The 69874-nt window shown below is 51.8% G+C and overlaps 3 protein-coding genes across 5 annotated transcripts; all 3 read right to left on the minus strand.

Annotated features, from left to right (window-relative positions):
• Positions 1–314: 314 nt before the first annotated feature.
• EIF4B (eukaryotic translation initiation factor 4B) lies at positions 315–24951 on the minus strand. 3 transcript variants are annotated; one of them, XM_048834765.2, is made up of 16 exons: positions 24854–24923; positions 23281–23362; positions 12952–13095; positions 11942–12150; positions 9297–9413; positions 9038–9092; positions 8312–8452; positions 7010–7132; positions 6358–6537; positions 5941–6178; positions 5123–5232; positions 4348–4564; positions 3902–3966; positions 2032–2131; positions 890–962; positions 315–494 (listed from the first exon to the last, which is right to left on the minus strand). In XM_048834765.2, exons 2-16 carry the CDS (start codon positions 23330–23332, stop codon positions 414–416), a joined length of 1905 nt encoding a protein of 634 aa, XP_048690722.2. In that variant the 5' UTR covers positions 23333–23362; positions 24854–24923; the 3' UTR covers positions 315–413. The 3 variants fall into 3 exon arrangements, with proteins under 3 accessions (XP_048690722.2, XP_048690721.2, XP_048690723.2); XM_048834764.2 differs by having other exon boundaries at positions 3902–3969; XM_048834766.2 differs by lacking the exon at positions 23281–23362 and having other exon boundaries at positions 3902–3969; positions 24854–24951.
• An 8094-nt stretch (positions 24952–33045) lies between these two features.
• Positions 33046–34784, minus strand: LOC125629352 (uncharacterized). The gene is made up of 2 exons (XM_048834774.2): positions 34199–34784; positions 33046–33612 (listed from the first exon to the last, which is right to left on the minus strand). The coding sequence occupies exons 1-2, from the start codon at positions 34602–34604 to the stop codon at positions 33098–33100; spliced, it is 921 nt and encodes a 306-aa protein (XP_048690731.2). The 5' UTR covers positions 34605–34784; the 3' UTR covers positions 33046–33097.
• A 10975-nt stretch (positions 34785–45759) lies between these two features.
• On the minus strand, positions 45760–52064 carry KRT18 (keratin 18). Its single transcript, XM_048834772.2, has 7 exons — positions 51579–52064; positions 49199–49281; positions 48445–48601; positions 48116–48280; positions 47670–47795; positions 46712–46935; positions 45760–46031 (listed from the first exon to the last, which is right to left on the minus strand). Exons 1-7 carry the CDS (start codon positions 51984–51986, stop codon positions 45902–45904), a joined length of 1293 nt encoding a protein of 430 aa, XP_048690729.1. The 5' UTR covers positions 51987–52064; the 3' UTR covers positions 45760–45901.
• Positions 52065–69874: the final 17810 nt, after the last annotated feature.

Consider the following 69874-nt stretch of genomic DNA (forward strand, 5'->3'; position numbering starts at 1 on the left):
GGCTAGCAAGATGAGGGAGAAAAGCCAGTTCTTCCTTAATTAACTGTCCTACTGCCCAATCTGCTCCGGCTTCTCCAAGACACCTGGCTGGCTAACATGTTAAACGTCCACTCTAAGCGACGGGGCCTATGCTCAAGTCACACTGGAAACCATGCTGAGTCGCCCTTTTCCTTTTAAAACGTGCACTTCTCTCTCTCGCTACACTTTGCAGAGATTCTCCAGTTAGTTCAATACTTTAAAGGCTGCAGCAGCATGCAAGAGAAATAGTTTCCTTTTGTTTTTAAAAAAAGTTTAAGAAAGGTCTCCAGGAGATGTTGAGTTTTACATTTTATTTCTGTCTCATCTGGTTTGGTTTGCTTTTCCTATGTTCCTGGGTGGTGATCGGCTAGGAGACAGCACAGGGTCTGGAGACTTTAATCAGTGTAATTGTCTTCCTCCACTTCATCTTCACCATCCACTGACAGAGCAGCGTACTTGCTAACATAGCTGAACTTCTGCAAGAAATACAGCAGGTTAAACGGGGAATGAAACACCGGGTCAGTGACTCTGCAGCCTCTGTGATAGAGAGTTCAAGAGCCTGGATACAGCATTTCATAGGAGAATCACACACAGCTCCCACTACCTACCAAAGGGTTTTCACTGTGGTTTTTAATCAAGGTATTTTTTCCCCACACCCCTCACCATAGTATTTGAGTACTTCCCAAACAATGAATTTTATCTTCCCAGGTGAGAAGTATAGGGGGAAACAGAGAACAGGAGAAGTAGATGGCACTCAGGAAGTCCACAGAACAGCTAGGAATTGAACTGAGGTTTCTGAAGTCTCAGTCCAGCCCTCCTCTCCCCACACGCCGCTGTGCTTCAAGCAGCAGCTAGTAGATTAAATGCTTACAGAGGCTGTATTCTCTTCGGGTTTCTTTGGCTCAGATGCAGATTGCGAGTCATGATCGTTCTTGCTTTCTTTCCTGCAAGAGTCAGAGTTTCAGTTGAACAAAAATTCATTCAGCTGGAGGAGCTGCCAATGGAGTCAGTGTGCTGCTACCAGGCTACAGCTGTGCCCACTGGATTTGAAAGGGGTGCTAATCAAGGAGAAGAGAAAATGGCCAATTTCACATCGAACGTGCAGGCTAGCCGTTGGTGTTTTACACAGCCTGGTTCTCAGACCAGCGCTGACTGGACACAACATGCATCCTCCAGTTAAGGAGGGACACTGGCTTTATAGATCCTTTAATTAAGTCTGCACATGCCTACTTCTGGTGGCGAGGGAGGCTATGTAGCTATTTTACTGACTACTGCTAGATTTAGGAGCTCGGTAGGTGGACGAAGGAGGGAGTCCTGGCTCGTCCCCAAGGGCATGGCTAGTAACCTGCTCAGCTCTCTGACGTCAGACCTTACACATAAAAGCCACCTGCAAAAAAGCTCCTGCAAAAACCTAGGGACTTAAATAAGAAGAGAGGGGTAACTGGCCTTGGTGGTAGCAGCATCATTAGGGGCAGGGCAATGGGGGAGACCTTGGCAAGGTGTCTAGGGAATGCAGGGGGAGACCTGAAGGCCTGGATCTTAGTAAAGGCCCAAAATAAGCATCCTGAAGTTAGTGAGAACTAAAACCGAGGTCAGCTCAGGTGGTGCATTGTTTTTAAAATACCTGTCACAGTCTATTGTAACAGACCATCCCTGCCTCATGCCTAGTTGTTCTGATACCCAACTGGAGAATGAGGAGTCATGAGACCATTACACCAACGAGTGCTTTGTGCTTCGGTTGGCAGTGGATACTGAACCAGGCAAAGCCGGCTCCTAGCATGGAAGCATCAGCATTACCAACGAGGCAGTAACAGCTCAGTACATAGAAGTCTGCGGCTATTTAAGACCTGCCCCATCGCTGCAGAAGGTCAGACACTCCACACCTGTTGCTGGTTAGGTCAGAAGGGGCTGATGCATGACACTGGAATGTTGCTCAAATCTGAAACGGTCGTTGAAATAGGCCTGGTGGGAGGAGAAGGGGAAGATGAGACATCCCAAGACAGACAGACGTACCTATCTGAATCTTGCCAATGATCTCTGCTGCCTCCGTCTCCTGGGCCACCTCGAGCTTTTGGAACGCTCTCCTTCCCCTCATCTGGTTTGTTCTCATCTCCTGAAGAAAAAAGGGCTGATGAAACGTTCCCTCTCACTAACATAGCAAAATCTCAACCAACCACTTCAGGCCTGTGTATCTGAACAGCTCTAGTACAGCAAGCTGGGGCGTACTAGCCTGCCGTGCACGAGATATCGGGTGGACCCTACTCCCGCACACTGAAAAGTTCTGTCGTGCGTTTTCAGTAAGCCCTTAGACAGCCTGTGATACACATGGCACAAACACTACCCCAAACAGCTTACAGTCAAGGCCCAAAATCCATCTGGGCCTTCCTAAGTTCCAGCTTGCCTGTTACGGGCTCCTCCCTATTGGCTCCACAAGGGCTGGATGTCCATGTTCTGAGGGATACCTATTCAGCTCAACTGGCCCCTTTGGCATTTCACTCTTCTAGTTTTTCCTTGCCTTCCTGCTTCCCCTTTTGTTTAGCCTGTCTTCTGTGACTCTCTGTTACTTAAGCAGTCTCCATGTTGTGGGTTCATCCATGACTTGCTTCTCCCTTTTATGAAATCCTCTTTCTAGAACTTAGGGATCCCAAAGGCAGCTTTGAGTACCCCTTCCCCGATATCAAAGGGCAATATCAAATTCATGGTCCATTTTAGTCGATTTCAGTGTCACAGGATTTTAAAAGTCGCAAATTTCATGATGCTGATGGCTGGCAGCCCAGCTCTGAAGGCAGAGCTGCCGCCAGCAGCAGCAGCGCAGAAGGAAGGATGGTGTGGTATGGGATTGCCACCCTTCCTTCTGCACGGCTGCTGGCGGTGCTGCCTTCAGAGCAGAGCGCCTGGCCAACAACAGCCACTCTCTGGCTGCCCAGCTCTGAAGGCAGTACAGAAGGGTGGCAATACCATGACCCTCCTAAAATAACCTTGTGACTCCCCCCTACATCTCCCTTTAGGGTCTGGACCATAATTTGAGAAACATTGGTCTCTCCCACAAAATCTGTAGAGTATAGGGTAAAAGCATACAAGACCAGATTTCACGGTCTGGGACGTGTTTTCCATGGCTGTGAATTTGGTAGGGCCCTACCCAAGAGGATCTGAGGTCAATTACATTACTTGGGAGATGCTTCCTGAACCATCTCCCACATGCTCCTTCAGACTAAGGCCTCCTTATGCTTGCTCCAAAACGTGCCGTTTTCCAACAAGTCTCCTCAACAGGCCATGGCCAACGGCACTATTACTGTCTCTATGGCAGGCAGAGGACTTGAATCTCTCTTCTTCTGGGTTGTTAATTCAGCACTCTTCAGGTTAATCCACCCCCAAAACCAGTTAAGCCAGCATTGAGGCAGGAGGCTTTGCAGTGACAACTGCACGGGAAGTGAGGTTTCCCCAATCACAGAAATGCAGACTTATGAGGGGTTACACTTGCAGCCCCATGGCAGTCTATCCGGGAGGGAGGTAGTTTTCCCTTCGCGGCTGGTCAGACATCTATGCGGACAAAGATGAGTGTTTGAATTTAGTCTGAAGGAACTGTCCATTTCTGCTCCCATCAATACAGAGAGGAGACTGCTGCCCTCTACTGTCCAGCAGAGGAACAACTTAAGGTCACCAGAACTTGACTAGAGTTGTTTACCCCTTGGGCCTGCTGAGATTAATAAGCCATACGAACAACAACAATTCCCAAACTTGGAACCACCCCTTAACTCCACAGTGCTAATGCCATGTAACTCAGGGCATCAAACCAGGGAGCAGCAAGATTAGTCCACCTGCACAAGGCAGAGTGATTCTCAACCCTTCTTGCCCTACAAGTGGAAACAAGCCCCGACCGTACCTTTCCAGGAAGCACTCTTAGGTGGTGCTCTATCCTCCGACAGCTGGGCTGGTGCTGCCTGGCTGCTGCTAGGAAGAAAAAAAACACAAAACGAAAACATGTGAACATCAGGGACGCTGCATCCTCTGACAGGTGCTTGGGATACTGCTGACTTTGAGAGCTATTTGCTTCTTGATGAAGCTCAGCCTTGGGTCTAAGATTTCAGCAGCCACATGTGGGTCATACAAGAACCAACCAGAAGCCCCCAAACCAGACTCAAACCTGAGGCCACTGCCTGAAGCTAAGCTCTACAAGGTGCATGCTGCATTCACCATTGTTTCAGTGGAGAACAGAGCAGCCGCTCATCTCCACTAGAGTTTTAGCCTCCCTTCTGTAACCGAAGCTCCTTTCATGTATCTAGGGATGACAGATCAGACCCTGAGCAGGTGCTCGGTACAGACACTCACCTTGTGGGAGAGTGCTGCTCCGTGTCAGAGCTCAGGGAGCGGGCAGGGGGGTTGCTGCTGCGTTTAACCCAAGCGTTCTCCTTCGGCGGTGGTGCTGGCATCACTTTCAGAGGGAGCTTCTCTTCCTTGGGGGTCTTGGAGGTTGGAGATGGAGCATCATCCTCTTTGCTGAAGGTTTCATTTTCCAAGGACTTCTCACTCTCCCTCCTTCGGGTGGCTGTAAGGACAGGAGATGGCAGTGAACACAAGGGACGTGGGAAGGCAAGACTTCCCCCAAAATGTATCTAGCCCAAGGGAGGAGGTCTGGACAGGTCCCCAATTATTCCAATTGGAGTAGCCTGGGCCATCGACCTTGATGGCCCCTTAACTATCACTTTAGGGCTCTTGCCTGCCTGAGGCCAGCAGGTTTGACCTAACATTGCCCACGAGTAACCTGACGAGTGGCTCTCATGTAGCAAGGGACCACTAAAACCTGATCGCTACAGCAGCCAGGAAGCTAGGCCTCACATAGCACCTGTTCTGTTGTGGAACAGGATGAGGGTACGTTGATGGTGGAGGCTGCACCAAAGGAGTCTGGTGAACAAGCGTTTGAGCATCACTGACGTTCTTGGTCCCATCCAACCATCCACTGAGTCGTACTAGAGATCCTTCCCCACACACAGCCTACACACGTGACGGGGCTTTCAACAGAAGCAGGGCTAAGCAGCCAACTTGGGAAACAAGAGTGGACAATGGCAGGCTTGGTCCAGGCCGACTCATCTCGTCCCCGACTTACTTCTTCCCGTTGGGCCAGTTCCCACGGACGGGCCTGTGCTCCCAGTCTGCGAGGACTCGCTCCCTGTCCGTGATCGCTCCTGGTTCTCTTCACTACGCCAGCTGGGGTGCCTATAATAGAAAGGGGGAAGAAAGTCTGATCAAACCGTAATATCCAGTAAGAACTGGGTGCGGGGCTGGAGGAGAGAGTGGGCAAAGCAGTACAAGTGCTTGGTGCTTCCCATCTGCTGATCTCAAAAGGGACAGCAAAGGAGGGCTATCACCACTACCCTGCTGCTTTGACAGATGGGCAGCATGAAGCACAGAGATTAAAAGATTTGCCCAAGGTGACACGAGAACTCGCATCTCAACTCCCAGGCCCAGGCCCTACCCACTGGACAAGGCTGCCTCTCTTCAGAAATCATCCAGGAGAGAATCAAGCCCAGCGTCTTCTGACAATGTAAGTCAGGAATGTACAGCTGCCCTGGTGAATAGGGCCTACCAGGAGCCCATACTAAGGCCAGCCACTTCTTTTAGGTTTACGGAGCTGCCTGGAATTCTAACGAACGTTCAGCCTTTGACAACATTATTCCAAAGGATGCAAACAACCAGACGGTGCAATATTACAGAGGGTAGCGGTCACATCTCCAGCACCCTTCATGAGAGGGGTGCACAGCTTTGCAGGCGTGCTAAGCCTCAGCACCCTTGTATGCACAATTTAGAAGAAGGATGTGGGGAGCGGGGACACCAGCGTGCACACCACAGAACCACCACTTGCAGTCAGGCAGCTCATGTAGAGAGCTGCTCCCAAGGGCGTTCCAGCCCCCTCCCGCCACCTACCTCTCTCGGGGCCGCCTTTCTAGCCTTGGTTTATCATCCTCCAGTTGACGCTGCAGCTTCTCCTGCTCCTTCTGTAGCCGCTCTTCCACTTCACGCTCCCTTGCGGCCGTGTCCACAGGCTTGGCACCCCCGAAGATCGAGGCTGCGCGGCTGGACTGAGTGGCAGGGGCCACCGAGGAGTCTTCCTCCTTGGGGGCGCTGCGCGGTTTCAGGTTCAGTTTTGGCCTCTGAGTGGGACCTACATTGGATGAAGTGGACAGCAACTTGAGGGCAAACGTCATGTGATCTCTCAGAACAGGACCCCAGGAACACGCAGGGAGGAGAGGAGGTGCACTGGTTGCACTGGCTACCAACCCTCCAAGCTCAGCTTCCTTCCAGCTGTTGAGCCCACCCCCTGAGAACGAGCAGAGCCTTTACCTCTATCATCGCGACGAATGTCATCCCGGGCATAGTCATCCCGGGAGCTCCACCTGTCCACCCTGTCGTCCCTCCTTTCATATCGATCTTCGTAACGGTCACCTCCCCCTCTGAAGTCATCGTCCCGACGGTACCCAGTGCCAAAGGCTCTCCGGCCACTGCCCACCCTGGAATCGTAGCCTACAAGAGGAAGAGAGGGAAAGCAGCACAGGTTACTCCTGAGCAATGGAGCATTACACTAGAGGATGGCTGACTAAGTGCAGGAGAGGGAGGCCCCTCTGGGTTTAGGCAACATTCCTTATACAGGAAGGCAAGAAAGGGGCAACGGTGACCTGTTCCAGAGAGGTTGGGTTGGCTGCAGCTTGATCTGCTCAATCAGGAGGCACTATGAAATGTAAGTACCAGGGCAGGTCTATGCACACCATCTGCCACACACAGGAGTAAGTGGACTGCAACTCAAAGGCATACAATGAGTGGTCTGCCTTCCATCCCCCACTTCTAGAATGGGGAACAACAATAGACCTGGGGGCTGCACAATTGAAGTGGTTTGTCAATGGTTAGTGCAAGCTCTGGACAGAAACAGACTCCAATTGACGTGCAGTTTGATACCCTGATCCATCAGATCATACGAAAGCCTCTGAAGCCATACTACCTCCTCTATCGTAGTCTCTACTACGGTCATCATAACGATCTCTGCCCCCAAAGCGATCCATATCCCTGCGAGGGCCATCGCGATACCGGTCCGAATCGTTGTAACGATCGCGGTCCCGATACCCTAAAGAGAAAGAAAGGTTACAGTACAAGGCAGGCAGTATTGGGTGACTGTGCACTATTCCCAAAACACTGTGGCTTAGTCTACACTACAGAGTTAGGTTGATGAAAGGCAGTTTACATTGACATACATCGGCAGGAGCCTGATTAAGTCGCCCACCACACCAATTTAATTCCACGTCTGCGAGTGGTGTAATGCTTAAGCCAATGCAGTTGGGTCAGTGAGGTGTCCATGTAGATAATGTGAGGCTTACATCATCTGTTGCCTCACGGGGCTGACAGCCGGAGTCCAAGCCCAGGGCTGACAGCTGATGAGGAACTGAGGGGGTTGGGGAGAGGAGAGCTTGAGCTGTGGTCGCCTCCTGGTAAGGGGATGTGGAGAGGGTGCAGCAGGGCTCCAGCTGTCAGCCTCAGAGGGGCAGGGCTCCAGCTGTCAGTGCCCCACAACGCCAGTTAAATCAGTGAAAGTGCGCCTGGTGAGAACGTGCACTGCTGACAGAAGGAGCATAGTGCAGACATTAAAAATCAAACTGAACTACTGCGGTGGCTGTATGTTGACTTAATTTTGTAGTGTAGATGCACTAAATTGACACACTGTCCCAAAGAGCTCAGTTGGCAAAGACTCTACATGATTCAGTTCATTCCTCCCACCTTTGATCACTTGTTGAATTACATATTTCATCAGACTGTTGATGGCACTTGTCACTACGGTACTGAAACGTCACGTACATTACCCTCAACACCCCTGTATGGCAGCAAAGAATTATTACTCGTTCTGCAGATGGGAAACGGAGGCACCAAGATGAACTTGCCTGAGGTCATAACATGAACTTGTTGCAGAGAGCGGGGAGCAGACCTCAGATCTCCTGGTCCCAGTCAAATACCTGAGGCTACAGACTCTCCACCCAGTAACTCAACTGGTCACCATGTGCAGAGCTGAAAATAAGCATGCTAGGATACCACGGTGATGTCGTTTCCCAGGAGACACCATCCAAAAAGGAAGGATATTGCTGGAGTATGAGGGATACGCAGGATCTGGCTCCTCAAATTTGGGGATCTGCAGATCCACCCCAGTAGATCCCAGAAGAAACCCAAGAGGAGGCGTGGAACTAACATTTCACAGGTAATGTTTAATGACTAGATACTATGATGGGCATAGAGGGAGGGCTCTCAGCCAACTCACGGTCTCCAAAGCTATCCTCGCTCCTGCGTGGAGGGTAATCATCAAAGCTATCAGTAGCAGGACGAGCCCTCCAGTCAGTCTCGAATCTCTCCGAGTCCCGGTTGCGATCACGATCTCTGCCGAAGGAGCGATCGTCCCTGTCTGCAGGAGGGAGGGAACCAGACAGCAGAGTCAGGCTTGGAAGGTCAAGTCTTTAAGGGCTGGTGCAAATGCCCAAGGGCTGAGCACTGAAGGGGAAATCCATGGATTTGAAATGTACTGAGACAGATACAGCATCTCTGCAGTTCGACATGTTGTCTTGCAGTTAATACATCAATGGAAACAAGAACCTCTGACTGATGCTTTAGAAGGATGACGGGCCTAGCCAGATTCAAGGACAGTACATGGGCGGTGGGGCAGAGGGCTGCCCTAGTGTTGCTGATGGGTACCCAACAGCCACTGAACATTCCAGCTACCCCTTTGGCAAGGCGTGCAGATGTGCAGAAACCTTGGCCCTGCAGCAAGTGAGAACAGAACGCATAGACAAGGAGGACTTATACGCTGCCTTTGAACTATTTAGGTCAGAAGGAGAGAAGGCTGCCAGCCACTCACCAGCTCTTCAGGAGCTCCAGTGCTAAGGCACATTCAGTCATGAGGACAGTTGCCTTGCAGTGTGGTACCTAATTTGTCAGCATTCAGTTTATCTGATCAGAGAAGAAAATTGCTATCATTTCAGGCAGTTCTCACCTTTATCCTGAGCTTGATCAGCAACATCCACTCGTATCCTTCTGTTCCCTAGAGACTGAACACACAACACCAAATTCATTAGCCTTTCAGCCTGAGGATGTGGGGATTCTAGACAGTTTGTTCTAGGGAGATCTTAGAACACTTTGAGGCACAGTGTCTGTTAACTGGGCCCCAGAACACCCTGTGAAGCCACCTGGGGTCTGGAAGCAAGAGTTTTGGGAATTGCTTTGACCCCATTTCTTTGCAGGTTTCAACTCACCTCTTCATTGAGGCTCAGAGCCCGGAGCAAGGAGTCCAGGTCTTCAAACTCGGCATAACCAAAACCTTTCAACCTTTCTGGGTTAGTAGGTTCCCGGGGCAAACGCACAGCACTTATCTGCAGTCAATTGGGAACAGAAAGGAAGATTCTCATTAGAAGGGTCAGGATCCCTTGATAAGCAATGCAGAGGAAGACTCAATAGGACTGGGTTTAACTACACATTCATCTGGCAGATCAAATCCATTGGAGAAGGCATGTGGTCTCCAAACAGGAGATGTTGAGTTTCCCAAAGTCATGTGACTCAAATAAGATTTATTTGAATTAAGCAAGCCAGACAGCATAGTTCGCTTGCAGGCAAATAAGAGGATTAGTATATCAGAAACCCATGGACCTGGTTCCTGTTTAAAGTGCTATTGTCTGAGAACCCAGATAGTAGTTTGGAATGAAGAATTTGGCACTGGTAAACAGTGCCCGACTTTCACCCCTGGAGACTGAAGGTCTTTATCCACAGAACAGGGAAAACACAGGCACTGGCAGAGTAAGCTTCCTTCGTATATTCCTGGTAAAAACAAGGTCTGTGAGTCTCTCACTCTTTAACCTCTGCTGACAACTACCAACAGCAGAGCCAACTGCTGCCCCTTCCTCCCCATTTCGCATAGGTCAAAGAGGAGCTGTTAGAGGGCACTGGTCAGGATTGGACTGGAACTGGAACTGGCAGTACAGGTCAGAACGCTTCACACTTACACAATTTGCAAAAGGATCTTTGCACATGATATATGCACTCTCCCCACCCTGCAATGAAAGCGCCCTATGAACCCCACCCATTTCCACAGCTTACTTAATGTTACTTGATAAACTCCTCATGTAAGGCCAATTTCTGACCTGCTTCAATGGAAAGACCCTTCAAGCTAGATTATGGAAAACAGGAACAGCAGTTTTATTCCCAGCTGCACAACTACAGACAACACCCCACTGCCAGGAAGGGCAGCTAACACAATGCTTACGATTAGGTTTGGGATGCAGAACTTAAAACTAATATCACTCTTACAGTATAGTTTGCTTAAAGTATTAAATGTCACTTCAAAGGCTAAACTAAAAATTCTATCACATTAATGATTTCCACTTGATTAACCACTTCATAAGCACACTTGCTCCCAGTTGCGCTTCCTGCTTAGAGAAGCGCAGCACACAGCTCAAAGCCACAGCATATCACCACAGTGGTTTCTGGAGGTTATACTCAAACAAGGAGCTCAAATTGTGTTCAGATAAGCCACATGTGACAAGCTATTGGCTTGATAAAGAATTACAGAAGCAGCTGGACAGTGGTTAAGAGTGAATGATATGGGCAAAGCTGCAGCTCAGCAAGTGAGGAAGGGAAAATTCTAGTGATGGTCATTAAACTGACATCCCATATTTATTACGTGCACCCCCCCCCAATTAATATTTCCTTATCAAATTTGCTCAGTTTGACTCCACCTGAACAAGAGGTTTTTGCTGCTAGAAGCAAAACATCAGCTAGCCAGCCAGGGCAGCTCAGTGTTGTCTTTCGGAAGCACGGACCACCACCTCCAAAAGTACCTAGTCACTTCCTAATGCACCTACAGTGTAAGTAGAGGATGGGGCAAGTATTGGATGATTATAAGCAACAGAATGCCATGGAGACTGGTTGGCAGGAAATTAACAAGGCAGTCCCTCACTCTGAAGATACCAATGAGTTCACCAACTGGTTACGTAAGGCTATGTCTATACTACGGACCTTACAGAGGCACACCTGTACCACTATAGCTGTGCCGCTGTATGGTCTTCCGTGTAGACACTCTTTGCCGGCAGGAGAGAGCTCTCCTGCTGGCATAAACAACCCACCCCCAACAAGCGGCACTGGCTATGTTGGCAGGAGAGCCTCTCCTGACACAGAGCTGTCCACATCATCACTTTTGCCAATTGAACTTATGTCAACCGGCACGTTTCACCGACAAAAGTGGTAGAGTAGACAAAGCCCAATACAGTACATCAGTCACCTCTCAGAGGGACATTCACCATTGCCATCCACCTAAAGCCAGCACGGCCTCTCTAGATGGTGACACTGGAGCTCAGCAAAGACTGCCCAGGAAGACAGTGGCAGAACTGGGCCTGGAACTCCTGGGTTCTACTCCCAGCTTTGCCACAGATTAAGCCTCCATCCACTCTTAGCAACTTACTAGACCTCATCTCTCACTGATTCTTCCCATTTTTCAGATATGTGGAACTTAAGAGCATATGAGATGAGAAATGGCTTCTTCACTGCATGCTAAGTATTCTCTGTCTTTGGCACAGCCCTAGGCTGCTATATGCAGCAAGTGCTATGAAGTCTATTACAATGGCTAGGACACTGTGATGGATCCCCTGTTGTACTGTTATAGGCAAGCTATTACTTCCAAGAAGGAGGGGATGCTGCATCAGTAGGCAGAATAAATGAGTTCTAGATGCAAGTTGAAATGGACAAGAAATGCAAGCAATGTCATTTTGATCATAATCTGCTGTGAGCAGCGGAGCTCATCACCACATGGGCAACGTTCAGTTCAACACCCAATGGCACATCAAGAAATATTTCACATTCCCTGCTATGTGTCACAACAAACTTAAAATTATGCATAACAGATACTCACGTTGAGTCCTCTGAAGAAGTCCTTGATGGACTCTTCTGACACATCATAGGGCAAGTTTCCCAGAAAGGCAGTGTACGGGGGCGACTTTGGGAGACGGCTTCTGTCTATATTGGGTTCCCGAGCAGCCCGAGGTGCAGTGGGCAGGATGGACCGGTCAATTGGTGCGGCTCGGTACATATCATCATCATTACTATGCCAAGTGGTGGAAACTAGAAGAGAAATTTTGCACATGGTCAAGACACACTGAGCAAGTCCCCTAGCCTTTACAGAAGTTGATGCCTCTCAGATCCCCTCCTCATTGGGATTAATGTTTGAATTTACTTGCAGCCCCTTCAGCTGTAAAATAAAGGCATTAAAGATGGTCAAGAAAAATGTTCAGCAATATTATAAACAATCCCACAATTAGATTCAGCTGTGCCCTGTACTTTAGGGCACTCCCCCCCGCCCCCCAACAGATCATAGCACAAACGCTGCACAAAAACATGAGATCCAGGGAATGAACAAAATTGGACGAACAAAAAAAACCCAAGAGACCAAGCCGGTGATATAATGGAGACAAAATGGTCAAATACAGCAGACAGAAAAGTTTTCCGTGAGCTCCGAGTACAGCCACTAAGGGGCAGAGTCAGGGAATGAGCAACTTGGACGGAATCCCTGAATCAGGACATCTCTGCTGCGAACCCCAGACCAAGCCTCAGATAAAGCAGAGAACTCAGTTGGTCTCTCAAAGGAGTTAGGTGTTACAAGTACTGAAAATGTTCGTTCTTTCCCCGTTGATGTATAAGACTCTCACAAATGCAGGGAAACTATATACAGAACATGACCATGAAATTGACCAAAGTGCTTTCAAGTGCATCATGAACAAGCTAAAAAAAATAAAGGCACTTTTCCTGTAATCTTTTAGCTTCAAGATGTCTTAACATCAGTAGGTTTCACTGACACACAAGCTATTCAGGGACAGTACCTAGAGACAGAATGCTAATAGTATGGAAACTTGGGAACGAACGTACCATCTCCTTCCAGGTCGTCTGTCTCATCGGCCCAGCTGACTGGTTTTGGAATAAAGGTGGTTCCACCGCCACCACCGCTGCCACCATCCTCTGCCAGAAAGTCCGTCAGAGTAAGGGTTTTCCCCTTCTTGTTCTTCTTTTTAGCTGTTAAAGGGGAGAAGGAGACAGACATGAGTAACATCTGGGCACAATTAATTCCATTAAAGTCGACAGGGAATGGAGGAGTTACTGCCCATCACAATGCCTATGGAGGCAAGTACCCTACATGCTCAGGACGATACATATTTCCTCTAGGCCAAATCTCACCAGCACAAAACCACACCCCACCATTCCCACAGACTGGGAGAACAAAAGCCATCCATTTGTTATATAGCATTAGACTGCCAGGGCAGTCTATGGAGTTGAAAGACTTTTTATTCATGGGTCTCCACCATAACTTTTGTTGTGCATTTGACTCTTGCTATTTTAATTGGCATCTCTATGAACCCACACCAGAGGAATTCTCACTAGCACTTAGAATCTCTGGCTGTGGCTTGTGGCCTAAGGATTCAGGCCTATAGTCAGTGGGAATGGGGCAGACTTGTTTTGCTGTTTTCTTCAGGGCCCTTCTGATGGACTGGATTTAAATTAAAAATCTCACTTTGAACCTTCCCCACTTTTTTCCTAGCCCTTGTTAGTTCAGATGGACCTCTCTATTTCCATTCCTTTGTCGCAGAGCATCCCTTAGCTACCTGAATTACAGCGCCACCCACAGCTGCCCCACAAGGATCATGGCCCATTGGGCAAAGCACCCACCACCTCTACTTACAATGGACAATTATTCGAAAGCCTCTGGGAGCCTCCCATGAAAAGCCTACAGCCCCACTCATTCTACTTGTGCTGGAAGTTCCTGGCTTCTAAGTGAAGAATATACTATTGCCAACAAGGTGGCTGAAACGCTACTGTGACAGAACCATGCAGGTCACCTGAACTATGAGAGCGACTGGACTGTATCCCATTTGAACCCTTTCATGGTCTATTTTACAGAGGAAGGATGGTCCAGTGGTCAGCACTAACCAATTCCCTGATCTGCTACAGGCTTCACGTGACAAGTTACTGAGGTCTGATCTACACTTAAAAATTAGATCAACCTAGCTACATCACTCAGGGCTGTGAAAAATGTCAGTGTAAATATGGCTAGGTCAACTGGAGAATTCTTCCATTGACCTTGCTAAACAATTTTTCCAAGAGGCAGTAGTACATCGACAGAAAAACCCTCTCCGTTGATGTAGAACGTGTCTGTGCTACAGTGGCATAGCTTGCAGTGCCGACATGGGACCCGAAGCACAGAGATTCAGGCCATCTGTAAAACAGGATAACAGCAATGCTCTCCTCGCACAGGGGTTGTGAGGAGAAATGCAGTTAAGACTGAGATGCTCAGATACTATAGTGACGATGGCAAGAAAAGTTCCTTAGATAGGTTTAAGTGCACTCAAATATGCAATAAGTCTGGTATTCTATACATGCAACGAGGGAGATTAGCTATTCCGAAAGCCTGACAGCTACACTTCTTGTGTTTTAAAACTAACTTTAATTGTACACCTGGGCAACTTCTATTTTGTTTAGATTAACAAAAAAGACTAACACACTAACCAGGTACTTGCACATGCATAATGAAATGACAGCACAAACCCACCCCGTGGTAACACTGAGATCACGTTTGTTATTCTGGAACCAGCACAGCATCACACATTTAGTGGATATTTGTGCTATGCATGTGCAAAGCAAGAACATAATTCCTTACTGGTCCCCTAAACACACACTCACAAAATAACCCACTTTGAAAGATGCAGCTTTTCAACTGCAGCATGTGAATTATGTATGTACAAGACAACTCAATATGGTTTTCTGTGGTGGCAAAACACCAAAACAAAAGACTTTCACCTTCCTATAACTCAAAACTAGGAAGCAATTTCCTTAAACTTTGAAAATGCCACCATAAGGCCAAAAACAAGCACAGAAGAGAGTTAATGGAAACTGGACATTTTAAAACAGGGAAGCTGATGGAATTCTAGTAAACTTGGCTTGAGTTTTCAGAAACGAATGAGACATTTTACAGGTGCTCAATTTTCAGTGGACAGATGGCTCGACACTTCTGAGAGTCAGGCCCTTCCAAAATATCTCAAATTAAGCATCCAAAGCCACTGATAAATTTATGCCCTTATCTTTAGTGGTTGCTACAGTAAACTATAGTAGAAGCTTTGCTGCATTTCATACAGATCTCTTACCAACTTTCTGGCAGGGGAATGAAGAACTGATCTCTGTATTGTCACAATTAGTACCTTTCAATAAATGCATTTTATGAAAAATAGATCTTACTAGCTTTCAAATATGTTCCGCAACTGACAGTAAACCAGCCCTTGTCTACCATTCTCTTCAGTACAAGCAGGGAACTGCTAACAGCACATAAAATGTTTCTTCTTCAGGTGGATAAGGATCAGTATTATGATTGCAAATTGGCTACAAGCATGTAGCTGTATAGCCCCCGGCACTAAGAGTAACATCGACTCTGGCTGTACATTGAATATCCGATAATACCTTCCCTGTCACCCAACCCTATTCCCCACCTTTCAGCACACCTGATTTACTTTGTATCCCCATATTCCCCTTTGGTCTCAATCCAGATTGTAGCATATCAAGAAGTCTCACCCTGCTATTTTAGCCCTCTGCTGCAACACTTGGGACACTGTGCCTTACAGAACATAAACTCTCTGGGCATCCAAGAATAATGCCTGACTAATCTAATTGCCTTCTATGATGAGATAACTGGTTCTGTGGATGAAGGGAAAGCAGTGGACGTGTTATTCCTCGACTTTAGCAAAGCTTTTGACATGGTCTCCCACAGTATTCTTGTCAGCAAGTTAAAGAAGTATGGGCTGGAATGATGCACTACAAGGTGGGTAGAAAGTTGGCTAGATTGTGGGGCTCAATGGGTAGTGATCAATAGTTCCATGTCTAGTTGGCAGCCGGTATCTAGCGGAGTGCCCCAAGGGTCGGTCCTTGGGCCGGTTTTGTTCAATATCTTCATTAATGATCTGGAGGATGGTGTGGATTGCACCCTCAGCAAGTTTGCGGATGACACTAAACTGGGAGGAGTGGTAGATACGCTGGAGGGTAGGGATAGGATATAGAGGGACCTAGACAAATTGGAGGATTGGGCCAAAAGAAATCTGATGAGGTTCAACAAGGACAAGTGCAGAGTCCTGCACTTAGGACAGAAGAATCCAATGCAACGCTACAGACTAGGGACTGAATGGCTAGGCAGCAGTTCTGCAGAGAAGGACCAACGGGTGACAGTGGACGAGAAGCTGGATATGAGTCAACAGTGTGCCCTTGTAGCCAAGAAGGCCAATGGCATTTTGGGATGTATAAGTAGGGGCACTGCCAGCAGATCGAGGGACGTGATCGTTCCCCTCTATTCGACATTGGTGAGGCCTCATCTGGAGTACTGTGTCCAGTTTTGGGCCCCACACTTCAAGAAGGATGTGGATAAATTGGACAGAGTCCAGCGAAGGGCAACAAAAATGATTAGGGGTCTGGAACACATGAGTTATGAGGAGAGGCTGAGGGAACTGGGACTGTTTAGTCTACGGAAGAGAAGAAATGAGGGGGGATTTGATAGCTGCTTTTAACTACCTGAAAGTTGAATCCAAAGAGGATGGATCTAGACTATTCTCAGTGATAGCAGATGACAGGACAAGGAGTAATGGTCTCAAGTTGCAGTGGGGGAGGTTTAGGTTGGATATTAGGAAAAACTTTTTCACTAGGAGGGTGGTGAAACACTGGAATGCGTTACCTAGGGAGGTGGTGGAATCCCCTTCCTTAGAAGTTTTTAAGGTCAGGCTTGACAAAGCCCTGGCTGGGATGATTTAGTTGGGATTGGTCCTGCTCTGGGCAGGGGGTTGGACTAAATGGCCTTCAGAGGTCCCTTCCAACTCTGTGATTTTATGATTCTAATATCTACAGAAAAGTCACTGCCCAGAACTGCCACAGAAATGTTAAGCCATGTTGTCTATCAGCACCCAGGGAGGGGCACAGAACAGGCCAACTCTTTTTGCTCAGCAGTTTTGTTGTTTGCTCCGAATCTACTTTGACGTTCCTGGAAACCTTCCCTTTATTTTAAGCTTCAGCAAACAACCTGGAAGACTTTCTGCTATGGGCTGTCAAGAGCAACGTAACCACAGGCCTCCAAATGAGACTTATCAGCTGCTTCTCTTTTACCACCTGAGGAAAAACAAACAAAAAAAAAAAGACAAGCTTGGAAAGCCTGCCAGTCTGCAGTGAAATGCTATCATCATAAGTAGAGAGATATCAATATTTTAGCTCCTACAGGCCAATAACCTGGCAGCAACCAATTTCACAGTCTCCCATCCACCATGTTGCCAACTGTGCACAAGAATGCAGACTCGGAACATGGGCAGGTTCCAAAGATTACTGCCACATAACAGGGCACTCCAGGGCCCAGACCATCAGGCTTCTCTCATTCACCCAGTCAATGAATCACTCAGTGAAATACTGTTTGATAAGATTAGCCACATCCTAGGAGGCTCTTTAGAATTCCCCTTAGGCTGGTCAGAGCAGGTATTACTTGTAGCACTTCCTACACTAATGCAAAGCTTTCCAAATCACCAATGGCTTTCATGGGGGTGGTACAGAAGTCATATGAGCAAGCTTACTCATCACCAGTGTTCAGTGTCTTTAAAATGGAGTTTCCGTATCACAGGTTGGTTTAAACCTACACACTAGGCAGAGGACGTGTTCAGCATTAATAAGCTTAGCAATATGGAATGATACAGAACACGTATTGGGACTGTGGGATGCAGGTCTGCTCTCTCTTTTGGCTTCCACTAGCTCCTTGAGGATGTTCTGGCTTTGATCTTCAGCCTTCAGTGCCCCCTCTGCATGCCTTGTGGAGCCTGGGCCCCGAGGATTCCACTGTGCCCGTCTTCACAGGCAGGCTCACATCAAAGTATTTTCATTAGCTGGGCCAGATTATTCCTCCACACAAATGATAGGAAGGAACGCCATTGAAGCCAGAATGGTAAAAAATTGGTGAGAGGGGAAATGAGACCGCTAAGCTAGAGCCATCTGGTCCCAGGGATATCAATGGGACTTCTGCAGAAAATCAAGGGCAGACTATATTACACAAAGGACACCTTTAGGGGTACTTGCTGTGTTTCTATTCCTTCCCCTTCTTTCTGCTCCCACCTCCCTACCTCCTCCAGCCTCTGTTCTGCCCCGGGTTGGAGACTGCTTGATATTTTCTATTGGGAAGGGGCCTTTGCATGACTATTTCTCCTCCAGCGGCTCCCAAGAAATCTATTTCTCTGCAACCTGCCCAGCTTTCGCTACCAGCATACCAAGGGAGTCCAGCACCACCCAACGTTTCTTCCCTTCCTCAAGCAGGGGCTTGCTCATGGTTGCCCCCAACATTAAAAGACTACATTGCTTACAGCAGCATATAATCTCTGGAAGTAAGTTTGACTACAGGGCACTTCCCATGCCCTACCGGGCAGCTCAGTATATGAAATAAATTGGTTCAGAAGCAGCAACTTCAATTAAGTTTACTTACTTTCCTCTGCTGCCTGCATGGTAACTGGACAGATCCTGAACAAAGATACATGGCATTTGCTTGAACTGCTCGTCCTTCTCACTTTCCTCCCCCACAGCCCACCCTGGAGTCTAAATCTTGTAGCAAAGCCACATGGTCCTTTTTTTATTAAGCCACCTCATTTTGTTGCCATGGAAGCAACTGTGAAATCACAGATTCAGCATTGTGACTTCATGGCTAGGCTGAGAGGAGGAGGGGAAAAAACCCTGAAGCACAAGCAGGTTTGACCTCAAGCAAGATGGGAATGGAAAGTAACAGCTTGGAGCCTTAAAAATCCTCCAGCCTTGCAGGTTGAGTTCCAAGGAGTAACAGTGAGCTCCAGTTAAGACACTCAGTTCCTATGGCCAGGAGGAATTTCGAGGTGCCAGGGCGATAAACATATATGGTAGAGTCTCCTATCCCATCTGATGAAGTGAGCTGTAGCTCACGAAAGCTCATGCTCAAATAAATTGGTTAGTCTATAAGGTGCCACAAGTACTCCTTTTCTTTTTGCAAATACAGACTAACACGGCTGTTCCTCTGAAACCTATCCCATTTTGCTAGTTCCTATTTTATTTCATCACCCATGATGCCTGCCCTGCAGTTACTATTGTCCTAGCAGAGATCTTACCCCGTGCTTTCTTATCAGTAGATTTCAAAGCACTTTACAAAGGAAGTCAGTATCGTTATCCAAATTTTACAGGTGAGGAAACTGAGGCAGAGCGAGAGGAAGCTACTTACCCAAGACCACAGCCAGCAACGAAACTCGGGCCCAAAATCCCAGTCCAGTGCGCTATCCACTAAACCATACTGCCTTTTCCAGAGCCCCTCAACAGCACTCAGGGCTGGTCTACACGACAAACTTAGGTTGGCTTAACTACACTGCTCATGGTTGTGAAAAGTTTCATTCCTTGTGCGATGTAATTAAGCCAGCCTCAGTTGCAGTGTAGATACCGCTAGGTTGATGGAGGAATTCTTCCTCTCAGAGAGGAGGATTTACTACTGCAATGGATAGGGTTTTTCCACTGCTGTATTTAAGGGTCTGCTTTACAGCATTGCAGCCTCACTGCTGTAGCATTTCCAGTGTAGATGTACCTTAGAGTCACCCAGAGAAGTCAGAGGCATCTACATAGAGCCCATGCTGACTATGAAAGTAAGAGAACAAGACTTGCAGCTAGGCCTCTTACAAAGCAGCAATGATTAATATTTGACCACAGGGCCAGCACACTTTGCACTCTACCTAGAGCAGCAGTTTCAGGAATAATGCCCTATACCCAAAATCTGTCAGAAGTAAGTGATTAATGGAGAGTCCGTATAATTTACTGGAATTATTTGAGTACAGAGGCACAGGTTTATTGCTTCTTCCCTCCCCCATCACTCAAGTGATATCGCCAGCATCCCCCTCCTTCACTGCAAACATCTCTTTTCTTTCAGGTTGCCTTCTGCTCTACCTTCTCAATTCCTGTCACACACCTAATTCAGCAACCAGACTTCCATACACTATGCAGAACATGGCCTCATCAGCGACTAAAACAGCACTATAGATAATTAGATCTAAATGAGAAATGTCTACCCTGGGGTGAGCTTTAGAAATTCATAGCCACTGTATCAGCCGCTCAGTTTACAAAACGTAGTTATTTTAAAGGTGGTCACACAAAACCCACATGCTGCTACCTGTGCAGCTTTGGAGTTTTCCAGAAACCCCCCAGGGTAAAGGGCCCATGACGTTTAAGGTGACCCTCTTGATGCAGCAGAAAAAATTGAAAAGACTCCAAAGTGCCTCCCCCCCTTCCTGCAAAATGCTCTAGTCTGATGTTTTTATTGTATACACTGGGAATGCTATTGCTAAGCATGGAAAGCAGGGGTTGCAAGAGCTCTTGCAAATGGGGATGATAGGGGAATCTAGCTAATCTTTAAGAACTATCAATTGTTAAAGTACTGGAGTCTACAAGGACCGAGAATTAAAACTGGGTTAGTCTTCTAGGATGGTTAAAGTTCAACTTGCGGGGGTAAACTCACGGAATTATGACATCAGCCAAGGATAAAAGAACTAGCAGCTCAGCAGCAGCAACATACTGCAGAAAATGAGGCGTAAGCGCCCTCCTGCTGTAGGCAAGTGTTGCTCAGAAAGAAAGTAGCTGAAGGTGCTTCATGTAGGTTCCCACCCACAAGGACGTCTACTTGGGTGTCAATGATTGGTTGCTAAATGACAGCAAAGGCACTGCTAAGGAGAACAGCCGCTGCATTCATAAAACCTGCAGGCTGGCTGTTTACTCAATTTGCATCAAATGGCTGACAAGTCACAGGCAGGAGCGAACAGTATGAAGCAACTCCTGTTGCTGAATGCAGTGCTACTTATGCATCACCGAACCCATCAAAACCTCACATGGCTCAGGAAGAACAATACAGGGAAAGCCCCCTAGACAAAAGAAGCCCTTTCTTGCCAGTTGTGGATTTCCAATAAGGCCAGTATCAGCTTCCTCCCTGATATGAGCAGAAGCTATCTCCAAACTAGGCACCAGTTATACCTGGGAGCACCAAGCCCTTCAAGAGTTTTCTTAACATCTACTGTTGGTAAATTTGGTTTCAGAGTAGCAGCCGTGTTAGTCTGTATTCGCAAAAAGAAAAGGAGGACTTGTGGCACCTTAGAGACTAACCAATTTATTTGAGCATGAGCTTTCGTGAGCTACAGCTCACTTCATCGGATGCATGGAGTGGAAAATACAGTGAGGAGATTTATATACACACAGACCATGAAAAAATACACATTGTAAGGAGAATGATCACTTAAGATGAGCTATTACCAGTCGGAGAACACTTCAATCTCTCTGGTCACTCGATTTCTGATCTCAAAGTGACTATCCTTCAAAAAAAAAAAAAAACTTTGAAAACAGATTCCAACGAGAGACTGCTGAATTGGAATTAATTTGCAAATTGGATACAATTAACTTAGGCTTTAATAGAGACTGGGAGTGGTTGAGTCATTATATTAAGTAAAACTATTTCCCCTTGTTTATTCCCCCCCACAACTGTTCCTCAGACGTTCTTGTTAACTCCTGGAAATGGCCCACCTTGATTATCACTTCAATAGGTTCTCTCTCCCCACACCCCACTCTCCTGCTGGTAATAGCTCATCTTAAGTGATCACTCTCCTTACAACGTGTATTTTTTCATGGTCTGTGTGTATATAAATCTCCTCACTGTATTTTCCACTTTATGCATCCGATGAAGTGAGCTGTAGCTCACGAAACCTTACGCTCAAATAAACTGGTTAGTCTCTAAGGTGCCACAAGTCCTCCTTTTCTTGTTGGTAAATTCCGATTCCAATTCCCAGCTGCTATATACAAACAAAAAGCATACGCTACTGCTCCACTCAAACTTAGCTTATTGAAACATTACCATTATTAAGAGATGTACAGGCACTTGTACAGAGATCTATGTTTTATTAATGCAGCTTTGTAAAACTGTTGGGAAATCTGATCAGCCTAGGCACAAAGCCTATTTGCTTACCCTTTGATACAATGTTGAACATGCTAGTGATTTATTTATTTAACTTACCCCATTAAAAATGTTACCCCAGGGAATTGTGAAAATAAAAATTCAAGGCAGAAGTAGTATATTGTAAGTATTATATTTAATGTAGCTCTAAATGTGTGACTTAAGCGATTGTGTGTGTTTCATCATTTTCCCTTATCCCTAAGCTCAAAGCAATATTTTGCTTTTTGGGCTGCACAAATGCATAAGCACATCATGGGCTCAGGTTCTAGTCAGCTACAGACATGTTTGTGCAAACACCTAGGGAAAAGGCAGGCAGGTATTTCTGCCTCAAATGGCTTGCTATGAAATATGGGACCTTACAGTTCTGCTGGTGAAACTCCAAATGGCATCTGCAAATTCAGAGTGCTGCAGTTTTGCTTAACTGTCCTGATCCATGCCCCCTGACATTTCAGTCATACAGCAAGAGCCATGTTATTGCTGTTCATTGGGGGTGGGAAGGAGTTGGTTTTGTACTTAACTCAGAAAGATGAAATATTACTCATTCTAGAGCAAAAGTGAGTTAAGTGAAGAAAGCTGCCTGAACAGTTATACTGATGCCTTGACATTTCCTAAGATGGTAAGTGCAGATGTCAAACACTGTACTTACCATCTTATGGAAAAAAAAAAGCAACAAAACACACGATTTCTGCTGCCTTTTCTCTAGGGAACAGAATGGGACACAGCCGACTGAATTAGTACCAGTAGACTCTCATACAGCTAGGGCTTTTGTGGTTACTGTAATCAGAAGTGTAACCAGTGAGATAAGAGACAGAAGTCAGCCTAGTTAACTGCAGAACCTCAGTATAACCCTAAAACAAAGTTAACCTGACTCAATAGCTACAGACCCCTCAGTTCTTAATTGAGCAATACTGGCTGGGTGCCAGGAAGAGTTCAGAGTAAAGCCACTCTTTCACATAAATTAATGGGAGACCCATTGCTCCAGACACGGTAAGACTATATTTAAATAATGGAGCTTCCCCCACCCCAAAACAAACAGACCTCAACTCCACAGAGCTTTTCTAAATTAACAGCAAATGTTGAAGGAATGTTCCAAAGGGATAACTTGCAATAAGGGGTGTGTGATTAAACTCTTCAGCATGGGGTCTTGGGTTCAGGGAGTTAGAAAGAAGAAGAGCCCTGCTAGGAGATTCAAGGGTACGTACCTTCCGGCTTATTTTGGATAATACCTGCAGATAATGGTGCAGTCTGGTGCATTTCAAAGGCATATAAAAGTCACTCTTCAGACTAAGACAGTAATAGAAATTCAAGTTCAACATCATCCAGAGAAGTAAATGAATCTCAACAGCAGAGAAAGCCCTTTCCTTTCCGTTTAGGACAGCCAAATCTTTCACCTTTCATTCTGAAGGGAAGGAAACTGCTGCAGTACCATTTCCCACCCCTCCTGGATTCCATCCTGGCCCTATACACCATATTAGAAATACAAGGCAGACAGCAAGTCCTGGAAGGGACAGAGGAGCTGTACAGAGCAGGGCACAAACCCCATTTCCTTCAGTAGAAGGGGCACTGCATCCCTGCCACCCGGGATACAGGGTAGGCAAGAGGGCTGGGACAGCAGCAGATGCTCTGTAGAGTTCTCCCTCCCACAAGTAGGAAGAGGAAGGGTGTTGCAGCAGGCCCAGGCAAAATGGCATGGGGCAAAGATGTGTTGGAGTGGGGGGGGGGCCTCAACCTCGCAGAAGAGGGGCCTACCCAGCTCCCCGAGGACAGAGATAAGAGACGCAAACTAGCGTTGATCTGATCAGTGGTGAGTGCGCAGGCTGGGCTGTCCCTTCCTCCTGTGAGAGAGAGACCACGTGGGAACACTGCACCCTCTGGTCCTGGGGTGCGTCGGGAGCTTCACACCCCCCTCAGGGCAGGGGGGCGGGCTGGCAGGAGCGATACCCAGCCCTGGGGGCAGGCCGCAGACCCCCCTACGGGGTTCTATGTGGAGCGGTCAGGCCACACCCCTTAGCTTTGGGGTGGGGGGAAGAATCGGGGCACCCTGCCCCCCCCCGTTCTGGGGGAGATGATGCAGCACTGCGGGAACTAGGGGGCGCCCCACGTGGTGCTGGGGAACTCCTGGTCTGTCGGAGATGGGGGGGGCGGGGCAGCGGGTGCACGCGGACAGGGCCCTGCACCCCGCCCTCTCCCAGGAGAGATGGGCCCGCGCACGCACCCGGGCTGGGCACCGCCCGCAGCCAGCGGCTGTTCCACCACGCCCCCCCCCGGTCACCAGCGCACCCACGTGGGTGGCGCCCAGTCTCCTTCTTCCTCTCTCTCCGTGTCCGCTCCCGCCCCCCCAGCCAGCCAATCCCTGCGCTTGCGCAATCACGCGACCGAAGGTTCCATCTGGCTCCCCCGCTCCCCCGTCAATCACCGGCGGCGCGAGCCGCCCCTCCCCCAGCTGCCCCCCCTCACGGTAGGATGGCGCGCGCCGCGACTCGGAACGTTCCAGGATGGAACGTTCCGAGCCGCGGCGCGCGCGCCCCGGCTGCCTGGGGAAGGGGACGGTGCGCGCGCACGCCGGCGAGGCCGGAGGGGAGGGGAGGGGCGGGGAGGTGCGCGCGCGCGGGCGATCCCTGCGTGGAGGAGAAGACAGACACGATTCGCCTCGCTCGGGCCGGGGAGGGCGAGGGTCGGGCCGGGGTGAGGAAGCGGGTAGAGTCCTCGGCCCGGAGAAGGGACCCGGGCCTGGCTCAGGTCTCAAGGGCCCGGAGGCCGCCGAGCACCACTCACCTGAAGCCGCCATGTTGGGCAGAGGGAGAGAAGGCAAAGGACCCGGATGGCGCCGTCACGTGACTATAGCGAGGCAAAAGCCCTCCTCCCGAAGGGGCGGGGCTCCAGAGGGAAGGGGGGGGAGCGCGGTTGATTCTGCGGTTCCGGGCGATGCAGATAAAATCCAAGAGTAGCGCAGCGGGCGGGCGAAGGCACGAAAATAACGAGGGTGGGAGGGAGAAAGGGATTCTTCGTTTATCATCGCCGCACGCTCTCGATTTTCTGACGCCAGATGTGGAGCTGGAATTGCCACAGTTGTGGGGCTGTCAGGGCCAGCCGCAGACCCCCAGGGCAGCTCCCGCGGGGGGTCCCTCCCTCCCGTTGGGGATGTCTCTGGTTGGCTGTGGGGGGCCGTGAGGGGGCTGGGAATGTTTTGGGGGGCAGTTGGTGGGGTTGGGGCAGTTCAGAGGGGCAGTTAGTGAGGTTGGGGTAGTTCAGGGGGCAGTTGGTGGGGTTGGGGTAGTTCAGGGGGCAATTAGTGGGGTTGGGGTAGTTCAGGGGGCAGTTGGTGGGGTTGGGGTAGTTCAGGGGACAGTTGGTGGGGTTGGGGTAGTTCAGGGGACAGTTGGTGGGGTTGGGAATGTCTCAGGGGGCAGTTGGTGGGGTTGGGGTAGTTCAGGGGACAGTTGGTGGGGTTGGGAATGTCTCAGGGGGCAGTTGGTGGGGTTGGGGTAGTTCAGAGGGACAGTTGGTGGGGTTGGGGTAGTTCAGGGGGCAGTTGGTGGGGTTGGGGTAGTTCAGAGGGACAGTTGGTGGGGTTGGGGTAGTGCAGGGGGCAGTTAGTGGGGTTGGGAATGTCTCAGAGGGCAGTTGGGTTTGGGATAGTTCAGGGGGCAATTAGTGGGGTTGGAAATGTCTCAGGGGGCAGTTGGTGGGGTTGGGATAGTTCAGGGGGCAATTAGTGGGGTTGGAAATGTCTCAGGGGGCAGTTGGTGGGGTTGGGGTAGTTCAGAGGGACAGTTGGTGGGGTTGGGGTAGTGCAGGGGGCAGTTGGTGGGGTTGGGAATGTCTCAGAGGGCAGTTGGTGGGTTTGGGATAGTTCAGGGGGCAATTAGTGGGGTTGGAAATGTCTCAGGGGGCAGTTGGTGGGGTTGGGGTAGTTTAGAGGGACAGTTGGTGGGGTTGGGGTAGTTCAGGGGGCAGTTAGTGGGGTTGGGAATGTCTCAGGGCAGTTGGTGGGTTTGGGATAGTTCAGGGGGCAATTAGTGGGGTTGGAAATGTCTCAGGGGGCAGTTGGTGGGGTTGGGGTAGTTTAGAGGGACAGTTGGTGGGGTTGGGGTAGTTTAGAGGGACAGTTGGTGGGGTTGGGATAGTTCAGGGGGCAATTAGTGGGGTTGGAAATGTCTCAGGGGGCAGTTGGTGGGGTTGGGGTAGTTCAGAGGGACAGTTGGTGGGGTTGGGGTAGTGCAGGTGGCTGTTGGTGGGGTTGGGAATGTCTCAGGGCAGTTGGTGGGTTTGGGATAGTTCAGGGGGCAATTAGTGGGGTTGGAAATGTCTCAGGGGACAGTTGGTGGGGTTGGGGTAGTTTAGAGGGACAGTTGGTGGGTTTGGGATAGTTCAGGGGGCAATTAGTGGGGTTGGAAATGTCTCAGGGGGCAGTTGGTGGGGTTGGGGTAGTTCAGAGGGACAGTTGGTGGGGTTGGGGTAGTGCAGGGGGCTGTTGGTGGGGTTGGGAATGTCTCAGGGCAGTTGGTGGGTTTGGGATAGTTCAGGGGGCAATTAGTGGGGTTGGAAATGTCTCAGGGGACAGTTGGTGGGGTTGGGGTAGTTCAGAGGGACAGTTGGTGGGGTTGGGGTAGTTCAGGGGGCAGTTAGTGGGGTTGGGAATGTCTCAGGGGGCAGTTGGTGGGGTTGGGGTAGTTCAGGGGGCAGTTAGTGGGGTTGGGAATGTCTCAGGGGGCAGTTGGTGGGGTTGGGATAGTTCAGGGGGCAATTAGTGGGGTTGGAAATGTCTCAGGGGGCAGTTGGTGGGGTTGGGGTAGTTCAGAGGGACAGTTGGTGGGGTTGGGAATGTCTCGGGGTGGTTAGTGGGGTGTGAGGGGCAGCTGGCGGAGGCGAGAGCATGTCTGTGAGGGGCACTTTGTTCAGGGTGTTGGGCCCACTCGAAAGACCACAGCAGGATGATAATCAACATCTCCCTGACACTGCAAGGCAGCCACCTCTGGGGTCATGGCAGTTTATGGAGGCAGTGTGGTCCGGGCTGACCATGAGCAGCAAGGAACAGGTTTATTTCCAGCTGTACATCAGTGCTGTGTAACCAACCCGCAGCCCCGCGGGCTTTTGTCTACACAGGAAAGTTTTACCCCTTATCCCAGTGTTATCATACCGCTCTGGCACCACCTCCTCCTATGTGGACACTCTTATTCTGGTATGAATGGCCTTTTCAGTTTAACTTATGTCACTTGGGATAGGATTTAAGCTAAACCAAAGAAAGCCACACTTACATCAGGATAAGAGACAACTAGGCTATGGAGTTGGTGCCGGCATAGCCCCACGGTGTCGCCGCAGCCTGTCCAACAGAAGGGTTTTTTCTGTCACTGTAGGAACACCACGAAGTTACATCCATGGAAGCCCTCTTCCATCAATATAGCTGCGTCTACACTGGGGGTCATGACAGCATAGCTACATGGCTCAGGTGTCTGGTTTTTTCATGCCCCGGACCTAGGTAGCTATGCCGATACACATTTTGAGGATATATCTACACTAGAAATGCTACAGTAGCACAGCTGCAGGGCAGATGCCTACTACAGTGATGAAAGGGGTTCACCCCAGCTATTGGCACCCTGCCATAGGGTTTGAAGGGAGCCCAAATGGTCAACATCTTGGTTTTTGCAGCTCATCTGAAATACGGCTACTGCTGCAGCATAATTCCTTCCTCCCTTCAGCATGCTGGAGTCTGTACTGACTTGAGGGGAGAGCCACACCACTCCCTGCAGCGCCACACCCACAAGGGCAATACTGGGGTATCCCTGCAGACTTGGAAGAAAGAGCACCCCTTAGTGCGTCCTTAGTACCACTTACTGCAGTACCCTAGTACTGACCCGGGACACCTCTGCTTAGCCTATGATCTGTGGTAGGCTCATAATCCCGGCTAACAGAGAGAGTGAAGGCCCTTTCACTCCCAGAGATGATTGGTCCCAACTCCTTAGACAGGCCTAAGGTCCCCAGACTGCCAGTGCAACACCTTTCTTTCACCCCACAAAATCCTCCAATTTATTGTTTGAAAAAAGGAAACAAAAATAATCTCTAAATTCCCATTTCTCTCTCTCAAACCAACTCTCTGCATTATTAATGCTGCTGGAAACATGAGCTGATGATTCCTCCACACACTCCTGTGGCATAGGTGAGTATTGTAGATGGGGAAACTGAGTCACAGAGCAGCATATTGACTTGCTTGAGTCCGCACAGCAAGGTAGTTGCCAGGGCTGGGGTTAGAACCCAGGAGTCCACAAGTGAAGCAACCACCCCGAATCATGCCCCTTGTTCAAATTAGCCCCTATACCTAAATCCCCATACCTTTGCGAAGGTGATGGGAAAACCACAGGATTGTTGGTTCTCTGGTCCCCAGTTTCTGGTCGGGTCCCCGATTTATGGAAGCCTTTTGGGTCTTGCTAAGAGAAATCCCCATGTTGCAGCTTGTTCCTCCACTTCTCTGCCCAACCGACTCAGAACTTGGTATGCTCAAAGTTCTCTCTGTCTCTCTTAAAGGGGCCATCACTTTAAAAGACAGTAATCCATTCCTGGACTGTAGTTTTATCCAGTCTGGCTCCAGGAAAGATTGTGATACAATAGTGACAATGTGGCATATTGGTCAAAGTAGGGGACTGGGACATAGGGCTCCTTGGTTCTCTTCCTAATCCTGTTAGTAACTCCTTGTGTGCCCGTGGTCAACTCACTGCACAGCCCTGTAAAATGCCAGGGTTAATAATGCTGGCCTACCTGAGAGGGAAGTTAATAATCATAATAACTAATGATTATAATAAATACACTGGTTTAATTCACACACGTAAGGTGCTTTGAAATCCTCAGATGAAAGGAGTTAGGTACATGTAAACTATTAATAAAGGAATGTTGCTTTGTGTCCCAACCCCCATCGTCAGTAGGGAAAGTAAGAATATTATTCACTACGCAGATGATTGCCCATTGTGGCTGCATTAACCAGGGTACTTCACTGTATTTCACTTCAGGCAGGGTCAAAAGCTGGGGGTGAGGAAGGGGGGAAATTGCCCAGAAAAGGCATTTACAAAACAAGACCCATCCCAGTGAGATCTGACAGAAAATATTCATTAAATAACAAATTCCTAGGTCTGATTGAGTGCTGGTCATCAGTAGGTCTCAAAATGCTTTACAAAGGAAGTCAGTATCATTACCCCATTGTATATATAGGGAAACTGAGGCATGGAGCAGGGAAGTGACTTGCCCAAGGTCACCCAGCAGGCCAGGTGGCAGGGTTCAGGTCTCTTAAATCCCAGTCCAGTCCATTATCCACTAGGTCACACTGCCTAAGCACACTGCCGAGCTGCAGTGTTATTAAGACAATGGTTTGGGTACTGAAGTGGGTGTCAGGAGAACTGGGTTCTATTCCTGACTCTGTTCCATGGCCTTGAGTAAGTCACTTCCCTGCTTCATGCCTCAGTTTCCCCTCCCAAATAATTGTTTGTGTTGTCTAGAGGGCAAACTCTTCAGGGCAGGAGCTGTCTCTCACTGTGTTCGTAAAGCACCTGGCACCATGATACCCTGCTGTTAGAAGATGAATAATAACAAGAAGCTCTGATCATGCTGCCTGACTGGGTTTGTCTCAGTGCATTCTGGAAGAATCTCCCATACTGCCTCTGCAAGACGTACATCCAGAGCAGGATCAGCAGCAGAGGGGGGCACCATGCCCAAGGATGCCCTACTCAATGGAGCAAAGTGTCACCAGAGGAAGCTTGCACAGCTCAATCATACCCTGAACGCTCCACAACTCAGACAACATCATCGATGCTCCTTCCTATGGATATGGGAACTGATGGATAAAGCAGCCACCTGGAGCTAGAGTGGGGGAATAGGGAAACAGCATGGCCTTGCTGCATGGGAAGGATGGGAGGATGAATCCATTAAAGAGTGAGGTGTTCAGGTACCCCAGTAATGGGGGCAGGGAAGCACCTGAGCTAGACATAATGACTGCACCCCCAGGTGCTTTTCAGCAGGGAGTAGGTGGTTGCATGTCTCTTCCCACCTCCAATGGCTGCAAGGGAGGCATATACAGGACTGCTCCTTGCTGTGGACAGGCAGCACAACCATGGCCTGTTGGAATCAGGGGCAGCTTTGTGAGCCAGTTGCAGACCCATTGCAGGGATCTCTTGGGCAACAATGCCTCTGCTAGGCCCTGGGCTACTCACAGAATAAAGTGCCACTTGAATACAAACAACCTTTACAGCTGAAAAACCCTGGTAATAGAGTCTGATCCCAGCCCCACTGCAACTTCCTGAGTCCTTTGCATGGGATGTGTCTCTTAGGTTATGTCTACACTATGAAATTAGGTCGAATTTATAGAAGTCGGTTTTTTGGAAATCAGTTTTATATATTCGAGTGTGTGTGTCCCCACAGAAAATGCTCTAAGTGCATTAAGTGCATTCACTTGGCGGAGTGCTTCCACAGTACCGAGGCAAACGTCGACTTCCGGAGTGTTGCACTGTGGGTAGCTATCCCACAGTTCCCGCAGTCTCCGCTGCCCATTGGAATTCTGGGTTGAGATCCCGATGCCTGATGGGGCTAAAACATTGTCGCGGGTGGTTCTGGTACATATCATCAGGCCCCCGTTCCCTCCCTCCCTCCATGAAAGCAGCAGCAGACAATCATTTCGCGCCTTTTTTCTTGAGTTACCTGTGCAGACGCCATACCACGGCAAGCATGGAGCCCGCTCAGGTAACCGTCACCGTATGTTTCCTGGGTGCTGGCAGACATGGTACTGCATTGCTACACAGTAGCAGCAACCCATTGCCTTGTGGCAGCAGACGGTACAATAGGACTGGTAGCCGTCATTATCATGTCCGAGGTGCTCCTGGCCACATTGGCCAGGAGCGCCTGGGCAGACATGGGTGCAGGGACTGCATTAGAAGTGACTTGACCAGGTCATTCTCTTTAGTCCTGCAGTCAGTCCTATTGAATCTTCTTATGGTGAGCAGCCAGATGATACGGATTGCTAGCAGTCCTATTGTACCATCTTCTGCCGAGCAGCCATGAGATGTGGATGGCTTGCAGTCCTTCTGCACTGTCTGCTGCCAGCCAAAGATGTAAAAGATAGATGGAGTGGATCAAAACAAGAAATAGACCAGATTTGTTTTGTACTCATTTGCTTCCCCCCCTCCCCCGTCTAGGGAACTCATTCCTCTAGGTCACACTGCAGTCACTCTCAGAGAAGGTGCAGCGAGGTAAATCTAGCCATGTATCAATCAGAGGCCAGACAATTACTTAGGTGCACCATTTCTAATTGGAACCCTCCGTGAAGTCCTGCCTGAAATACTCATTGATGTAAAGCCACCCCCTTTGTTGATTTTAATTCCCTGTAAGCCAACCCTGTAAGCCATGTCGTCAGTCGCCCCTCCCTCCGTCAGAGCAACGGCAGACAATCGTTCCGCGCCTTTTTTCTGTGCGGACGCCATACCAAGGCAGGCAAGCATGGAGGCCGCTCAGCTCACTTTGGCAATTAGGAGCACATTAAACACCACATGCATTATCCAGCAGTATATGCAGCACCAGAACCTGGCAGAGCGATACCGGGCGAGGAGGCGACGTCAGCGCGGTCACGTGAGTGATCAGGACATGGACACAGATTTCTCTGAAAGCATGGGCCCTGCCAATGCATGCATCATGGTGCTAATGGGGCAGGTTCATGCTATGGAATGCCGATTCTGGGCTCGGGAAACAAGCACAGACTAGCGGGACTGCATAGTGTTGCAGGTCTGGGACGATTCCCAGTGGCTGCGAAACTGTTGCATGCGTAAGGGCACTTTCATGGAACTTTGTGACTTGCTTTCCCCTGCCCTGAAGTGCTTGAATACCAAGATGAGATTAGCCCTCACAGTTGAGAAGCGAGTGGCGATAGCCCTGTGGAAGTTTGCAACGCCAGACAGCTACCGGTCAGTTGGGAATCAATTTGGAGTGGGCAAATCTACTGTGGGGGCTGCTGTGATGCAAATAGCCCACGCAATCAAAGATCTGCTGATATCAAGGGTAGTGACCCTGGGAAATGTGCAGGTCATAGTGGATGGCTTTGCTGCAATGGGATTCCCTAACTGTGGTGGGGCCATAGACGGAACCCATATCCCTATCTTGGCACCAGAGCACCAAGCAGTCGAGTACATAAACCGCAAGGGGTACTTTTCAATAGTGCTGCAAGCTCTGGTGGATCACAAGGGATGTTTCACCAACATCAACGTGGGATGGCCGGGAAAGGTACATGATGCTCGCATCTTCAGGAACTCTGGTCTGTTTCAACAGCTGCAAGAAGGGACTTTATTCCCAGACTAGAAAATAACTGTTGGGGATGTTGAAATGCCTGTAGTTATCCTTGGGGACCCAGCCTACCCCTTAATGCCATGGCTCATGAAGCCGTACACAGGCAGCCTGGACAGTAGTCAGGAGCTGTTCAACTACCGGCTGAGCAAGTGCAGAATGGTGGTAGAATGTGCATTTGGACGTTTAAAGGTGCACTGGCGCAGTTTACTGACTCGCTTAGACCTCAGCGAAACCAATATTCCCACTGTTATTACTGCTTGCTGTGCGCTCCGCAATATCTGTGAGAGTAAGGGGGAGACGTTTATGGTGGGGTGGGACGTTGAGGCAAATCACCTGGCTGCTGGTTACGCACAGCCAAACACCAGGGCGGTTAGAAGAGCACAGGAGGGCGCGGTATGCATCAGAGAAGCTTTGAAAACCAGTTTCATGACTGGCCAGGCTACGGTGTGAAAGTTCTGTTTGTTTCTCCTTGATGAAACCCCCCGCCCCTTGGTTCACTCTACTTCCCTGTAAGCTAACCACCCTCCCCTCCTCCCTTCGATCACCGCTTGCAGAGGCAATAAAGTCATTGTTGCTTCACATTCATGCATTCTTTATTCATTCATGACACAAATAGGGGGATGACTACCAAGGTAGCCCAGGAGGGGTGGTGGAGGAGGGAAGGAAAATGCCACACAGCACTTTAAAAGTTTACAACTTTAAAATTTATTGAATGCCAGCCTTCTGTTTTTTGGGCAATCCTCTCTGGTGGAGTGGCTGGTTGGCCGGAGGCCCCCCCCACCGCGTTCTTGGGCGTCTGGGTGTGGAGGCTATGGAACTTGGGGAGGAGGGTGGTTGGTTACACAGGGGCTGTAGTGGCAGTCTGTGCTCCAGCTGCCTTTGCTGCAGCTCAACCATACACTGGAGCATACTGGTTTGGTCCTCCAGCTGCCTCAGCATTGAATCCTGCCTCCTCTCATCACGCTGCCGCCACATTTGAGCTTCAGCCCTGTCTTCAGCCCGCCACTTACTCTCTTCAGCCTGCCACCTCTCCTCCCGGTCATTTTGTGCTTTCCTGCACTCTGACGTTATTTGCCTCCACGCATTCGTCTGTGCTCTGTCAGTGTGGGAGGACAGCATGAGCTCGGAGAACATTTCATCACGAGTGCGTTTTTTTTTCTTTCTAATCTTCACTAGCCTCTGGGAAGGAGAAGATCCTGTGATCATTGAAACACATGCAGCTGGTGGAGAAAAAAAAAGGGACAGCGGTATTTAAAAAGACACATTTTATAAAACAGTGGCTACACTCTTTCAGGGTAAACCTTGCTGTTAACATTACATACATAGCACATGTGCTTTCGTTACAAGGTCGCATTTTGCCTCCCCCCACCGCGTGGCTACCCCCTCAACCCTTCCCCCTCCCCGTGGCTAACAGCGGGGAACATTTCTGTTCAGCCACAGGCAAACAGCCCAGCAGGCACGGGCACCTCTGAGTGTCCCCTGAAGAAAAGCACCCTACTTCAATCAGGTGACCATGAATGATATCACTCTCCTTCGGATAACACAGAGAGATAAAGAACGGATGTTGTTTGAACGCCAGCAAACATACACTGCAATGCTTTGCTGTACAATGATTCCCAAGTACGTGTTACTGGCCTGGAGTGGTAAAGTGTCCTACCATGGAGGACACAATAAGGCTGCCCTCCCCAGAAATCTTTTGCAAAGGCTTTGGGAGTACATCCAGGAGAGCCGCGAATGCCAGGGCAAATTAATCCTTTCACATGCTTGCTTTTAAACCATGTATAGTATTTTAAAAGGTACACTCACCGGAGGTCCCTTCTCCTCCTGCTGGGTCCAGGAGGCAGCCTTGGGTGGGTTTGGGGGGTACTGGCTCCAGGTCCAGGGTGAGAAACAGTTCCTGGCTATCAGGAAAACCGGTTTCTCCGCTTGCATGCTGTGAGCTAGCTACAACCTCCTCCTCATCATCATCTTCTTCGTCCCCAAAACCTGCTTCCGTGTTGCCTCCATCTCCATTGAAGGAGTCAAACAACACGGCTGGGGTAGTGGTGGCTGAACCCCCTAAAATGGCATGCAGCTCATCATAGAAGCGGCATGTTTGGGGCTCTGACCCGGAGCGGCCGTTCGCCTCTCTGGTTTTCTGGTAGGCTTGCCTCAGCTCCTTAAGTTTCACGCGGCACTGCTTCGGGTCCCTGTTATGGCCTCTGTCCTTCATGCCCTGGGAAATTTTGACAAAGGTTTTGGCATTTCGAAAACTGGAATGGAGTTCTGATAGCACGGATTCCTCTCCCCATACAGCGATCAGATCCCGTACCTCCCGTTCGGTCCATGCTGGAGCTCTTTTGCGTTCTGGGACTCCATCATGGTCACCTGTCCTGATGAGCTCTGCATGGTCACCTGCAGCTTGCCACGCTGGCCAAACAGGAAATGAGATTCAAAAGTTCACGGTTCTTTTCCTGTCTACCTGGCCAGTGCATCTGAGTTGAGAGTGCTGTCCAGAGCGGTCACAATGGAGCACTCTGGGATAGCTCCCGGAGGCCAATACCGTCAAATTGTGTCCACAGTACCCCAAATTCGACCTGGCAAGACCAATTTAAGCACTAATCCACTTGTCAGGGTGGAGTAAGGAAATCGATTTTAAGAGCCCTTTTAAGTTGAAATGAAGGGCTTCATCGTGTGGAAGGGTGCAGGTTTACATTGATTTAACGCTGCTAAATTTGACCTAAAGTCCTAGTGTAGAGCAGGACTTACATCACTGCTTTGGCTATGGGGCCCTGATTCTCACACCTTTGTGTCACCATTCACCCCCGTGTCACCATGTGTCACCATTCACCCCCGTGTGTAGGTTCTGATCTGTGATGATTTCATACCGACTTTAGGTGTGTACAAGGGAGAATCACACCTGGAGCTTCTTGCAACCAAACCCCAGAACCCCAGAGCTGATGACCCTAGCCTAGGGCCCTGCTCCTTTAGCTCCAAGACCACAGACCTCAGCCACTTGAGCTAACACAGACATCCTCTAATGGTGAGCAGTAATAGGTCCGTTACCTCCTCTGTGTTCCAGCCAGTAGCGGATGACAGCATATATGTCCTGCCCAGCCACTGCTAGAGAATGCTATTGGCATATGGAGTTCAGAAGATTCAGATCAAAGTTGGGCATGAATCTGTAAAGCTGACAGCTACTCTGAATTTGATCTATCTGCATACATAGCTCTATCTCCATAATATCTTTCTTTATTGATACATATCTATCTATTGATACATATCTTTCTTTCTTTCTTTCTTACTGATCACATCAGGTGTACATATGTGTATGATATACTAATATCTTTTACAAACCAGCTGCTACAAACCCATGATTCATCAACTCTCAGTCACTGACCTGCCGCCTTGTCTGGAAGGAATTTGATTCTATTGCTTGGAATGTTTGTCTTCGTGTTCCCCATTCTCCCCTCCTGTTTAACATTTGCGGATCTCTCCTCCCCTGTCCACACTGGAGGGCTCTGCTGTGTATTCTGCACATGAGATGAGGCAAGGTTGTGGAAGGGAGAACCACAGGGCAGATCCAAACCCTTTAGTGCAGAGCCAAGAGAATCCATGGACCTACAGGATGGGCTAATGGCTCCTTCCTTTAATCTGCTGCCCCGATCCATCGTGTGAAGCTGCTGTGGACTCACCAGCTCCATCGCTTACCCAGAGACTTAGCTGATGCCTTTACAATGGCCTAGCAAGTCCCTAGTGAGCTGGTTCTTGCTAGAAGGGTGGTAACACAGTTTCCCTGGCTGGTGTGAAATGGTCCTTAACATTATTCATGTGGCTATTACTCTGCCAAAGGGCTCTGGGATTTCTGTGAGATGGCACTGGCAGGGTTTTCAGCATGTGAGTTGCAGGGAGATGCACACCAGTTTGTTATTGTAGGGTCGTTCCTGAGTGAGGAACTATGCATACTGGTTTGTTATTGTAGAGTCACGTCTCAGTGCTGGGCTCTGCAAACTGGTTTATTATTGTAGGGTCACTCCTGAGTGTGGGGCTATGTAGGCTAGTATTGTGGGGTTTCTCCTGAGTGCTGGGTTAAACACACTAGTTTGTTATCGCAGGGTTGCTCCTGAGTGCTGGAGTGACTGTGCGAACTCCTTTGTTTGTGCAGGGTTGCTTATGAAGGCTAATTTGCACATGCTGGTTTGTTATCAGAGGCGCCCTCGCCCCCTCCCTGAAGGCTGGGGCTCCCCACACTGGATTGTTACTGGAGGGTTGCTCATAGGCCCTGACCAATCAAAGCAGAGCTCAGCAAGATGGCAAATAAACAGAGGGGGATATAAACCCAGTTTTATCAATGGAGTGGGGAGAGACAAGGTGGGCGAGGTCATATCTTTTATTGGACCGACTTCTGTTGGGAAAGAGACATGCTTCCGAGCTCCACAGAGCTCCTCTTGTCTCTTTCTCCAACAGAAGCTGCTCCAAATAACGCGATGACCTCACCCACCTTGTCTCTCTCATAGCCTGGGGCCAGCATGGCTGCACCAACGCAGCAAACAAAATTTTTGGGTGTTCTCAAGGAGTAAAACAGAACGGCCACATGATGGCGCTGCAACCTCAGTAACAGGAAAGAGGGCTTCCCTGTTAACCCCCCCCAGTTGAAATGCAGCCTGGTGCAGAATCATAGCACAAAGCCTGAGTCAGTTTTCAGTGCTGCATAGGCCTCCTGCTGGCCCCTGCTCCCGGGTGACTCACCCCCTGGTATCTCCTTTCACCCAGACCAGACAGGGTATTTCTAGCATCCACAGCTACAGGGCCAGCATGGACCAGGCTAGGAACCTCTCCCCAAATACCTGCATACCCACGCATGGACTCCACCCTTTTCCAGCCAGGGGCCTATAGTCCCACCTTGTGGGATGTAAGAAACTCCCATTGACTTTAATGCCCCCAGGACCTGCAGCCAGGTTCAGCCTGGTTCTATGGCTGCAAAAAGGGCCTTAGGGCGGGTATAATGCTCCCTTGGGGAGTGGCACAGAGATCCCCTACACCATGCCCAGAGCTGGTGAATAGAGCTGCGGACTGTCTCTGCAGCGGCCCTGGTGGGAAGGGGCCCCGAGGAGTTTGGGCCGGTGCAGATGTGTGCCCCAGCCATTCTGAGCGCCCACAAGGGGCCATTGTGGTGCTCAGGGCTGCACCAGCCTGAGCTGGGGTGCTGCACCAGCCTCCACAGCCCCTGGATAGGAGGAAGGCAAGATGCATCCCCTCTGCCCCTGCCCTGGTGCGGAGTCTGCCCCCTGAAGCGTGAGCTGCACGACGCCATCACCTTTGCATGGCACCGTGTTTTCCAGGGATGCTGAGTGATCCCGGCTCCCACGTGGACATGGATTCATGCCAAAGCAGAGTCCAGAGTGTGAATTGGAGTGTGAACAGATCGAGTGCTGGGCTCATCCCTAGATTGCCTGACATGGATATGTCAGCAGACTGTGGGGCAGAACATGCCTTGCCTGACCCAAAAGGAAGCAATGAGCCACTTTTGGTCAGTTTCCTAACTTCCCGTCCCTGCTTGCCCATTTCACACAGAATGTGGATGAAAGGGGTTAGCTCAGGGGTTCTTAAACTGGGGGTTGGGAAACCTCAGGGGGTCGTGAGGTTATTACATGGGGGGTTACGAGCTGCCAGCCTCCATCCCAAACCCCGCTTTGCCTCCAGCATTTATAATGGTGTTAAATATATTTAAAAATGTTTTTAATTTATAAGGGGGGTTGCACTCAGCGACTTGCTATGTGAAAGAGGTCACCTGTACACAAGTTTGAGAACCACTGGGTTAGCTGGACTGGGTTCTTCTAGGACCAAATTCTACTGTAAGATCCCCCCCCACATCAGTGCAAAGCTTGTGTGGCAAGCTGAGATCCTGCCTGCAGCTCCACAAGGGAAATGTGTGCATTCAATGATTTGTTTTGATATAGTCACTCCTGAGTTCTGGGCTGTGCAGCCTGGTTTGTTATTGTAGGGTTGCCTGTGAGGACCGGGCAGTACACACGGGTTTGTTATTGTAGGATTGCTTGTGAGTGCTTGGCTGCACATGCCGATTTGTTATGGTAGGGTTGTTCTTGCACGCTGGCCTGTGCACGCTGGTTTTACCATCCTCTGCCTGGGGACAGACCCCAGCGGAGGTGAGACAGAGCCCAGAGTGTTTGCCACAGGAGCGGGGAATGCTTCCTGGGTTGGGTGCAGAGAAGCGAAACCTAACACGGGTGTATTATGGACAACATACCCCCATATCTCAATGTCTGTACTTTGACCGGTTAAACTTCTACCCCCAATCGGGGAGATTGCAGATTATGTATTCCTTACGCCACCCGTTCCTAAACCTAATTTCACACCCCTTGATAATCTGTACCTTATTCCCTGATAACCAGAAACTTCTATGCTTAAACTCTGTACCGTTTCCTTTTTACTTCAACATTATCTTAATAAAACTATTAAATTTGTTTCTCTGCAAAGCTAGCTTTCTTGGGACGCTAGCTTCTGTCCCTGGCACTCACTCCACGCTGCAGCTGCCTCCTCTGCTTGATCAGTGCACAACACGGAGCCATGCAGCGGGGAGAGCTTAACTTGAACTCTGCCTTTCCAGGGGCTGGAGCCCAGGGACCCCAGTGGGCCGGCAGAGACATTTGCACAATAAACACGCGTGGACCCCACACCCGCTGGGAGTCCTGTCATTCCTGGCAGCTGGGTAGACATTCCTGCTTGGCTGAATGTGAGCTGTTGAAACAATGAGGAGAAAGGACCAAAAACAACTGACCCCAGCCCAGCCCTGAAATTCCAGAGGAATCAAAGTACCCAGACGCTTCCCTATGAGAACAACATGCAGGCTCTGGCTAGGGAGGCCTGTGGGAGGATAGAAGCTAGCTTCTTCACTGTAGCATCATGGCCTCGGGTCGGGTGAGCCTTCTGCAGTCACCAGTCAGTGTGGAGGGGAATGTGGGGGTCAGGGAAAAGGTGTGGACACAGACACTTGCCCTGCTGCTGGTGGTGTGGGGATAAATGGAGGATTTGGAGCCTCTCCCAGTCCACTTGTGCCAGGTGCCCTGGATTCTCCTTAGCGCGTGACAGGGCAGTGGAAAGACAATGAGGAGGGGAGAGGCAATTCTGTCGTGTAGCTGCACCCCGGGGCTGGAGGAAGGCCCCTCTGGTTTCTCTGCCAGGCTGGAGCAGCACACCCAGGTAGCCGGCGATGTGGAGTGTTCCCAGCTGCGGCCTGGAAAGCCCCAGGCTTCCCTCTGTGCCGGGCCAGGAGGGAGGAAGGGCCCTGGGCTCCAGGCTCGGGGGCTGTGATGAGCCTGGACTCCAGCTCATCACAGCCCCCAAGCCTGGAGCCCAGGGCCCTTCTCGTGGGCGTGGCTCGTTTTGATCCCTGCCATGCTGGTGTGTCCGCACTGGGCGTGGGACCCTGTTGAAGGACTATGGGGGGCCAGACTACCCCAGCGTGGCTCTCAGTGTGGCTGGATCGCACATAGAGGTGTCCAAGCGGGACAGATTTTGAAGGAGAGAGAAGGGATGGTGGGTGTTGTGTGACCAGGCCGTGGGAGGAAGGCTCAGCCCCTAGAAGCCTGGGGGTGCAGTGATCAAAGGCACCGAGGAGGTGTGAATGCCCAGCTCCCCTTGCTGCCTTAATCTCCTCCCAGGTTCCTCATCTTTCCCTGGGATGGTCTAGACCAATGAAATTCGCAACTGCACCGGTGCAAAACCATTACACTGGTGTAGAGACATGACACAACGGGGCTGTCTGGGTGCAATTCACAATGGGGTGAGCTGTCCTGGTGCAAAGCACCATCTCGTACTTCTCCACTGGGGCAAAAGGCTGACACTGATGCACCCCGAACCCCTCTAGGCAGGATCTCCCTCTGCTGTAGGTTATCACTACAGGCTGAGCAGAATGATAATCCCAGGGGATTCTCCTGCCTGCAGGCAAGGTCGTTAGGAGCTCTACCCTGCCTAGAGGCTGTTCTCAGCATGCAGGGCTGGCAGGTGAAATGAGCAGCAGTGGGAGGCCATCAAGAAGAGAGATTAGAGCTAGTTCCTGTAATTGCTCCCAGAGCCTGGCATTGTGTTGGTATCATGCTCATTAAGAGTGGGACTTTCCAGCCTTGGGGAGGGGCTGCGGCCTGCTCTGATAATCCCTAGAATGCCTGACAGCCCCATTCCCGTCTGGAGCAGAAATTCCAGGGCTGCAGGAGATTCTGCCCGGACAGAGCCTGCACGGGACGTCCCGTCCCCCCACTCCTCTGATGGGGCCACTCCAGCCACGCAGCAAAGGCTCACCCCTCCAGCAAGAACACACTGCCTGCCTGGCTGTGATGGGGCACTGCCCGCCTCCTGGAACACAGACCGGCCTGGCAAGGGGGCAAAGGGTTCCCCTGGAATCCGGTGCCACTAGAGACAACCCCCCGGCCAATATACAGTCCTCCCATGGGCACAACAGACCCCAACCAAAGCTAAATGAGTACAGGGCCCTGAACAGATAGATAAATACCCAGTAACATCTATCTATCTATCTATCTATCTAGTCATGTGCAACCAAATTTTCCATAGTAACTCCTAACTCTGGATGCCTCGTTTTGGGGCACCCAGTTTGAGACCCCTAGGATATCCAGGCAACAGCTGAAGTTTGTTGGGAATCGGGGGCCCTCTGCACCCTGGAAGTTTCAATCCATCCGTGAGCCTTGTTCCCACCCGCCAGGGCTCCGGTTCAATCTCTTCAGGCTTTGCTGGCTGAGCTGTCATTAACACGGCGGAGGGGGGGTACGCGCAGAGGGGCCCGTGAAAGCCCCTGCCACGCTTGTAACTCGGAGAGGCCGTGCCACCACGCAGCCGCATTGCTGTGGGGGAGGTCACGCCACCAGAGTGCGTCTCAGTGAGCTGCAGATATGAGAGAGGAAGTTGTTTAAAGTTTAACTGCGGATTATTCTCCTGAACGCCTGCTAGCAGGGGAACGAATGTTTGGGGTGGGAGCTTGTGCCAGCTTTCGCTTTCTGGGCAGTGCCACCAGAACTGAGTTGCTGTGGGGAAGCTCCTGCACTGGAGTCCCACCTGGGCACTGCTGTGGGGAAGCTCCCAACGCTGGGGGTCCCTGCAGCCCACAGTCTGCACTAGACAAGCCCAGAGGAGGTTGCGCAGGGCTCCCTGGCTGGGGTGAATGCATTTCTCCACTTGCCTTCCTCTTATTTCTGTGTGGGGTGTCTGACCCTCATGTCAAGGGCCCAGGCTAACTGCATCAAAGGGTTTAGTGTCTGGAGATAAGGTGGTAATACAAGGGGCTTTTGTTTGTATGTTTTCCCCAAGGCAACGGAGTCACTGATCAAGGTCATCTCAGCAGTGACTCACCCTTGTGCCGTCACACACACAAACACACACTCACCTGCACCGCTCCTGAGCTCTCCCCTGCCAAGCCAGTTGCATGGTCTCTGCGTTTGCACGGGTGCGCCTCTCCTTTCACAGTCTGCGTTTGGGGTGAGTCTGCCAGGGCTTTGCATATCCTGCTGTAGCTAGGCACCCCGTTCGGGGCAGGCAGCCCCCCTCACCCTGTCCTGACAGAATGGGTGAGCAAAGTCCCCCATTTCAGTGGTGGAGCAGGGTCCCTGCTGGTGACTCATGCCAGAGCAGCGTGGGAAGTGGGTGTCCTTGAGAATGACTCAGGCAGCCGTGGGGCATGGTGGGGAGTTCTGGATAACTGACTCATCCAGGACTCTCTGACCCCAGAGCGGGGGATCCAGGGTCTGAACCCCACATAGGCGGAAGGATCTCTCAGAGCTTCCTGCCTCTACCATCCGCTCCTTGGCTAAATAGGGAATTCTCCCCTAGGCAGGTGCCCCTGCCTGCTCCTCGTCCAGGGCCAGGACCAGAACCCCGGTGTCCTGGTGCCCAACCCTGTGCTCTAACCACTAGATGCTGCCTCCCACTTGGAGGGGTTCCAAATCATGAGTCAACTCCCCCCCAAAATCATGATTGGCTCAACAGTCATGCCATTAAAAAAATCATCCTGTGATCTTTTTCTTGTCCATCTGTGTTTTGAGCCTGCGAGAGTCCCGTTTCCAATGTCTCTGCACGCCGGGACTCCAGAAGCTGGGGCTTTGAAGCACCAACTAGCATGAGACTTGGCCCTGCTGTCCCTAGCAGGAGGGGAAGCCTAGGTCTCCTCTCTGCAAACACCCTGGTTCCCAAGCACAGCGGGGCGGTATCAGTGAGAATTCCCTGTTTGCCCTGGTTGGCACAAGATCATTAGCCCACAGGGCCCCTTCTTAGCACAAGTTCCCACAGGAAAAGGCTGTCTCTCCCCAGAAACAAATATTTGTCTTTGAGGGTGTTGTACCCATCTATCAGCTCTGCCCAGCCAGAGCTATTCTAGCTGCCATCCCAGGGCCAGTGCGTTATCTGAGCTCCACCAGAGACCTTGGCTGCTCCAGCTGAGCCAGAGGGAAACAGGGTGATGGAGGGCTAGGGGAACAGGCAAGGTCCAGCTGGCATGAGAGATGGGGCATCTGGCTGGGATGGAGCAGCTCTGGGCACGGCGTGCGATGACCGGCAGCACAAGAGGCTGCAAGGGTAGTGGAGAGAAATAAGGTGCCCTAACACAAACGGTTGCACCCCCACCACATACATGTGAGTCTGCAACCTCCATGCCCCCCATGTCTAGCTGTCTAGTACTGACCTGCCCCGCCCTCCCTCCACTGTAGCATCAGAAGGCCACAGAAATGCGCCTGGTGGCTTGGAAGGATTTGATTTTGATCGGTAAATGCTGGTGAACGTCAATTTCACGGCCCAAGAAGCGACGACAAAAACCTGCGTGTGCGTACACACCCGCACACCCACACCCCGAGGCTGAACACACACAGGCAGTGCCCAGCCCAGCCTGTGCGCGCACACCCCTAGCCTGCACACCCACCCACGGACACACCCACACCCCCCCTGAGGCTGAACACACACAAATACACCCCCACACTCCCTGAGCCTGCACACACACACACACACACACACACCCACGCCACTGTTGCTCCAAAGCCCCCGGTTTGAAGCGCATGCCCAGAGAGGACAAAGGCCCAGATCCTCAGAGGTACTGAGGTGCCTGACTCCCATTGAAATCAGTGGGCGTTTAAGGATGTGGGGTTCTGGTTGCTCTAATCAGTTGATCTGGTTTCAGTGCAGACGGGTGCTGGATGCAAACCCGGCTCCTCTCCCTGCGAGTGGGAAGCCTGGGCCCCAACCTGCAGGGGCGGGAGCTGCTGCAAGGGTTACCCCAAGGTTACCTGGAGCGCCGGCTCCCACCGGTTACCCTTAGCGGGGCAAATCGGGAGGAACGGCACCGAAATCAGCGGGGTTCCTTGGTGTTTACATGGATGTGGGCTGAGAGCAGCGGGGTTGCTTGGCCCCAGCAGAAGGGAGTGGAGCAGCACCTGCCAAATTCCCTTCCCTCTGAATCGTCCTCAGTAATCAGCTGCTCCTCCCTGCTCCCTGAGGCTGGGGTCTGCCCAACTCTGCTCATTAGGAGCGGGAAAGGGAGTAGCTGACACTTGTTGTGCCTACTTTACACTGGGAGAGGCTGGGGCTGGAGTAGCTGGGAGCTCGCCGCTAGGGCCAGCGCCCCTGCCCTGCTCCCTACAGCGCCCCCTGGTGGGAGAGGCCAGGACTGAACATCATCATCTGAGCAGCGTCTCATACTAGGCATAGGAATGGGCTGAGCTTATGTTGTGGGCAGAGCTTATGTCGTGGGCAGAGCTTGGAAGAATACCCCACCCCTTCTCCATCCCCAAGTGCTAAATTTTGGGATTCCTTCCATGGCTGGCGCCCATCCGCCAGCCTGCCTGGGGGGTCCTTCATTCTGCCACTGCCCTGTGACTGTGCCCCCATAGCACCCAGGGGCCCGGCAACCCAGGGACTCATCTGTGGCCATGCCACCGTGGATCTAAGGAGCCAAAATGGGTGTGACCGATTCAACCCCCTTCGGGGGAAGAGGCTGATAGTTGGAGGAGACAGGTCAGGGGAAAGCCCTAGAAAGACCCTCAGATTCCTGGCAGGAATCTGAGGGTCTTTCTAGGTCCAGCTGCCTTTAGAGAGCAGAAGGGATACGACCAGCGCTCTGCCTTATGGAAGGCTACTGGGGCCACTTACTAGCCAGCCCAGCCTTGGAGAGCCATGGACTACTGCACTGGGCAGAACAGCTCCGCCCCCCAGTCTAGTGCTAAGGGTGAAGTGTAGGATGCCTGTGGCCCCGACTTGTTCGCTCCAGTTGCAACAGGCCTGGAAAGTGGGGTTATTGAGTTTAGCGCCACGGCGCCATTAGGGGGCTGGACATGGGCAGCCCCCCTCCATGGAATAAGGCATCCTGGGATGGCCCCAGGACTAGTGGAAGAGGAATTAAATCCATAAGCCCCACTGCAGACCGAGCCCCACCATGGCAATGGGCCATTCAGAGAGACACAGACGGGGTCTGTGCGATCGGGGGAGGGAGGCAGGACGGGAACCCCGAAGGAGGGAAATGGAAGGGTGAGAGCTTAGAATTGGGGAGGCTAGTTAAAGCATGAGATTGGGGATCAGGACCCCCTAGGTCCTATTCCTGACTATAGGAGGGAATGCGGTCTAATGGTTAGAGTGGGGGGAGGGTGTTGCTGGGAATCAGGACTTCTGAGTTCTTTTCCTGACTAAGGGGAGTGCAGGCTAGTGATTAGGGGGGTGGGGCGGTGGGAGTGGGAGTCAGGACTTCTGGATTCTCTCTCTGGCTCTGGGAAGGAATGTGGTCTAATGGTTAGGGCGGGGTGGGGCTGGGAATCAGGACTCCTGGGTTCTATTCCTGACTCTGGGAGGGAAGTGCAGTCTAATGGTTGGGGGAAGAGGGGTGGAGTCAGGACTCCTAGGTTCTCTCCCTGGCCCTGGGAGGGAGTGCTGTCTAATGATTAGAGTGGGCGGGGCGGGGGGGTGGGGGCTGGGAATCAGGACTCCTGGGTTCTGGGTGGGGAGTGCAGACTGATGATTAGAACAGGGATGGGGAGTGGCTGGGATTCAGGACTCCTGGGTCCTCCTCCTTGCTAGGGAAAGTTTGGGGGAGTGGTTAGACCAGGGACTGGACATCTATCCCAGCTCTGCCAGTGACTGGCTCTGTGACTTTGGGCAAGTCGTTTTATCTGCCACATGCCTCGGTTTTCCCATCTGGATATCGGAGACATAGGGCTACGACCCTACATGACCAGGGTGCCATGCGGCAGCATGGGAAGCGCTCTGAGCACCTTGGGCAGGGGGCCACTTTACACCCGCATTAGCAGGGAACTCAGGGCTCAGCCAGGATCCCCCATCCCCCAAAGCCCCCCCCCCCCCCGAAGCCCAAGAGAAGCAGCCCGCTCTGAGGCCAACTGCGTATTTTATTGAGTTCCGCTGACCAAGCAAGTGGGCGGAGGGAGGCAAAGCAGGCTGCCTGCGGCCCTCTCAGGGCACCGCAACGCCAGATGCTAAGGGAAGGGAGCAGGGACCACGGGGTGCGTCTTCTCAGTTCTTGATCACTTGCGACTCGCTGGTCTCCGACACCACTTTGCCGTCCACCAACTTCTTGGTCGTGGTGACGACCTGGTGGGTGGTCTGCGTGACACTGCTGCTGTCCACCAGAGCATCGCGCAGGCTGCAGAGTGGGAGAGAGGGAGCGTGAACACTCAAGGGGCTTTCCCAGAGGCCCTGGTCCACTGCATGCAACCAGAGATGGAGACCTGCCGCACACCTCTTGGGAGGGAGGTCATCAGGGAGCAGCCCACGCGGGATCAGTAGCCTGGGGTGGCATTATGCCCTGGTAAGCATTAGCTCCTCCCTGCCCCCACTCAATGGGCACCCACTTGCCCCGCCACCGGCTCCCTGCCAGGGCCATGAATCCAGGGAACGTGGGGTTCTAGCGATGAGGCTCCTCTGGGGGACAGCCCCATATGTGTGGTTGGTCCCGCACTGCCCCTCAGAGGGACAGAGCCCATTCCTGGTGGGGATCTGGGCCTGACTGCCCCTTCCCATCCCTGGGGGAACCTCAGGGGCCCCGTGGCCCAGCAAATGGGGCCAAACACTGGGAAGGTTATTGGGTGCATTACTGACCCTCTCTGGCCTGGGTCAAATCACAGTAGCTTCCCGGACCCTCAGCTAACCCAGCTAGGAATTGCGATAACAGGGAGTGGGGGGCAAGATGGGTTATCTTGGAGCCAGGTTTCCCTAGCAGAACAAACGACGAAGTCCAGGGGCCCCAGGGTTAAATCCTCCCTACTGGAGTTGGAAAGAAGCAGGGCTGTGGGAGGAACCGACGCCCCGACCCGAGGCACTAACTTGAACTCCTCTCCGCCCTCCAACAGCTGCCTGTAGGTAGCGATTTCTGCCTCCAGCTTGTCCTTGATGTTCAGCAGGGCCTGGTAGTCCTCAGACTGGCGCTGGATGTCGTTGCGTACCTGAGCCAGCTCCGCCTCGGCCCGCAGGAGCTGCCCATTCAGATGCTCCATCTGCACGACGTAGTGCTGCTCCACGTCCCGCAGGTTTGCTTCCAGGCTGGCTTTCTGCAAGGGGAGGAGAGGTCAGTGCCATGCCTCAGTGGGCACCAGCCATATCTCTGGGGAGGATGCCAGGCACTAGTTCCTCCCCTTTGGGGGGCAGCATTGGACAAGGAGAAACCAGGATGTGGTCTGGCTGAGGGTGACAGGCCAACATTAGCTCCCCCGCCACCCACGGAGGGTATCCCCGGCAGGGCCAACGCTAGCTCCCCCGCCGCCCACGGAGGGTATCCCCGGCAGGGCCAACGCTAGCTCCCCCGCCGCCCACGGAGGGTATCCCCGGCAGGGCCAACGCTAGCTCCCCCGCCGCCCACGGAGGGTATCCCCGGCAGGGCCAACGTTAGCTCCCCCGCCGCCCACGGAGGGTATCCCCGGCAGGGCCAACGTTAGCTCCCCCGCTGCCCACGGAGGGTATCCCCGGCACACTGGGATGCTGTCCACCTCTAATGTGATTGCCAGCCTGAGCGCCGGGGCTGGATCAGGGCTCTGGGGGAGGACAAGGAGAAAGCCCCCTCCCTGCGCACGGTTGGGGAGAGGCTCAACAGGGTGCAGGAGACCCTGGACATGATGTGGGAGAGCCCAGCTGTGGTGCTGCGGGAGGAGTGGGACAGGGAGAACCCGACCTGGTGCTGGGAAGGGGGAAAGCGGCGCTGGGGACGGGGGAGTGAAGGAGGAGCCCAGCTGCAGTGGGGCCGGGAGTGGAGCAGGGGGACCCCAGCTCTGGCCCGGGAGAAGCGTACCAGGTTGCGCAGGGACTCCACCTCGATCTCCAGCGTCTGGTAGGTGCGGCGCAGCTCGGAGACACTGCCGCGGGCCACCTCGATCTCCTTTGTGTTCTCGGTGATCTCCGCGGTGCTCTGGGTGATCTGGAGGGGGACAGGGAGCAGGGACGGGGCAGGCCAGTTACTTGAGGGTGTGGGAGGGAGTCTCTTCCTTGCCAGCCAGAGCTAGCCTGGTCCACACCTCCCAGACCCCGACACCCCAGGGGATGGAGCTCCAGCAGCCCTGTCTCCATCATGGGCCAAATCAGAGCCCCGGATCAGAACCGCCCCTGATTCTGGTCTTGGCGGCATGAACTCGTCCTGAACGTGCCCAAAGAAGTCTACTTAAGTGGCCTAGTTCTTGAGAGTGGCAAGAAGTGGGGGACCCCCCCGGGGACAGGCCGTAACCCCTCCCCCTGGCTCACCATCTGGTTCCATTGCTGGTCCAGGTCCGCCATGTTCTTCTGCGCCAGCGTGTCATACTGAGCCCGGATCTCCGCCATGACCTTGCCCAGATCCTGAGGCTGAGCGGCATCCACTTCCACTGTCAGCCCCGAGCTGGCGATCTGGGCCTGCAAGCTGTCCACCTCCTGCGGGGACAATCCCAGACCCATGAGATGTCCACTCTTTGGGAGAAGGAACCCCCACCCCACCCCATCCTGGGCCCTTCTGGGGGCTACCTCCTACCCCCCAATGGTGAGCCACGCAGGATAGTCCTGCCCCATGTGGGCACAGTCCCCCCTCCCCAGCTTACATCCTGGTGGTTCTTCTTCATGAAGATCAGCTCCTCCCTGAGGGACTCAATTTCGCCCTCCAGCTGCAGCCGGCTCATGTTGGTGTCGTCGAGGACCTTCCGCAGCCCGTTGATGTCGCTCTCCACCGACTGGCGGATGGCCAGCTCTGACTCGAACCTGCGCCGGGTGGCGGGGGGGGGAGGAGCAGGAGAGGCTCAGTGCTTGGGGACGGAGCTCCAGCTCTGCAGGGGGGCTGGAGCCCCTCTGCCATCTGTGGGGGTGAGGAGGGGGCATTTGGGGGGGCAGAGCCCCTCCCCCACTTATGGGGTGCTGCAGGAGGTGCATTTGCAGGGCAGAGCCCCTCCACCATTTGGGGGAGTGCATTTGGGAGGGAACAGCCCCTCCTCCATTTGTTGGGGTGCTGCAGGGGGTGCATTTGAGGGACACGGCTCCCCCACCACGTGTGTGAGTAGGGCGGGGGTGTATGTTTGGGGGTTGAGACTCCTGCACCATGAGTCTGTGTGCTTGGGGGCGGGGGGAGCAGCCTGAGTGCCAGACCTCTCCACCCTCCGTGTGCCAGAGTCCCCTCAACATCCGGGGTGCAGCAGCTCAGCAGAGCTGCTGCGCCCCTCCCATATACCCTGGGGGGAGGGAGCTTCCCCTCTGGGTCGTGCCCCTCCCTCCTGGCTTCCCACCCCACCAGGGGATCTCCACCCCGGCCTGGGCAACGGGGGTCAGGGCGAGAGGAAAGTGACTGCTCGGTGGGGCGCTCACTTGACCCGGAAGTCATCGGCGGCCAGGCGGGCGTTGTCAATCTGCAGGACGATGCGGGCATTTCCCACGGCGCTCTCGAAGATCTGGGCAGGGGGAAGATGCATGGCGGGCGGATCAGTGGGTGGAGAGAGCAGCGCTGGGGCTGGCTGGGTAGGGGGGGCACGGACAAGGGGCTGAGTTCTGAGCTCCCCCAGGGGGGTGTGCATGCCCCCGGGATGGCAGCAGGGTCCCATCTCCCTCGGCGTGGCCCCTGCGGCCCGGCGATGCCCCACAAGAGCCAGAGGATGCCCCACCCAGCCGCTGATCCAGCATTCGCTCTCCTGTGCCAGCCTCCGCCGGGAACCTGAATCTCCTGGGCTCCTGCCAACCCACGGCATTGTTTGTCTAGCTCAGCACAGGTGCAAGGCAGGTGCGGTTCCCACAGCAACGGGAGACGAAGCCGCTTAAAGAGACACCGCCCGGTCTATTCGCGGGGGCCCGTCACCCTGAGATCTGAGCCCTAAAAATGGGACTAACCCCCGAATTACTACAGGTGACGAGCACAGGAGAGCCAGGACGCCTGGGTCCTACAGGCGATCCTACCGGTGAATAAAACCCAGGCGTCCTGGCTCCCATTCCCAGTCCCGTCGCTGGGTGACCTTGGGCAACAGTTAGGCCCAAAGTGGCCTAAAATTTGGGGTACCCCACTTTTGGGGTGCCCGACTGGAGACTGGTTTGAGAGCAACCCACAGTGCCAACAGAAGCCTCCATGTTTGCTCAGCCCCTCCGAAAAGCAGGCCACGGTGGCTGGATTTTGCCGTGAGCTCAGCTCCGGCTACTCCCCGAAATAACAGCCAGTTTTCTAGGCCTGCTCCCCAAGTACTAAGCTCTTGCCGAAAACCCAGCACTGGTGCGGGGGGTGCAGAGCACTTTGAAAATCTGTGAGATCCCCGTCTCAGAGATGGGGAAACCGAGGCATGGGGCAGTGACGTGACTTGCCCAAGGTCACCCAACCAGCCAGTGGGCGAGCTGGGAATAGAGCCCACATTTCCAGTCCAGTGCTCTGCCCACTTCCAGATGGGGCTTTCTCCTGTTGCCCTGCACACCTGTTCCCACCGCAGCTTTCCAAACGGTCTCACTGTGTCTTTGTTCCGTTTGCAATGGTGACTCAGCCCAGAGAGAGAACAAACATCCACTTTGTTCCCCGCCCACCCCAGCTACACCCCACCGCGCCGGTTTTACCCTGACCCATCCCACCCTGCACGGGGAGAGAGTTTTCAGTCAAGGCAGGATGCTCGGAGCAAACAAGCAAATGGCCCTGAGATCGCCCTGGGGGGCTGGTTCAGGAAACAGGCACGCAACAAACATTAAGGAAAGTAAACCAGCCCCAACAGCAGCAGTGTGGCCTAGTGGCTAGAGCACTGAACCAGGACTCGTGAGACCTGGGGTCAGGCCCTTGCTCTACCACTGACCTCGGGCAAGTCGCTTTGCTGCTCTGTGCCTCAGTTTCCCCTCTGCCTATTTAGAAGGGGAGCGCATGCCAGGGCAGGGGCTGCTTTCCCCCCAGTGGGTGTGCAGCGCCTGGTGCAACGGGGCCGCTACTAGAATAATCATCTGCTTTGAGGGAGGGGCCGAGACCCCCTCAGCGCCCCCCCCGAGTGGGGGGGAATTAAACCCCCTGCTGCCCCAAGGGGCTGTAGCTGGAGCAGCAGGGGAAAGCAGGGATTTCGCCCTGCCACACCCTGCTTTTGCACCTTGGCTGAACTTCAGGCCACTGTGCAGGGGAGGTTAATGAGTAACTCGGGGGGGGGGGGAGAGGGGGGGCATGAGCCCCAGGCTGCAGCAACAGTGCCTGCCCTCTCTGGGCCTCACCCTGGCTGAGTCCGCACAGGGGGCTGGGTTGGGCCCCTCACCTTGGCCTACAGCCCAGCGGGACCTGGCATGCCCAGACGCAGCACCACAGCGAGCTGATGGCCGAGGGACCTCCTGGAGGCTTGGGGGGAACCCAGGTGGGTGAATGCATGGGGCTGCACTTGGGACATGGGTGCAAGTCAGTAACCCTGCAACGCTCCCCAGAGGGGGACAGCCTTGTTCCTAGGCTTTCCCTTGCTGCACGGTCCCCTGCAAGGGTAGCAAACCCACGCTACGCCCTGCCCCTCGGGGGGGAGGCGGCGGGGACAGAGGGCTGATCCCAGATATGGGGATGCCGACAGGTGCATGATCGTCCCCTCTCTCATTGGGTTCCTGCTTGGTCCCAGGCAGAGGTGGTACTAGAATTGGGCAGGGGGGGTCCTGCATGTGCCACCTCCTCCCTGATACAGTGGGTTTGGGGGCTGCAGGTCTGAGCGTGATCCAGGTGACCAAGGCTAGGCGGGGGAGGCAGGAGCAGGGAGCATCTCACCTGGTTCCTCAGGTCCTCGATGATCTGGAAGTAGCGGCTCCAGTCCTGGGACCTGGGGCCCTTCTTGTCCATGAACTCCCGGATCTGGAGCTCCAGCTTGCGGTTGTCGGTTTCCAGGCTGCGCACCCTCTCCAGGTAGGAGGCCAGGCGATCGTTCAGATCCTGCATGGTTTCCTTCTCGTTCTGCACCACCCCGGAGCCGGACAGGGAGATGCCGTAACTGCCTCCAGAGCTGCTGCCCTGGAAGCTGGAGCCCAGGCTGGTGGCCCTGGCCATGGAGATCCTCGAGCCAGAGCCCCCGGCCCCGGCGTAGACGCTGGCAGCACTGGTGTTTGGGGCGTACCTCCTGCCCATGATGCTCGGACTTCTCAGGCTGCTGGAGTAGGAGGTGGATCTGGAGAAACTCATGGTGCTGGTGGGGACGGACAGAGAGAAGAGTTTGCAGCAGTTAGTAAGGTCTTCGTCTGTGCAGGGCTGGACTGGATGCAGGCTGGAATTTATAGCCAGGAGCAGAGGAGGGGCCGGGTAGGGCTTAGCCACCCCCACCTCTACCAGCTTCCCTCTGCTCCAGGAAGGTGGGGCTAGGCGAAGGCCTGGTCCTGGCCTTTGTTTGCACAGCCGGCTCACCTGAATCCTTGCCAAGGGCCCAGCCCCTGCTCCATGGAACCAGATACCACCCAGAGCCACCCACGCCTGTTCCTGAGCTGTGCCTGGCTGAGGAGGCTGGACGGGGGAGTTCTGGGCAGAGTTAGCGGAGAGATCTGGTGAGCCATGGGGGAGCTGGGGCCTTTCCGTCCCAGCTCTCTCTGGGCTGAAGCCTGTCGTCAAGCCAGCGCAGTGGGGGGCGGTGTCGAGCAAGAGATTTGGGCCTGTGATTCTGGGGCCAGGCGTCTGGTCAGTGCAAAGGGGAAAGTGGCACGGATGGAGTTGCCCATTGCTGGCCACAGCAGCCACCTGCCTTTCTCCCCTGCGCTGGCTCTCGGCCCAGGAAGCCTGCCCTCGTAGTTCCTGGGGCGGGGCGGGTTGAGAGCCATTTGGTAACCTCGCTTGCCTTTTGCAATCAGTGCATCCGGCGCTTGCCCCCTCCTTCTAGCTGCCACAGTGCTTGCCCCCTCCTTCTAGCTTCCCAGCACCCCCTGGGTGGGGGGCTGATCTGGTGCTGAGCGGAGTCCCCTTGCACCAAATTCCGAAGGTGCAGAGACAGGGGGATCATAGCAGCCCCCAGCCGAGTGGGGCATAGGGGCAAAGTAGATGGGGTGCGCCAGCAAAGAGCAGGCTGCAATCACTCCCTAACAAGTATCTCCATGCTCGCTTAGCTGGGATCTCTGCTTGCTAACCCGGTGTGCAAATGTGGTCCTGTCTGCATGCTAACCCAGCATGCAAATATGGTTCTCTCTGCATGCTAACCTGGCATGCAATTATGGTTCTCTCTGCATGCTAACTCGGCATGCAAACATGGTTCTCTCTGCATGCTAATCCCGTGTGCAAATGTGGTCTTCTCTGCATGCTAACCCGGCATGCAAATATGTGCTAACGTTGCATGCAAACAGGGTTCTCTACGCTTGCTAATCCACTCCGTCGTTCATGCTTCACATGGTTCTCCATGCATGCAAGTCCGGATTTCACAATCCACAAACCCCAATTTCTGTGCACGCAAACCCAGATTTCTGGGCATGCAAGCCCTGATTTTTATACACACTTTCCTGGATTTTGTATCCGATGAAGTGAGCTGTAGCTCACGAAAGCTTATGCTCAAATAAATTGGTTAGTCTCTAAGGTGCCACAAGTACGTCTTTTCTTTTTGCGAATACAGACTAACACGGCTGTTACTCTGAAACCTTTGTATACTCATTATCCCAGAGTGGAGCCATATTTCTGTCTGCAGTGCATGCTAGCCCAGTGCTTTGTGCATGCTGCTTCAAGTGTGCTGTCTTCGATCTCCTTGCTTGCTAATCCCAGCATGCTACAGATAGAATGAAAGCTGAGCAAACCCATTAAAATCTCTGCACAGAGCCAGTACAGCAAAGCCCAGCTCTGCTCATTTCTCAGGAGACAGGTTGTGGGTTAAATTCTGCTCTGGGATGTCAGTGGAGTGACTCCAGATTGACATGGATTTAACTCAAACCAGGATTTGCTTGTGTATGTATTCAGGAAGTGCTCCCCACTGTGCCTCTGAAATGCAGCCTCCTCTGGGGTGGAGCAAGGAGCTCACACAGACAAGGAAACCAGCAGGCTGCGGGAAATGCTGGCCGAGGACCCTGGGCCAAGTCCTTGCTCTTATGTCCAGGCAGGAAGAGCAGCGAGTTGGATAGTAAGATCCAAAGAGCCACCCACTGTAGGGAATTGCTCTTCCCAGCTGGGAATAGACCCCAGGGAGTCCTGACTCCCAGCTGCAATCTGCTCTAACCGCTAAACACCACTTCCTTCCCAGAGCTGAGAATAGAATTCAGGAATCTTGACTGCCACTTCCCCTGCTTGAACCACGAGACCCGCCCCCGCCCCCCCAAGCTGCAGATAGAACCCAGGAATCCTGACTCCCAGCCACTCCTCTAACCACTAGACCCCACTCCCTGCCAGAGCCATGGCTAGAACCCAGGAGTCCACCCTCCCATCCTGGGGCCATCCCCATGCTCTAACTGCTAGACCCCACTGCCCTTGCAGAGGAGTAGCTGAGCAGATCCTGCCAGCGATTCAGCTTGTGGATTCAAAGGGTGCAGCTGTTGCGACACCAGGCCAGCGCAGCGGAGCCGGAGCCGGGGGCAATGGGGCCTGACCTGAGAGCTGTAGCCTGGTGCAAGCAAAGCGGGAGACTTGTGCACACATAACAGTTTCAATCCAGCCAGCCTAAATCAAGCAATAAAGATTGCCATCTAAGAGCAGAGGGAGAACTTTTACCCTTCTCAGCCCTGCCACATTCCTGGCTTATCAGGGCTAGGGCGAGGTGTGGGCCCGCCTGTGCAACACACACACACACTCTGCAGCCTTACATCTCCTCTCCTGTCACATCTTCCTCCGCCGCAGGCCGGTCCCCCTATTCTCCAAACCACACCATCATCATCTAGCTTGCTTGTTGCCCACAGAAATACCTGCCGTAGACTGAACCAAGCCCGCTGGCCCACCCCTGGCTCCATTTGCGGAGCGGTGGGGTTCGGAAATTTAAACCCAGGCTCACTTCTGAATGTCGCCGATTTTTTGCCCCTGTAGATGGGATGACCCGAAACCCAGGATCCAGCCCCTCCCGTGCCCCAGTGGTTCTCAACGAGGGTATCCCCGAGGGTATGCAGTGGTCTTCTGGGGGTACAACAGCTCCTCTAGATATTTGCCTCGTTTTACAACAGGTGACACAAAAAGCACTGCAAAGTCAGTACAAACTACAATCCCAACCTGAAGCAAATACTCACCAGCAACCACTCACTACACCACAGAACCACTAACCCAGGAACCTATCCCTGCAACAAAGCCCGTTGCCAACTGTGTCCACATATCTATTCAGGGGACACCATCACAGGGCCGAATCGCATCAGCCACACTATCAGAGGCTCGTTCACCTGCACATCTACCAATGTGCTATATGCCATCATGTGCCAGCAATGCCCCTCTGCCATGTCCATTGGTCAAACCGGACAGTCTCTACTCAAAAGAATAAATGGACACAAATCAGACGTCAAGAATTATAACAAAAAGAACAGGAGGACTTGTGGCACCTTAGAGACTAACCAATTTATTTGAGCATAAGCTTTCGTGAGCTGCAGCTCACTTCATCGGATGGAGTGGAAAATACAGTGGGGAGATTTATATACAAAGAGAACATGAAACAATGGGTGTTACCATATACACTGTAAGGAGAGTGATCACTTAAGATGAGCTATTACCAGCAGGAGAGTGGGGGGGGGGGGGAAAGGTCTACTACACTACAAAGAAGTAGAATCACTGCAAAGGGTTTTCTTCCCCCCCCCCCCCCCCCCCCCCCCCCGTCTCCTGCTGGTAATAACTCATCTTAAGTGATCACTAACACGGCTGTTCCTCTGAAACCTGTCATTATGCAAGGCACTGCATTTAGCCGTATGGAGTGGAAATCTATCAACTGCATGAAGAAACTTGTACAGATACAGACAGACATCATCTTCCTTTCCAAATGCAAACAGATGGACATCGTACCAAAAGGACTGAAGGTCAAAAATCCATTACAATCTACATACCACACAGACTATGCTGACAGCTTGTGCCTCACGCTCTCAAAGAAACTGCGGAATCACCTGATCAAGATCCTCTACAGCAAACAGGGAAAGATTAAGAATGAGCTCTCAAAAATGGATACTCTCATAAAGAACCAATCTTCCACACAAACTTCCTCGTGGCTGGATTTTACTAAAACTAGACAAGCCATTTACAACGCACACTTTGCTTCTCTACAAAAGAAAAAAGACACTAAACTTTCTAAACTACTACATGCTACAAGGGGCCACAGCAATGGTTCCCTCAACCCACCTAGCAATATTGTTAACCTATCCAACTATACTCTCAGCCCAGCAGAAGCAGCTGTTCTATCTCGGGGCCTCTCCTTCTGCCCCTCCACCCCCACGAACATGATACAGTTCTGTGGTGACCTAGAATCCTATTTTCGACGTCTCCGTCTCAAGGAATATTTCCAAAATACCTCTGAACAACATACTAATCCACAGAGGTCTCCCTGCCAACACTACAGAAAGAGGGATTCTAGATGGACTCCTCCTGAAGGTCGAAACAGCAGACTGGACTTCTACATAGAGTGCTTCCGCCGACGTGCACGGGCTGAAATTGTGGAAAAGCAGCATCACTTGCCCCATAACCTCAGCCATGCGGAACGCAATGCCATCCACAGCCTCAGAAACAACTCTGACATCATAATCAAAAAGGCTGACAAAGGAGGTGCTGTTGTCATCATGAATAGGTCGGAATATGAACAAGAGGCTGCTCGGCAGCTCTCCAACACGAGTTTCTACAAGCCATTACCCTATGATCCCACTGAGAGTTACCAAAAGCAACTACAGCATTTGCTCAAGAAACTTCCTGAAAAAGCACAAGATCAAATCCGCACAGACACACCCCTGGAACCCCGACCTGGGATATTCTATCTACTACCCAAGATCCATAAACCTGGAAATCCTGGGCGCCCCATCATCTCAGGCATTGGCACCCTGACAGCAGGATTGTCTGGCTATGTAGACTCCCTCCTCAGGCCCTACGCTACCAGCACTCCCAGCTACCTTCGAGACACCACTGACTTCCTGAGGAAACTTCAATCCATCGGTGATCTTCCTGATAACACCATCCTGGCTACTATGGATGTAGAAGCCCTCTACACCAACATTCCACACAAAGATGGACTACAGGCCGTCAAGAACACTATCCCCGATAATGTCACGGCTAACCTGGTGGCTGAACTTTGTGACTTTGTCCTTACCCATAACTATTTCACATTTGGGGACAATGTATACCTTCAGATCAGCGGCACTGCTATGGGTACCCGCATGGCCCCACAGTATGCCAACATTTTTATGGCTGATTTAGAACAACGCTTCCTCAGCTCTCGTCCCCTAAAGCCCCTACTCTACTTGCGCTATATTGATGACATCTTCATCATCTGGACCCATGGAAAAGAAGCCCTTGAGGAATTCCACCATGATTTCAACAATTTCCATCCCACCACCAACCTCAGCCTGGTCCAGTCCACACAAGAGATCCACTTCCTGGACACTACAGTGCTAATAAACAATGGCCACATAAACACCACCCTATACCGGAAACCTACTGACCGCTATTCCTACCTGCATGCCTCCAGCTTTCACCCTGACCACACCACACGATCCATCGTCTACAGCCAAGCTCTGCGATACAACCGCATTTGCTCCAACCCCTCAGACAGAGACAAACACCTACAAGATCTCTGTCAAGCTTTCTTACAACTACAATACCCACCTGCAGAAGTAAAGAAACAGATTGATAGAGCCAGAAGAGTTCCCAGAAGTTACCTACTACAGGACAGGCCTAACAAAGAAAATAACAGAACGCCACTAGCGGTCACCTTCAGCCCCCAACTAAAACCCCTCCAACGCATTATTAAGGATCTACAACCTATCCTAAAGGATGACCCAACACTCTCACAAGTCTTGGGAGACAGGCCAGTCCTTGCCTACAGACAGCCCCGCAACCTGAAGCAAATACTCACCAACAACCACATACCACACAAAAGAACCACTAACCCAGGAACTTATCCTTGCAACAAAGCCCGTTGCCAATTGTGCCCACATATCTATTCAGGGGACACCATCACAGGGCCTAATAACATCAGCCACACTATCAGAGGCTCGTTCACCTGCACATCCACCAATGTGATATATGCCATCATGTGCCAGCAATGCCCCTCTGCCATGTACATTGGTCAAACTGGACAGTCTCTACGTAAAAGAATAAATGGACACAAATCAGATGTCAAGAATTATAACATTCATAAACCAGTCGGAGAACACTTCAATCTCTCTGGTCACGCAATCACAGACATGAAGGTCGCTATCTTAAAACAAAAAAACTTCAAATCCAGACTCCAGCGAGAAACTGCTGAATTGGAATTCATTTGCAAATTGGATACTATTAATTTAGGCTTAAATAGAGACTGGGAGTGGCTAAGTCATTATGCAAGGTAGCCTGTTTCCTCTTGTTTTTTCCTACCCCCCCCCCCCCCCAGATGTTCTGGTTTAACTTGGATTTAAACCTGGAGAGTGGTCAGTTTAGATGAGCTATTACCAGCAGGAGAGTGAGTTTGTGTGTGTATGGGGGTGGGGGGGATGTGAGAAAACCTTGATCTATGCAGGAAATAGCCCGACTTGATTATGTAAAGAGTTGTCACTTTGGATGGGCTAGCACCAGCAGGAGAGTGAATTTGTGTGGGGGGGTGGAGGGTGAGAAAACCTGGATTTGTGCTGGAAATGGCCCACCTGTTGATCACTTTAGATAAGCTATTACCAGCAGGACAGTGGGGTGGGAGGAGGTATTGTTTCATGATTTCTGTGTGTATATAAAGTCTGCTGCAGTTTCCACGGTAAACATCTGATGAAGTGAGCTGTGGCTCACGAAAGCTCATGCTCAAATAAATTGGTTAGTCTCTAAGGTGCCACAAGTACTCCTTTTCTTTTTGCGAATACAGACTAACACGGCTGTTCCTCTGAAACCTCTCCTTACAGTGTGCATGATAAACAACCATTTTGCCATGGTCTGTGTGTATATAAATCTCCTCACTGTATTTTCCACTGAATGCATCCGATGAAGTGAGCTCATGAAAGTTTATGCTCAAATAAATTGGTTAGTCTCTAAGGTGCCACAAGTACTCCTTTTCTTTTTGTGAATATAGACTAACACGGCTGCTCCTCTGAAACCCAAGAATTATAACATTCAAAAACAAGTTGGAGAACACTTCAGTCTCTCTGGTCACTTGATTACAGACCTAAAAGTGGCAATTCTTCAACAAAAAAACTTCAAAAACAGACTCCAAGGAGACACTGCTGAATTGGAATTAATTTGCAAACTGGATACAATTAATTTAGGTTTGAATAGAGACTGGGAGTGGATGGGTCATTACACAAAGTAAAACTATTTCTCCATGTTTATTTCCCCCCCTCCACCCCCCACTGTTCCTCAGAGATTCTTGTCAGCTGCTGGAAATGGCCCACCTTGATTATCACTACAAAAGGTCCTTTCCCTCCCCCCCCCCCCCCTTTGCTGGTAATAATTCACCTTAAGTGCTCACTCTCCTTACAGTGTATATGGTAACACCCATTGTTTCATGTTCTCTGTGTATATAAATCTCCCCACTGTATTTTCCACTCCATCCGATGAAGTGAGCTGCAGCCCACTAAAGCTTATGCTCAAATAAATTTGTTAGTCTCTAACGTGCCACAAGTCCTCCTTTTCTTTTTGCAAACACAGACTAACACGGCTTCTACTCTGAAACCTACAATTACAACGACTTTTTTGTATTGCTCTATATACTGTACGCTGAAATGTAAGTACGAGATTTACATTCCAGTCGATTTATTTTCTAATTAGATGGTAAAAAGGAGAAAGGACGCCGTTTGTCAGTACTAGTGGGGCTGGGACACTTTTGCAGTTTTATGTCTGATTTTGTAAGAAGTTGTTTTTAAGTGAGATGAAACTTGGGGGCTTGCAAGACAAATCAGACTCCTGAAAGGGGTGCAGTAGTCTGGAAAGGTTGAGACCCGCTGGGCTATAGGGGCTTTGCAATTTGGTGCGGTGTCTAGTCATGGGAAACAGAGCAATAAAGACTCGTTAGGTATGGAACAGGCTTGGATACATCGCTAATCCCACACCCATCCTCTGTTTACACTCCTCACATATTTGCAGCCTGCTCTTCTGTCTCCTAGGGGCCAGTCTCTTAGCCAAACTAGACAGATTGAGCTCTTGATCTTTGACGTGAATCCTCCCTTAGCAGTTTTCCTTCACTGCATCTCTTTGAGCCCCCTCCAGTTTGTCCATATCCCCTGGCACCGAGTTGCCCAGAATTTCCCGGGCAAGGTCATCGCAGAATGGGGTCCAGCCCCTCTCTTCTGCACCAAGCCGTTGCACTCAGGAGTGCTCAGAATTAAAGGCAACCATCCAGGAGCCAGCTGTAAAAGGGGGCCTGGCACAAGGGGACACGGCTGGTGGTTGGCTGGAGTCACTGGGTGCTTCTGCCATACAGATAATACTTCTCGAGGTCCCACCCCACCCTGCATTTCTGTGATTTGCAGGGATAACTGGAGCATTTCCCAGCTGCAGCAGCCGCGGGACACTCACATGGTAGTGTTGACTAGTGAGTAGGGCCCTGGCGGGCAACTCAGAAGAGCTGGCTTGTAACCCTAACTCTTCCTTTGATGTGCTGAGGAACCTTCAGTAAGTCCCTTCCCCTCCCGCCATTATCTATGCTATGAGACTGTGAGCTCTGTGGGGCAGAGACTGGCTCACTCCACAGCTGTGCAGCGCCTGGCACATAGGGTCTGGGGGCTCCAGGTGCTACGGTCCAACCCAGGACAGTCCTTAGGCGATCAGGGCTCCGTGTGCTCTGACAGGCCCGCCATTCGAAGCAACCTGTGTGTCCCTGGCACGGGCGTTGTCTGATTGCACACAGGCAAACCCCGCCTGCCTTTGTACCGAGCAGTGCCCCATGGCCTGAGAGACTCTGCCTGAAACCCATCAGCCTCTCCCAGCCTTGCCCAACTGGCTGGCCTGCCGCTGGCTGATGAATGAGCTGCTTTGAAGCTCTGCGTTCTCTCATTGCGGCCTGAAGGAATGGCACATTCCAGAGGTTTATCAGTGAGGGAATCTGCCCTGAGAGCAAATTCTCCGCCCTGGAAGCCCCAGGACTCAGCTCCTGCAGTTCTCATTGGGATGGACAGTCAGATGCAGGCTGCAGTGTTTGCATTGCATGGCGGAGAAGAGACAGGGCATGGAAGTTATGAGTAGAAAGGGGGTTCTTCAGGGAGGCTTTCGGATGCACACAGAGACCCTTGGGTGGCCTTTGGACCTCTAGCTCCCAGGCCGATCTGTGCAGCCTCTCTGGTCCACGCAACCTGCGCTGCCTACCCCTGTCTCGCAGGGTCTCCCGTCGGCCACCAGGCAGATGGAAAAGTTTCCATCGAAACGTCTTCTCAATGGAAAACTGGGTTTTCGACAAAGCGAAAGTTTTTGTGGAAGGTGGCTGCTTTCCTGGGAACATTTTCAGTGATTTTGTCAGAAAAAAAACCAATTTTCGGGTGAAAATGTTCATTTTCCGCTGAAATTTCGGGCGTTCCTTTTTGACAAGTCCGAATTTTTCTGCCGAAAAGCGATGTGGGGGGTGGTTTGTTTTTTTTCCAGTTACGCTGAAAATTTCGCACGGAACTGCCCCCTTCCCGACATGCATTTTCCAGCCATTTCTAGACAATCATGAAACATGCTGCTGACTACGCAGCACAGCTGTGAATTGCCCTGAGTCCTGGGTGAGGAGCCTATGCGTGGGACGGAATCGGCCTAGTCCGTGGAGAATAGGATTGGCTCTTCTGACACGGCAAGGCCTGAGTTTGGAGCCCCATCGTGCTGGGTGCTGCCCGGATGGGATTGAAAGGTTTTTGGGGCATGGACTGTCTTTTTGTTCTGTGTTTGTACAGTGCCTGGCACAACGAGGTCATGGGCCATGACTGGGGCTCCGAAGTGCTACTGTAAAACACCTACCAAATGTACAGCGCCTGGCACAATGGGGCCTGGTCCATGTCAGGAAGAGACAGTCCTGGCTTCAAAGAGCTTACGATCAAAACAGACAAAGGGTGGGAGAAAGGAAGAGAAATTATCGTCGGGTTACAGGACTGAAGTAGAAATGGTGGGGGTTTCAAAAGCTCCTAAGTGATTTAGGAGCACAATCACAGGGACCTCTGCTCCTCGATCACTTTGGTCTTGTTGCAAATTCCACCTCAAGAGATTCAGTGACTTGCCCAGGCTCATGCAGGGAGGCAGTTGCAGAGGTGGGAGTTGGACCTAGATCTCCAGAGGTCCAGCCCAGTGCCTTGACCATGTGACCAGCCCCTCTCCCACCCAGCCCACCATCTATCCATCCAACCACGTGCTCTGGCTGGAGGTTTTTATCACAGCCCATCAGCACAGCACCCGAGCACCATGCCCCGTCCCATCCTCTCCCTGCAGGCTCCTGCTCTCTCTAATTCATTAACTTAATTTCAGGCCCAGCTGGTGCCTGCTGTCACCTCAGGCTTGTCTGAGGGCAGCGCCAGACTCTCTGGCAGCAGAAAAAGCTCCAAACCTACCCAGGATGGCAGCCACAGCCCGGGGAGCCGTGGCCCCTTCACTTTTTACCTGCCTTAAGGGCGAGCGACCGGGGGGGGGACGGATGGGCGGAGAGGAGCGAGCAGGGGCGGGGCCTCAGGGGAACAGGCGGAGTAGGGGCAGGGCCATGGTTCACATGCCGGTGGCCCCCCACTTTTAGGCCCCCCACAGCCTATGCTGACCCCATTCGCCTCCATGCCACCTGCTCCCATTGCCAGTCGTATTAAACTGACCTCTCTGGTGCTTCTCCTGTTCCACCCCCTGAACTCCACCAGTCCCTTTAACAGCCTGAATCTTTAACCAGCTGATTATCTGCCAGCTAACACCTGGGACTGAACCCGGGACCCCTCTAGAATGGAAAGCAGGAGCTTGCTTCTGCATAAGGGCTGGTGCTTACAGCACACTCTCTCTCTGGCACTGGGACATCTTGGGTTACAGCTCCAGGCAGCCAGCTGTCATGTGAGCCGAACGAGACACCTCTCCCCTCCCATTCTCCTTATTCTGGGAGGAGTTGTTGACTTTAACGTATATTTCATCTCCCCAGGCTAATTTGCTGCTGCTGAGCATAATGCAGCGAGGCCGGAGGGTCGAGTGGGCTTCTGGTGCTCTCCGAACAAGGTGTGATGGAAAACTAACCCTGCCTAGCATTGCAGCTGGGACAGATGTGCTGGCTAAATCCAGGGGCCACCCAGGGTGGGGCTGTTTGCATCCTGCCTGGCTTGTGCGGAGAAAGGCTGGGGAGGTGGAAGTCTGTATGACAGGGTATGGTCGCCGTCCAACATGGTAGCCTCCCCTCAGTTGGCAGGCTCCGGGCCAGGGCTTGTTACCACACGGCTTTCAAATGGCAAAGCTTCTGGGGCACCTGTGCAAATACATATAGCTACAAGCATTTTGCATGTGGATGCAAATTTACTATGACACACAGGCGGGGCTGTGTCTAATCTGCAGTCGAGGCCCGGTGAATGTGCAAGGATAGTTCCTGTTTATGGCTACAATTTCATAGAAGTGATTGAACGGATCCTGGCTCATTTCCTGGGCACGCAAAGCCTATTTGGTCCAGCCATAGAGCGATGAATCAGGATCCTGGTCTGGGGACTAGTGGCTAGAAAAGGTGGGGTGCTGAGAGTCAGGCTCTATGCCTGGCTGTGGGAGTAGAGCCTCAGGGGTGGAGCGGCAAGTCAGCACTCCTGGGTTCGAATCCCAATTTTACCAAAGAAAGTATTGTCTAATGGTTAGACAGGCCGGTGGGAATCAGGACTTTTGGGCTCTATTCCTGGCTCTGCAACTGAAGGCAGCAGGGCCTTGGGAAGTTACTTAACCTCTCGGTGCATCTGTTTCTCCCTCTGACGAAGAGGATGATAATTAGACCTGATCAGGAATTTTTCAATGAAATGTTTTTTCGTTGAAAAATACAGGTTCATCGAAACCGAACCCTTTTGTAGGAATGAGTCTTTTTCAGTGAACTTCTCAACTCAAAAGATGTTTTAGGGGGAAATAACCCTTTTGAAATGGTGAAAATATGATAAAAATCTCACTTTTCCGGTCTGAAATGACTTCTCACTTCAAAATTTAAGCTAATTATAGTAATTATAAAAAAAAGGGTCAAAATCCAAATGAACTGTTTCAAAGTTATCAAAACATTTCATTTGTTTTCAACTGGATTTTTTTTCTTCTGATCTTCAGTTCTCAAAAATTACGGATATTTTCCACTTTTCATCCTGACTAGGGATGGGAAACATTTAAAAAAATCTCAGAAACTATCATGGGATGGGAAAACTATTTCCCACCTAGTTGTCATGATAACAGTCCCCTCCCTCTCAGGGTAGGCTGTGAGAATTCATCACTTACTTGTTGTGACATGCCAAGTAATTGAAGGATTTTGATGACATTCTAACATTGCCCAGAGATGAATCCCACTCTCTGAGCAGCCACCCTCGACAGCTACCACCCAGCTGCTAAATAGCTTATCCCAAGGCTACCAAACAGGTTGCAATAAGTGAGAAGCAGCAAGCAGGGGATAGCATGGGTCCAAGATGCTCTATTCTCTCCCAGAAACCCAGCCTCCAGTGGATGTGTAGTGAAAACACCACTGCTGGCCGCTTTTGCTCCCAAAAACTCAAAGCAGAGTCCGGCCCCCGATCTCCGTTACACTGGTGCAAATCCAGAGCGATCCCAGCGGAACTACAGATTTACTCTGGTGTATTCAAGGCCCGAGCCAGAGGCAGCAAGGGATTTCTGCAGCATAGACACTGGGAGTGTGGGCCTGTAGTCTGTAGATACAGCTTCACCCCCATGCTTTGAACATAGCGCCTGATCATTGCATCAGCCCCGATCCTTCTGCTCTCCATTCTTGCGTGGCTCCTCCTGCCCTGCCCAAGATTTAGCTACTTCTGCTTCTTCAGAAGCATCTCTGTTGTGTTTCCTTTGATCTTTGGTCTGTGTGGGTGGGAGCTGGGAACAAAACATTCCTGGTTGAGGGGATCCATCTACGGAATGAAATCCAGAGATCAGGCAAAGCCAGAATCTATAGGAAGCATTGAACCCTCCGAAAAAGCTTTCGCTCCCCAAGAATGACACTTACAATACCACACCCTCCTCTGCCCCTAAACCCCCCCTAAGCTCCCCCCCAATAAATAAATGAAAAAAACCCTTCTTCAAGCAGAGTTTGGACTCCCCCGAAAGGGAGAAGAGCCAGACTATCCACTTGACTATTGCTATTGATTTTAAGGCACCCACGTACTACGGTGATGGGCAGCAGGATAAAACCCTATGGTACACGGATAGACAGATGATAGAGAGATATAGATAGATGTGTATGGGGATGGAGAGATAGATTGACATTGCTTTTCTTCATCATGCTGTTCTTTCTCACTCTCCCATTTTTGCTTTTCCCTAACTCTCTTCAGAACAGGGGCTAATCCAGTGGAGTCGCCTTCCCCCAGAGTGGCCAGAGGAAGGTGCAAAACAAGTGTCAGTTGTCTCGAGGGGAAATCTGTTCCTAGCCCCAGGCCTTGGACCATGCCCCGGATCATGAATGTTTATGAGCCTTATAAATGTTTACTGTCAGAATGACAGTAACAACAACCCGCCCTGACTGAGATCAAGGACCCATCCCGCCGGGCCCAGGCACAGAGTGAGAGACAGACTTTGCCCTGAAGATCTCACATGCTAAACAGACAAATGGCAGGAGGGGAAACCGAGGCACAGGGAGGGGAAGTGACTAGTCTATGGTCATACAGGAGCCCCTGGTAGGATTAGACCCCAGATGTCCCAAGTCTCGATCCAGTGCTACCTTACCACATTGCCTTGCTGATCTAGCTTAGCTACTGCAATGGGAGGACATTTGCATTTTCCCTGTGAATGCCTGACCCTACTTTGAATTGCAGTAAATAGGAGAATTTTGTTAACTAAATTTGTTAGTCTCTGGGGTGCCACAAGTACTCCTTGTTTTTTTTCTAAATAGGAGACAGAGCTTTCTCTGTGGCCAGCCCAGGCTGTGGCATGAGCTCCCCCAGGAAGTAAGGACCTTCCCATATCGCCCCACCTTCTGCTCCAAGTGGAAGGCAGGTTCCTTTGACTTGCCTTCTGTAACACAAGTGCAGAGCAATGTGTGTGTGTGTGTGTGTGTGTGTTTGAGTGTGTGTTCCACAAGAAGACATTCCACTGCTTCCACTCACCCTGCCCCCCCCACCCTGCCAGGGCACAAACATGAGACAGATGTTCGCCACTCTGCTTAAAGCACAGCTGGAAGGAGCTCAGATATTAGGGTGATGAGCACGGTATAAGACCCCCCTATGAACTTGGCATTGTTCCTTGTATTACAGTAGCACCTAAAGCCACCAGCCACCATTGGGACTGTGTGGTGCAAGGGGCTGTACAAATAGAGACACTTTCTGCTTCGGCAAAGGGACTGTTCTGAGCAATGCAAACACATGTATTCACAGGGCTGCGGGCTGGGACGGGTCTCCCTTATTTAACGGCATCACACTAGAGTGCATGGCAGCAGAACTGACCTGGGCCTGCCGATAGTGGGGGGAGGGGGGCAGCGTGAGGTCAGTGTTACTGAGCATGCTCAGTACAAGCAAAGTAGCAAATCTGGGGGGGGGGGGCACATGACCCTGCATGCCCCGCCATGCCTTGCCTCTGCATGGCTGGGGATGGGAGAGGAGGCAGGAACTCCCACTGACTTAAACACAAAGTAAGGCAGGGGTGGAGCATGGCGCCATCCCATAATATGCTGGGTAACCCAGTTAACCCTATCCTGACCATTTTACGACATCTGCCTGGCAGAATTTGCCTCCCAACAGATAGGACACAGAGGATGGGTGGAACAACTGAGGGACAGAGAGGGGAAATGACTTCCTGAGGTCACGCAGCCAGGTGGCCGAGTAGGGGACAGAGCCTTGGTCTCCTGGATCCCAACCCAGGCCCTGGTGCACTTGGTTAAATTGCCTATTGCTCCTATGGCTTCCACATGTGAAGGCGGTGGATTGCCTCTAATAACCAGTTTTAAAGGCACTGCTTTTCAGTTTCACTGGGTGAGAGCAGAAGGCTGGGTGACCAGGTCTTTGGTGCGGAGGCCACCACAGCTGCTCCATGGCCCCATCATCCAGTAGCATTCTGCCCACTCCGTTCACATTTGGATTTGCCCAGACTTCAGCTGACATCTGGACTGGGACACAGTTGTGGATTGATTTATTTTTGTGGCGCGGTGTGGACAGACCCTCTAATCTGACTAGGACGTTAGAAACAAGTCACTGAGATAGGCAAACATGCCACCTCATCAGGGAACCTCAGTACGACGCAGTTGCCTGATGATACCGGTAAAACATAGTTGCGCCTTGCAATGTAGACGGGACCCACCAGCGTTTTAAGGAACCCGGACGGGCTGGGTTTCAAAGCAGCCCCACCCAGCTTGCATCTGTTTTCCACTGCTTCAAAAGTCTCTGTCATTGCAACCAGCTCCCTCGAGACGGTTGCGGCTGTAGTGTAAACGGCACCTTCAGCTGCCAAAGCTGGTCAGAGTCTCAGTTGTTCCATTGCCGGCAGTGGTGTGAGTGCATGCCGGTTAAAATGCCCAAGGATACTACCCCTGTGTGGCTCTCCTCCTGCCTTATGGACTCCCTTGCCCCGCAGCGGTGGAAAGCAGCAGCAGACGTGGGTGGGTGGGGCGTGCTGTTCAGCAACTGTTCAGTGGCATGTCTCCGTTCCCAAGAACCTAGATCAAGCGAAGACACTCCCCCGGGACTTCACCCACCACAGCAGCTGGGCGCTGGAGCCTCCTGCATTAAGGCGAGGGAACCCACCCTTAGTCCCTGAGGTCCAAGGGGCACAGGCATCGTTGTGCTTTATCTCTGGCCTCTTTGACAGGGCGTTTTCCCCTGGAAGTGCAGTGCGATCGGGAGGCATTGCCGCGTTCCCAGAAAAAGGGTGGGGCGGCAGCGTTGGTTTCAGAGAAGAGCCCCCGCTCCCACAATCATGCCTCTGCATCGCACCATCTGAGGTCGCCTTGGGCTGGAAATCAGGGGAAGAGTCAAGCCGGGGAGCTCTGGAGATTGCTCCAAGGCTGCAGAGAGGAATCATTCCCCAGTTCCATAGGAAGAAATGCAGGACCCCAACTCCCCCTGTGTTTCAAAGGAGCTTAGAGCCATCTCTAATCCTAACTGACTTCCTACCACATCACCCAGCCCCTACCAGGGGCTTGAAACTCTCCCACGGCCTGAAACTCCCCTGGTGGCTTTGTGACCCCAGCTGGAGGCCTCGGGAGAGACTAGCCTGCTTGCACGTGTGTAGACTGGCCGTATGGGTGCCAGCTGGGCTTTGCTTATGGCACCACGGAAACAAGTTGGGCACGGCTTGCACCTTGGTGCGCGCCGCTGGCTCATGAGGAGTTCCCTTAGCAAGAAGCGATGAAGCTGGTCGGCAGAGCTGGAGGAGAGAGATCTTTACTGAGCAGGCCGAGAGGCCGGCATGGCCTGCCCTGGGCTCTAGAGCCTGGCCGGGGCTTGTGTTCCTGAGCCCTTGGTGCCACATAGGTCCCTGCTCACGCCTGACCTTTCCTCTCCACTTCCACCCATTAGGGCAGGTTGGCCTCTGATGATCACCTTCAGCCAGGCCAGCCCAGCCAGCCACGGAGCGAGGCTGTTGATTGTCAGGCTGTCCCTTGGCCTTTGGTTCCCCACCAAGATCGGGTCGGCAGGGACACGAGGTACAAGAGGAGCAGGGCAGAGAGCTCTGTGCAGAGGATAAAGTGCTGCAGAGCGAGGTGGGGCCGGAATGAGTGGGGGAGGCCAGGGGCAGCTGGGGGCTGTTGTCAGGCAGAGCATTTGTTCTGCAGGAATCCGGTGCTTGCCCCAAGACTGGTTTTTCCTGGTCAGAATTTGTGCGGCACAGAGAAAGATTCCTGCCCCGGCTTTTCCAGTTTGCGAAGTTCCTCTCTCGGGTGGGACTTAGCTTCTTGAACAAGGAAGCTTACAAGTGGCTGAGGATCTAAGTTCACTGCAGAGTTAACCTTGGTTCTTACCCAGGGGTAGCCTCTGGCCCCCCTCCTGTCCACACACAAAGACTTGAGTGGTGCTTTCGAACTGGCCCGGCTGGGGGCTGGAATGGAACCCGGGTTCCCCTTTCACTTGGGCTGGGAACCTATCCACTACACAGTGAGGACACAGGCTAAATCACTCAAAGGCTGCTGGTCCTCCAATGCCTTCCCACGATCCCCCAACGGAGTGCCCGCCCAGGAGGAGAGTCAAGCTCTCCCCCGATTCGCGGGGAAAGAATCGTAGAGCAGCTCAGCTTACTGCAACTCAAAGATTCATGGGATGTGCCCCCAAGCATCTCAGTGACACAGATGGGTGAGCGCAGCACCCGCGGGGGTAGGGCTTTGCAGTGTGGCTGCTCACACCCAGGCTAGGTTAACTTGGGTGGTCCATCCTGGGTGCCGATCACCCAGGCTGACTATGGTGAAGACACCCCCCAAGTATTCGAGGAGACAATCACACAGAGCTGGATCCAAAGCCCATGGAAGCAATAGCGCCCACCCCAGGTGTTTGAAAATCATGGCTCTCATCTTGGTCAGGGTCCCTCCCACGCCCTCGGGTGTCCATAAGTTTCCACCATTTATTTCAGGCTTGTGCTGGCCTGTTCAGGCTTCGGAATGCCATGCTCGTGACTTTTGCTTCTTTCTCTAGCGCTCTACGTAATGTTTCTCTAGGTCGCCCTCTTTTTCCAACTGGTGTCCATGTTCTCGCTTGAAGCGGAAGTTGTGTTGATGTTGTCCTTCAAGCAGGTCCTAAATGTGTCCATCATCTTCTTGTCATGTTTGATGCTTTAAGTTGCATGAAATTCTCTACTTAGAATTTCTGATGTAATAAACTCTTGAGATCTTCTGCAGGCATTCTCTGTCTCCTGATGCCTACCACAATACAAAAGAGTCATGTCACGAGAAGCTAAGG

This window comes from Caretta caretta, chromosome 20 (genome assembly GCF_965140235.1).
Source record: "Caretta caretta isolate rCarCar2 chromosome 20, rCarCar1.hap1, whole genome shotgun sequence".
NCBI lineage: Eukaryota > Metazoa > Chordata > Testudines > Cheloniidae > Caretta > Caretta caretta.

Excerpts from the sequence above, each read along its gene's own strand:
- EIF4B (XM_048834764.2), bottom strand. The coding sequence starts at position 23,332 with ATGCACCAGACTGCACCATTATCTGCAGGTATTATCCAAAATAAGCCG. Across the intron at positions 3,970-4,347 it reads GAGCAGCACTCTCCCACAAG|CAGCAGCCAGGCAGCACCAG; the intron begins GTGAGTGTCTGT and ends TTTTCTTCCTAG. Across the intron at positions 495-889 it reads CCGAAGAGAATACAGCCTCT|AAGTTCAGCTATGTTAGCAA; the intron begins GTAAGCATTTAA and ends TATTTCTTGCAG.
- LOC125629352 (XM_048834774.2), bottom strand. The coding sequence starts at position 34,604 with ATGAAGGACAGAGGCCATAACAGGGACCCGAAGCAGTGCCGCGTGAAA. Across the intron at positions 33,613-34,198 it reads AGGAGGAGAAGGGACCTCCG|CTGCATGTGTTTCAATGATC; the intron begins GTGAGTGTACCT and ends TTTCTCCACCAG.
- KRT18 (XM_048834772.2), bottom strand. The coding sequence starts at position 51,986 with ATGAGTTTCTCCAGATCCACCTCCTACTCCAGCAGCCTGAGAAGTCCG. Across the intron at positions 48,602-49,198 it reads GCCGATGACTTCCGGGTCAA|GTTCGAGTCAGAGCTGGCCA; the intron begins GTGAGCGCCCCA and ends CACCCGGCGCAG. Across the intron at positions 48,281-48,444 it reads TGAAGAAGAACCACCAGGAT|GAGGTGGACAGCTTGCAGGC; the intron begins GTAAGCTGGGGA and ends TTGTCCCCGCAG.